The following is a 72,089-nucleotide window of genomic DNA, read 5'->3' on the forward strand; positions in this document are numbered from 1 at the left end:
TTACGTTCAGAGAGTAAATATGTACATATAAATATCTGCTGAAGGAGTCAGTAATGCACTCACAGCAATTAGTTTCATGTGCTCCCTTTGGGCACTCAGTTGGAAAATCGCGTATCTTCCTGGATGAAATACAACCTGCATCCTCACCAGGCACAAATCTGGCTTCAAAATTGAGATTAAGAGCGTAAAACAGGCTCTCTCCCTTTAACAAATAAACAGAATGTAAAATTATTTCATCAACAGTAGCTTTTAAATATTCTGAAGGAGAAGAAGCTTGATTAAAGGCCAAATCAAAGTAGCACTTGCGATTTTCATCACGCGGACTGTGAGCAGAAAACTACAGCTCTAAGATTGCTTTGAAGTGGTGCAGCCATTTGTATGCCTATTAAAGATTTCAAAACTTCAAGTCCTGTACAGGGTCTGGGTAGTCTGGGTAAACCTTTGGCCATTCTGCTCCATACATATAACAATTTACTGTCAATGGAGCATGGCACGTTTTTAAATATTCCTTTCAGTTTCTCTCCATAAACTTCTGCCCATTACTAATACTGAACTCCACAAATGAGATCCTATAATTGTCTACTGGACATATTTGCAAAAACAATAAGAAACGCCTTTTTTTCCCTTTGTGTACATCCATTGATCTTTCAGGAATCATTCATGTAATTGTCCTAATTAGATATATTACCTATCCAACTGATCTGGTGTTCAGATGGATGCACATATCCATGAATCCTGAGTGAATTTAAGAAAAGAATTCTCCGTAAGCAAGATCAAGTGTCTCAAAAACTTTTGCTAAGGTTAACTTTAGTAATGATTTAAAACCTTTAACCACACTTTTGCCTCGGTAAGAGCTCAGGAAAGGCTGCCCCAAAGTACTTTGAACTGAAGGAGATTGGGAGGTACCCCAGGAGCAAGGTCACTCTGATCTTCCCTGACCTTTCTTTGTGAGCGCTGGTCATAAAGAAATTATCTGGCTTATCTTGCCTGAAATTAGGTCACAAGATCCTCATTCTAGAGGGGTCCTTTCCTGTTCCCAGGGGTGAAGAAATTCTACACAAAGGAGTCAAGGAGACTCTGAACACAGAGGCTTTGCTAAGTTTCCCTGCTCAGTCTGTTACCATTGGATCATACCCTTTTGTCCGATCACATTTCAAAATGGCTGTTTGTTCTTCACCAAAACTAAGCAGAAAAATACACAGTTTTCTATATAGGAAAAGGGGCTGAAAAACAAATAAAAACGAAAAAATAAAATAAAGCACATGCTTTTCTCTGGGTCTTTGCATCTTCATTTCTGAAGGCTCCTGTGTCAAGTAAAACTTTGATAAACAAATTTGTTATGCTTTTCTCTCATTAAACTGTCTTTCATTCTCGGAGTGTCAGCTGTGACCCTTATGATGGGTGAGGAAAGGTTTTTGTCACACCTTTCTGCCCCTATACCTCCAAATACTACATTACAAGAGAATGCTCTTCAATGTCAACTTTAATGCTTTTCAGCTATTATGATTCTGGTGATGTGGTATTTAATTAGGAGAAAGAAAATCTTTAATTAAACAACAAAAATAAGGTAATCCTGTTTAACCCTTAAAAACTCGTGAATCTTTTTTTTTTTTTTTTTTGAGAGGAATCTTGCTCTGTCACCCAGGCTTGAGTGCAGTGGCGCGATCTCGGCTCACTGCAAGCTCCGCCTCCTAGGTTCACGCCATTCTCCTGCCTCAGCCTCCCGAGTAGCTGGGACTACAGGTGCCCGCCACCATGCCCTGGCTAATTTTTTTGTATTTTTAGTAGAGACAGGGTTTCACCATGTTGGCCAGGCAGGTCTTGAACTCCTGACCTCAAGTGATCCGCCCGGCTTAGCCTCCCAAAGTGCTAGGATTGCAGGTGTGAGCCACCGCGCCTGGCCAAACTCATGAATCTTTAAATGAATCATTAAATCTGCTGCTCTGCACTCCTCGGTGTCTATCAGAATCATACACACATGTGCACAGACAAGCATGCGCACACGCATGCACACGCACACACACATGCACACATGCATGCACACACACGGACACACAGGCATGCACACACACATATGCAGACACACAGGCAGACACGTGCACAGATGCACACACACACACTTGCATGAACACATGCGCAGAGCTTAGAATGGTCTATTATGCATGCAGGATACACATTCTGAACAAAGTAAATACACGTTAACCCAATATAAGTTAGCACCCAGAAATATACACTCTCTCGAATGAAAAATATCTTTAATAAAGGACCTTTAATTAAAAGTTCTTTAATCGTCTCAATCCAGAATCATGTGACCCAAATTTTTCTTGATTAGTCCATTCAGCTCCTGTAAGAATACAACTGTTGCACTCACTAAATATGTTGTTTAAGTAAATATAACTTAGGAATATACAGTATGTCTGATTTTCATATGCAAATCTTTTCCATAGATACAGATTAAGAAAAATAAAGTGTGACACTTTTCAGAAAACATTTTTAATATTGTCAGATTCATTGAGATCTGAGGGTAGGAGTGGTCAGAGAGAAACATCAATTAGTACTAGAAAGAGAAAGTAACTGAAGGTATAGTGTAAATTCTTTCAATGTGTACATGATCCCAGAATCTAAATAATGATTAGGTTTTAAAATACATAGTTGACTATATGAGATCCATTTTTATGGCAACATTTCTGGCCTGTAATTGATATTCTCTCCAAAAAATTTAGTCAAAGAATTAGACAAACTCCATCTGTGATTTGAAAATATTAAATTTTGAATAGAAACACAGAATTTTAAGGTCCAGTTTTAAATTTTGGTTGGCCTTACATCATTTTCCCAAACACAACCTTTTTGCTTTTTTTGAACTCCTGGGTGATCCTGAAATATGAATATTATTACATGCTCATTTGAAGTTCTGAATAAAATTAATGGAGAAGTGAATATTTATAAAAGTGTATTTAAAATATGCAAAATAATTATAATTTTTTCATAATATTTATAATTAAAATATTTGGATGCAATAATTTCAGCTGCAAGCATAGAATATTTTCCATATTACTGGAAGAGAGGCCTAAGGACTAGACCAGTTGTTTACCTTTTAAAATATATATATATATATATATATATATATATTTTAGGTTTCAAGAACAGGTGATATAATCCACACCCTGTATTAGGTATTCGTGACTCTAATACATTTTATATTTTGATACTGAGAAGAGCTTAATTCAATGTTTAAAACAGCAACAACGACAAGGGAAAACTTACACTTGCTTTGTGTGCTGCTCCTTGGTAGTGATTTATAGGAAATTTCACATTCCTGGGACACACTGATGTCATCTAGAGCAACGGTAGCATTTGATGACAAAACAGTAGCTTCCAAAATTAACTATAATTACAGAAAGATAAAACTGTTAAAAACACATCACAAAAGTAATGTCTTACAATCATATTTCTTTGTGTAGAGGAACCCTATTTACATCTGTCCCATTCTCCAATCTAATTTTAGAAAACTGTTCTGACCAGAACATCCTAATTTAAATTTATAAAACCATAACTGCTTTGACAGCGTCTTTCGTACCTTAATGCCAAAGGTAACCTTGTTTCAATTAAAGTGGTAACATTCATCACGAGTGAAGGGCTCTCTTCTCATTGGAGCCATTAAGAGTCATATGCATTTATAATGAGCTCTTTGGGGTAATCAACTGTGTGACTTACAACTCAATTTAATTGAGATATGAATTGATTTGTAATCAGTGTGCTGAAGGCAATGATTTATTTCCATATTAAAATATTTAAATATTATATACATTCATACAAACATAATATATATTATATACATACACAGAAACATACTCACTGTAGTAAAGCACACATCAATAACCACATACAGTGGTTGATAATATTCATATGCTGAAGCACTCAGAGACATCTATTTAATTTTAGTTTATTCTAAGGCTGAATAATGACTGATATAATTTGTTTTCTTTCTTGTTAATTACTCATATTATGTTGTTATTCCAAGGAGAAAAAAAGAGAGAGAGAGAGAGAAAGGAGGGAAAGGAAGAAGTAATTTATGCCAGGAATCTTATGAACCTGCATAGTGGACCACCAGTCCAGGACACAGACAGAAGGTACATTTCTATCCTATCAAGGAGGGTCTCCAATCTCAAGGATCATTAAATTTACTTATGCCAGGGCTCAGAACATGCTATCTCAAAATACAACACCTTGGAGTCAGAACATGCTGTCCCAAAATATAGCACCTTGGAGTCCCTCTCTGCCTTCCCCTCTCTTTCCTTTGTGAGAGCCAGCCATAAAGGAATTATCCGGCTTACTTCTCCTCAAAATAGGTCATAAGAACCTCATTTAACTGGTGTCCTACCCTATCTATACCTGGATGAAAGAAACACTACACAGAGAGGCCCATAAAGATCTTTGCTGAGTTCTCTCCAAGTTTTTACAATGAGATCATATTCTTTCTGTCCATTTGTATTTCTTCATGATTGTCCATTCATTGTTGAACTTAAGCATAAACATAGAGAGTTTTCCCTGGTCTTCAGGCCTTTGTTTTTGAAGGCCCCTATGTCACATAAAATGCTAATAAATTTGTTATTTTTTTTCTTTTTAACCTCTCTTTTGTTATAGGGGTTCCAGCCATATCCCTTGTGATGAGTGAGGAAACGGTATTACTTTTCCTCTCCTACACTTCGTATGATACATTCACTACCCTACATCATAAATGCTGTATAAGAAATAAGTATAAGATACTAGGAGACTCAAAGAAGACACTTCATTATTTCTGCCAATAATGAGAGTTTGGGAAAAGATTTGGTGGAGAAGTAATAGTAAGCCTCCATGATACCAAATTTTGTTGGGCAAAACATTTTACCTCGAGAAACTGAGGCAGCAATCGCAGCAAAAACACAGAGATGAGAAAGTGTATGGTGTGTTTAGAAAATGTTGATGGGTGTTAACGGAGTATAAGATTTTAAGAGAACAACAAATTAATCAGATAATAGATGGAGAGGAAAATTCCATGAGTTGGTACAGCTCAATTGGAGAGAAACTAGATAGCATTTGTTAAAAAGAAAAATTGCATAGACTATAAAAATTGAGTTAATTTCTTGGCATTTATCCTAGTGAGACACTCAAAGGTATACACATGAAGGCTTGTGCAGGAATGTTTATTTCAGTGCTGGTTTTGATGACAAATGACAGGAAAGAACTTACATGTGAATGAATCAATCAATAGTGAGAAATACTATACCAGTTAAAAATAATATCTATCGCCATGTGTCATTATGGAAAGAAATTCAACATGTGTTTTGGAGTAAAAAAATTAAGTTACAGAAAAATATTATAGTATAATATTACTTAGGCTGAAAACATACAATGGTTTAGATTTCCAAGTATATGTGGTACATTTATACATATTAAGTAAATAGAAAATGGACTGGACGTAAAAATAAACTGGTATCTAAAGATACTCAAGATAAAATCTATAGTGGGTGATGAGGGTGGTCAGCAGGGACTGTTGCTTTATTTGCAATTTTTGATATTTTAATGTGATGTACATAATACTTTTTTAAGATTCTGATTAGAGATGATTTCTGTAGAATCTTAAACTAAGAAATTTAGCCTTCATTCCAGAGGCAGAAAATAACATAGGTTTTGAAGAAGGATCTTGGTAAAATATACACAAGTATTGTACTTTAGAAATATATTGTGTTTAATACCATTAAGTGACTGTGATTTTTTTGGACAGCTTAACTTTTGAAAGAGTTTTTCTATATTCATTATTATAATACATCTTGCATTGATGTCAATTAAAATAGATGTTTAATTCTTCAGACTCATTAGACAAGCATTTGTTGACCATCATATTTGAAGGTCTGTGCTACTCAGAGAAAACTGGAGAAAAAAAAAAACGACAGTTTGAGGCACTTCTCTATGCTCCTAAAGAGGTACACGCTCACATTATTTGAATGGAATGGGTGGGCCCTGGGATGAGGTGAAGTAAAATCCTGAGGTAGTCTTTAAAATGTGGTTACATTATTTTACCTGAAGGGACCCACCAGGTTCCTTTAGATATTCATATTAAAATGGAAGGATAAATCCAACTTCAAAAGCCAAACAAAAGTAATATTAGGTCATCTATATTTTGCTTGCTTACTTCTACATAGTTAAATTCATAATTATACACTTAGAAATTGTAATTCTACCATTAATTAAAATCATACGAATTTTAAAATACAAGCAATTACTTCCTTCAAAAAATGTCTGTTACACCTGTAAATAATGACCATCTCATGGTTTCAAAATCACCTTGGCTGTTCCTATTTTTTATTGCTGGTTTTAACCAAACTGATATATACATATACATATACATATATATATGTATATATGTGTATATATGTATATGTATGTATGTGTATATATGTGTATATATGTATATACATAACCAAACTGATATATATACACATACATGTATATATGATATATATACATATATGTGTAAATATACATATATTATATGATATATATATCACATATATGTATATATCATATATTATGATATATACATATATATCCGTATATACGTGTATATATGTATATATGTGTATATATGTGTATATATGTATATATGTAACCAAACTGATATATATACATATATGTATATATGATATATATATCACATATATGTGTATATATCATATATTATATGATATATACGTATATACACGTATATATACATATATACGTGTATATATGTATATATACACACATACACACATATATGTGTGTATATATATACACACATAGACATATATATGTGTGTGTATTTATATACACACATAGACACATATATATGTGTGTGTATATATATGTGTGTGTGTATATATATACATATATATGTATATATACATATACATGTATATGTATATATACATATACATGTATATGTATATATACATATACATGTATATGTATATATACATATACATGTATATGTATATATACATATACATGTATATGTATATATACATATACATATATATGTATATATACATATACATATATATGTATATATACATATACATATATATGTATATATACATATACATATATATGTATATATACATATACATATATATGTATATATACATATACATATATATGTATATATACATATACGTATATGTATGTATACATATACATATATGTATGTATACGTATATATGTATACATATACATATATACGTATATATGTATACATATACATATATACATATATGTATACATATACATATATACGTATATATGTATATATATACATATATACGTATATATGTATATATATACATATATACGTATATATGTATATATATACATATATATACAAATATAAAATGTTGTGACCAATTCCCTTTCGGAACTACAGTCAGCATCAATTAGTAATCAGTAAGTGAGAAAGAGGTCACTCAGAAGAGCTGTTTCAACCACAGATGGAGGAAGAGTGAAAACCTCATTTGATAAGATTCTCAAGGTAATTGAATAATTTACATTTTAAATTGAATTAGATGACTCACTCTTCTAAAACTATTTTTTGGGATCTTGTTGATTTTTGTTTTATTCAATTATATTATTCCTTCTATGAACAAAATAATTTCTTGCTTTTAGGAACCACAAAAATTCATAAATGTTCATAATCAAGTGATTACTTTTTACAAGTGCAAAACTCAGGTGCTTTTCCAGACAAATACGCAATTAACATAGAAATATTGTTTTCAAAAAAAATAACAGGAGCAAAAAATGAATATGAATCCAAGAGAAAATAGAGATATAGTAAGAAGGAGTAGAGAGTAGTAGGAATATATTAATTTTTGAAGAATGATGATGGTATCAATAATAAGAGCAGCAGCCACCTTTTATTTAGCATTTACTATATGCCAGTCACATTCACTTGTTTTAATCCTGTGAAGATGATGCTATTTTCATCTTATTTTAAGGTGAAAGAAACAGAAGATTAGAGAATAGAAGTAATTGGTTGAATGTCACATGTCAAGTAAGAAAAATATGTAAGCTGAGCCATTAATGATTATACTATCCTGCATCTCTCTAATGAAATAAAGAGATAACTGGGCTTTAGTGGATGCTGCAGAATAGGGCTGTCTGGAGAAACAAGATTTCATGCAGCTCTAGATTAAGCAGACCAAGGACACAGCAACTTTACGGAGACTCGATCACCTTTTACTTTTGTGTTATGAATCTTACCCTTCACTGAATCGTCAAATAATGTCAGGAAATTGTTATTGATTTATATCATTGACTCCGATAAAGAGCGAACATGGTATCCATCATTGTGTGAAATTTCACAAAAGGTTCATTTCAAAATGAAATCTAAAATATGATACAATTACATTTTAATAGGAAGCTCGAAGAAAGTAGAGCAACTTGAAATCAATGGACTACTCAGAAAAAGTGCCACCTTGAGATACTAAAACAGCACAACAGTTGGGGGGAAAAGAAATATTAAAAGAATCTATTTGTGTGAAAAGCTGAACATAGCAAGTGAGCAGGCCAAGTTAAAACAGATTTGAAAAATACTATTAACTCTTTGACCTAAATTTTTCCAATAAACTCTCACAAGAAATAGAGGGAATATTGAAATGTCATTAATTTGCTGTTCTTACAGAGAAAACAGTAAACCTAATTCTTTGCCAGCAGGAAGAGCAAATGCCCTACCTAACTAGGGGTGCTTATTTGCTATGAAACCCAAAGCAATCTGTATTCTGTTATACTGTCTACAATTGACATCAAAAGAACCACACTGAATCAGAATTTCATGGCTAAAAGGGAACACAGAGGTCACGTGATTTGATGTCTTTCTTCTTTCCAATATTTGGACTGGATTACACTGTACTGTATAAATATGTTCAGAGCTTAGTCACGTAGAACTGAAAGCTAGACAATGACTAAGGTCACCCTTAAATGATTCAGGCTACTAATCTTAAATCCTAGCCTATATCCAAGAAGACAAACTTTAAATATTTGAATATTTAAAAAGCTAGATTAACTATTTGTAGGTAGAATATCTTTTTCATTTGTTGTTGATGAAAGAACAAAGTAGAACTGTACCTAGCTAGAATCCTCATGTATATTTTCATATCTTTAAAAATACACTCAGAGAAATCAGGTTAAAGCCAGCATAATATTAGCATCTTTTTTTTTCTGCAGAGGATAAGAAATGGGATGGAGAGAGATACAAGGAAGACAAAAGTTGCATCTTCATAAGCAAACAAACTTTAACATTATAAGCAAACAAAATGTTAACATTAGTTAATCCTGAGCTGTATTTAGGTATTTGTTTCTCTCTGTTTTAACTACTAGTTAGAAATATTTAATAGTAAATATATGCAATACTCATGGATTAAATATTACAATGTATGTATCTGTGCAAGTGTATCTATTTTTATATATTGTGTATGTATAAAATCCAGACTGATTCACAGCAGAACATCAAAGCAAGTCCACAGTTCCTTATCTAAAGTCTTTGGGGCCAGATGAGTTTTGAAATGTGAATAGCTCAGAGCTGAGAGTGGTAACATAACACCGAGAGTGTTTATTACATGACACCCTCTGGGAGATTGGGGGCAGCACTGTTTAATCAAACCTATCATGAAATCAGCTGCCTAAAGGCCTCACAGTGGTTCAGGGCAGCTTGGGTTTTGCCTCTAAACTCATTTTTAAAAAGCTTATTGCTTTCCAAACTTAATTTTCTAAATTGCTGATTGGATATTATAGGGCTGTCATGGGCTTCTTGAGAGTGAAATGTGAGGGGATGTTTTTTTCTTATTTTTCTTTTACTCATCTGTAGTTTCCAAAATAAATGTGTGCTGTAGCCAACTCATAGGCAGATTAAGTGGGGAGGCACAGAGGAAAAGTCTTAGCTTCTCTGGGGTGAATTCAATGTGACCGAGGCCTCGAAAGAACTCAGCATTGAGGCTGATTGGAGAGAAAAAGCAACACAAGGTGTTGAGCCACCAGCAGGGGGATGAAGGGAGAGGGAGGAGCAGGGCTGAGTTAGAAACCCTCACACATCCATTGCAGCCAAATCACAGAATCTAACCAAACCACTGCCCATCTACAAACTAGTTAATATGCCCCCAGATAATAAGGGATAGTCTCCATTTGCACTGCAAAGCAAAACCATTACTATATCCAAAAAGGAGAACATTAAAGAGAAAACAAAAATTGCATTCACTGAAACTCTTCAGTAATGCTGATGGGTCCATGAGAGCTTCCAGCTGTAGACAGAAATGGCATGTGTTTCAACTCATATTTCTAAATTACTTACTGCTAGAAAGGACATTCTATTTTCTTCTCAATATGTCAATTAATAACAAACTCTGAACGATCTTCTTGGTGAGTTTCATTCTAACTAAAAGCAAACCGAATGAAAACAATTTTCTATAGAATATAGAATATAAATGCAGGAGGCAAAAGATCAAATTGTTCTGATTTCATTGCCCTGCTACTTGCAATGGAGATTGACACCAAAATGATTCCATGACCAGCCTTTGTGTCAAATGCTTCCCAATTAAGAGCTGCTAGTATTCATGATGTCTTTGTCCATTAAATATGAGAATAGAATAAATTGATCTTTGAGAAGGGACGTTGGGGACCTTCACTGAGTAAAGAAACCTTTAATGATCAAGCCTAGAGTTCTGATCAAGCGGGAATTCCCTTTATAAAACAGAGAACACTAAGATTTATTGAGTGTCTACTATTTCCAGACAATATCCAAGGAATAACTACAGCAATAAAAACAGCTGAATTCTGTGTTTGTGCCAGATTTGCTTCCATGTGCTTTACAAGTATACACCATATAATCCTCACAATAACTGTATAAAGTAGAGAACAGTAATTGATTACAGTTGATGCTTATGCCCTAGTCTTCCTGCTTTCATGGGGAGGTGGTTCACTGTAGTAACATTGCTGTTACTTATCCCTCACTCCGTGGGAGGAGGAAGATTTACCCGACTGTGAAGTTAGAAGAGTAACCTGGGGGAGCTCGATTCATCCTCTTCTCCCATTCAACACCCACTATTGGGAGCCAGCCTGTCCTCAGGAGGCATGCACACTGATATTATCTCTGGCTAAAGGTAAGAGACTTCGCCTAGAGTATGAGCTCTATATTTCTCCAGCACAGTCAATTGTCCTCTGGGTAATTCTATTTATTCTAAGATCAAGCATTATTTTAAATAAGTGACTCTACATTCTAAAGCCATCTGCTCCAAAATATGTATTCTCTACCTGTTTAACCTCTATATTTATCTCAATTTGTTCAGAAATGAGGATGAGATGACCTTAAATCCCCAACTATTATCCTCACACCCTACTAATGAAAGAGGCATAGAGGGCTTCGGTAACTTCCCTATAATCATACACTTTTTTGTTTTTGTTTTTTTAAGATGGAGTCTCACTCTGTTGCCCAGGCTGCAGTGCAGTGGCGCCATGTCGGCTCACTGCAACTTCCACCTCCCAGGTTCAAGTGCTTCTCCTGCTTCAGCCTCCAGAGTAGCTGGGACTACAAGCACGTGCCACCATGCCCGGCTAATTTTTTGTATTTTTTGTAGAGGTGGGGTTTCACCGTGTTACTCAGGATGGTCTCGATCTCCTGATCTCGTGATCCACCCGCCTCAGCCTCCCAAAGCGATGGGATTACAGGCATGAGCCACCACCCCCAACCCTTTAACTTGAACCCAAGTTTCCAGAGCCCATGTTCATGGCTGCCATTTTAGCTATATTATCTTTAATATTCAGACTCCCCTGGAATATTGCTTTTATCATCACTGGTTTTCACACATTAGGAAATTTGATGCACAAAGACAATATTTACACAGTCACTTAGCAACCAATGAGCAGAGCAGAGACTAAAACTCAGACCACTGACTCCAAAACAGTGTGCTTTCCACCATATTCCACTCCATCCAATCTAGTTTCCAAAATAGCTCTTTTCAAATGTCATCCAGAAGACTTATACACAGGAAGGTAGAAATTAGAACACCCATTTGACAAGATACAATTGCCTTCTTTTATTATTATATTTTATTAATACATAGTAGTTGTACATATTTATGGGGTAAATGTGATATTTTGATACATGCATATAATGTGTCTCTATCAAATAAAGGTAATTGGGATACCATCTCCTCACACACTTCTCATTTCTTTGTGTTGGGAACGCTCCAAATCTTATCCCCTAAATATTTTGAAATACACAATAACTTGTTATAATTGCCCTACTGTGCTATCAAACACTACAGCTTATTTCTTCTATCTAACTAACTACATTTTTTAACCATTAACAAATCTCCCTTCCTAACCTCCTCCTCCCCACCTTTCTCAGCCTCTAGTAACCACCATTCTCCTCTCTACCTCCATGAGATCAACTTTTTAGTTCCCACACATGAGTGAGAACCTGCCATATTTGTCCTTCTGTGCCTGGCTTATTTCACTTTGTATAATGTCCTCCAGTTCCCAAAGGTGGATAACATTCTCAATGTTACCAGGCAGCAGAAAGTGAGGCAATAGGATTAAAATATTACAGCCCACGTCAGACTTTTTTTCACTAGATCATATAATCCAATGTCTTCACTTAGAAATGATTTTAAGTTACTCTTCTCTCTGCCATCTTATTCATTTCTTATCTCCATTTTTGCTACTATTCTACACATGTCTTGAGTGCATAGTCAAAACAACCTCTCTACTCATCACAGATCATGTGTTTTATCTCTGAATGTGTTTGCTTCATTAATATTGAATAAATTCATGAGCTGCATGTGTTATTTTGTTATCTGAAAGGATTAGCATTAAATAAGTGTCTTCTGTTGCATTGTATTAATTTCATATGTGCTCACCTGAAAAGGTATGAGCTATGTGTGTTATATTGTTATCTGAAAGGATTAGCATTAAATAAGTGTCTTCTGTTGAGTTGTATTAATTTCGTATGTGCTTACCTGAAAAGGTAGAGTAGATTCTCCCGCTTCTGCAATGAGATCAATTTTTGCGTGGCTCCACTGAGATTCGGAGAATCTGATTATTTTGCCTTGCTTTTGCAAGTTTCCATCTAGAGACGTTCTTGTAAAAACTGAGAGATTTGAATGTTGAGACAAATGATACCAAAACTGCACCTGTTGAAAACATGTTTTCAATGATATAAATATTCCATTGACCTGTCTCTGGTAGTTTTTCCTATAATTTGAAATATTCCTGACCTCAGGTGATCTGCCTGCCTCGGCCTCCCAAAGTGCTGGGATTACAGGCATGAAACACCATCTCTACTAATAATACAAAAAAATTAGCCGGGTGTGGTATTGCATGCGTGTAATCCCAGCTATTCGGAAGGCTGAGGTAGAAGAATCGCTTGAACCCAGAAGGCGGGGAGGTTGCAGTGAGCTGAGATCACGCCATTGCACTCCAGCCTGGGCAACAAGAGCGAGACGCCATCTCAAAAAACAAAACAAAACAAAACAACAACAACAACAAACAACAACAACAACAAAACAACAACAACAAAATATATATATATATATATTCCAAACAACTTCTGTGTTAAATATAATCTTCTCAATTCTCCTTTCCCCCAGATGTGTAACCCAGTCATGGGCAGTACCACTGTTTCCATGGAAGTTTCCAGAATCCTTCTCTCTGGCTTCTTACAAATATGAGAGGTACACGTTGAGACTCAACGTTACAAAATCAAGTATTACTATACAAACTTGATGTTTCAAACAAGAAAAACTTTCCTTAAAAATTATTTTCTTAGGTTAATTTTAAAAACTGTAATTAATACTTTATATCAATTTAGTCTCTGTGGTAGCATTAACAAATAATGGGGAAGCTCACAGGATACTGTTCATCAATAATTGAGCCAAGTAAGACAACATTCTTTGAGGGTAGGGAGGCTTAATCATTTCACTTCCTATTCACCATCAATAATGACACCATCTAAAGGTTTGATGGCTTAACTACATAGTGAAGAGAATAGAGAGGATTATGCCAGGTGCTGATAGCAGTAGCCCTAACATGAAATTGCGTACTGTTATTGATTCAACCAAAATTTACTGACCACTTTCTAAGTACCTGGAGCTGTGTGAGGCAAAAATTAATTCCCTCAATGTTGTCTGGATGATTCATTCTGTAAAATATGCCCACAAAACCTCCATTAAAACAAGTTCAGGTACGCTGCAGTCAAATTTTTTTGCTTCTTCTCATTATCATATAACAGGTCCTAAGGCTGTATGTTTTAAAGAAAAACCCAACATTTAAAGATGAGGTCCCACAAAAGTGGAATACTTCTCTTTAGATTCAGTGACATTTTTTCAGGTTCATTATATTTTAAATTCTTTTTTAAAAATGTTTTCCCATTCATCATTGTGCTTTTATACTGATACATGGACAGATACTAGTGTATGTATAGGCAAGCCATGTATTTCACTGTTGGGACCCAATTCCAGTGATGAATGTTGACCAAAAAAATGTTTTAAATGCTTTTTTAAAAAAATTGTTCATTTTAAAACACCAAGCATCTATTTGGTACACATTTTTATCAATGTCTACTTAATTGTGACCACCTGATTTAAAAATTCTGATTGTTTATTTCATTTCAGATTTTATTACTGTGCTTACCTTAATTCACACCTTGACAGGTGAGTTAGAAACAAAAATAATGGAAAGGTTTAATTAAATTCCATGGAAAGAGAGGATTCATGTTTCTCAACTGCGATTACATTTTAGATCCCTGCTGTAAGTTTCACTATGTCCCAAGCTTGTAAATATGCAAAACAGAGCTTTAAACCTAGTTGTACAAGAGATGTGCATGTCCCATCAGAATTTTGAGCTGTCAAACTGTCACTCAGTACATCACCAGTGTGAAGTTATTTTAATAGTGTATTAAGTATAAATGCCAACGGGATCCATAGTCAATGGGATAAGAGCTCAGAACTTATATTTAATTTACTTTTTTTATAGAATTTGCATTATGCAGACTTAAATTCTTAAGTTATTAAATACCAAGGAATGTTCCATTATATTTTGAATTTTTGAGGGTGAAATCACTGAACAAAATTTATTGATACAGCCCACAAATTTTTTTAATTCATTGTTTTTCCTTTTTACTTTTATTTTAGGTTCGGGGTACATGTGAAGATTTGTTACATAGGCAAACACGTGTCACGGGGACTTGTACAGATTATTTCGTCACCCAGGTACTAAGCATTGTACCCAATAGTTATCCTTTCTGCTCCTCTCCCTCCTCCACCCTCCCCCCTAAAGTAGACCCCCGTGTCTGTTGTTTCCTTCTTTGTGTTCATTGTTTTTATTATTTAGCTCCCAACTTGTAAGTGAGAACATTCGGTATTTGGTTTCCTTTTCCTGTGTTAGTTTGCTAAGGATAATGGCCTCCAGCTCCATCCATGTTCCCACAAAAGACATGATCTTGTTCTTTTTTTATGGCTGCATATTCCGCAGTACATATGTACCACTCTTTCTTTATCCAATCTGTCATTGATGGGCATCTAGGTTGATTCCATATCCTTGCTATTGTAAATAGCGCTGCAATGACCATTCACATACATGTGAATGTATCTTTATGATAGAATGATGTCTTTTTTTTTTTTTTTTTTTTTTTTTTTTTTTAGACAGGGTTTCACTCCAGTTGTTCAGGCTGGAGTGCAGTGGCATGATCACGGCTCACTGCAGCCTCAAACTCCTGAGCTCAGGTAATTCTCCCACCTCAGCCTTCTCAGTAATTGGGACTACAGGCTTGCACCACCACACCCAGCTAATTTTTTAAAAAATTTTTAGTAGAGATGAGGGTTTCACCATGTTACCCAGACTGGTCTTAAACTCCTGGACTCAAGCACTCCACCCACCTCAGCTGCCCAAAGTACTGGGATTACAGGCGTGAGCCACTGCACCTGACCTACAGTAGAAAAATTTCTAGTACTGTAGGTATATGTACCCAGTAATGGGATTGCTGGGTGGAATAGTAGCTCTGCTTTTAGCTCTTTGCGGCGTTGCCATACTGCTTTCTGCAATGGTTGAACTAATCTACACTCCTATCAACAGTGTATAAGCATACTTTTTTCTCCACAACCTTGCCGGCATGTTATTTTTTGACATTTTAATAATGGCCATTCTGACTGGTGTGAGATGATATCTCATTGTGGTTTTGATTTGAATTTCTCTAATGATCAATTTTAAGTTATTGATACAAGCTGTGACTTCACATAAGTAGTACTCAAGTATGGAAACTCTGTGCCTCTCAACCTGGTACATGCCAGTAGCAGAACACTAAACCTTAAACTCCAAATCATGAAACGTGTCATAAATTCCTCACAGAACTTATTATAGTAATTTGTATTTTCTAAGTATTCAGTTAATTGCATTAAAAAAAGAAGAAAGAAATGAGAAGACTGTCAGTAAATGCTTATAAACATTCAGAAATATATATAGAGAAAGTAACAGAGAGAGAGAGAGAGGAAAGAGAGAAAGAAAGATCATCTATTCTATGTCAAAAAAAATGTATAAGGCATTACAGATCCTTAGGGACCTTTGAGTCTTTTGGAGGAAGAGTGGCAAAAGAAAATGAACATTTAATTATAATGAGCATAACTACAAAATTGTGAAAATAGTGTGGCTGTTAAATTTAAATTAATTAAAATTAAACAAAGTGAAAAATTCATTTTCTCAGTTATGGTTTTGTTTTTGTTGTTGTTGTTGTTGTTCTTGAGACAGAGTTTCACTCTGTTGCCCAGGCTGGAGTGCAGTGGTGTGATCACGGCTCACTGCAGCCTCCACTTCCTGGGTTCAAGTGATTCTCCTGCCTCAGCCTCCAGAGTAGCCGGGACTACAGGCACGTGCTACCACACCCAGCTAATTTTTGTATTTTTAGTAGCGATGGGGTTTTACCATGTTGGCCAGGATGATCTCGATCTCCTGACCTTGTGATCCGCCTGCCTCAGCCTCCCAAAGTGCTGGGATTACAGGCCAGAGCCACTGCGCCCGGCCTCTCAGTTGTTTTAAATGCTCAATAGCTCTATGTAGCTAGTAGCTACTATACTTAACATAGGGAACATTGTCCATCATCCCAGAATGTTGCATGAAACAGGTCTGCAAAGCATGTAAGTGAAAATTACACCAAACATTCAAATTTTATTTACTACTTGATCATTTTTAAAGGAAATTTTCTTGATGCATGCCTGCTTCATTCAAAACAAGTCAAGTAAAATGTTAATAAAAAGGGCTTGTTTTTATTTTTATTGGGTCTCCACTAAGGCAGATTTTATATATAGTATGACTATTCAAGACTTTGAATCACTGCATTCAAGAGAATTTCATGTGGTTAAAAAAGTTTCCAACAAACAGTTCTTTCTGAATATTGAAGATAAAAATGGAAGCTCCAATTATTTCATTTTTAATTGTATCCTTATGATTTTAAATTATTTCTATTTTTAAAAAATATATATGTATACATTAAATTATATATTTTACTACCAAAGGAAAGAACATCTGGTGATTTACACCAGTTACTGCATATGGATGAGTACCTAAGCTGGAGAGGGGGTGATAGTCTTAGTTCCATTGGCTCTCGTGTCTGTACAGTGCCTCTGGGACCTTGGGCTCTCTGATACTTCAGTCTGGGACACCCAAGATCATGATTCAGAGGTTCAAAATGAATTCTTCCTTATTTTTCTGTTTTCTTTCTTTCTTTTTTTTAATTTTGATCATCTCCTGTTGAAACCCTCCTCTTCAAATTTTCTGCCAATTTTCTCAACTTCCCTATGGACTTTGTTCTAATTCCTTCTCAATCTCAGAGCTCCTTGGTCAGATCTTCATGGCCATTCTCGATTTTACTCCAAACCCTCAGCCACCTCTGCCTTCTCTGCTTCACATCAGACCCTTTATGCCTTCCTCAGTCTGCTTATTGCCACACTTGCTGCACCTTTATCAGATCTAGAATACAAAGATACAGAAGGACAAGAATAGCCAAAAAAGCAAAATAAATAAATGGGAGAAAAGAAAAAAAAACAAGCTAAGATATCTATAGCTCCTCAAAATTCAGCTGGGAATAAGTATATATTGAAAGAGGGGATCATTCACCACATACATAAACACACAGACACACACACACATCCCTCACCATTACCATAGTGATTTTTATGGCTCCTAGTCAGTTATGCTTTTTCCTGGGCATTCTTTTCCTGAACAAGCTTATGTTGAGGTTTAGAATCTTCAATACAACAGAATCTGTTTTTCCCGTTTAAATGATTAATCTTTATGTGCTTTGATATACAGATTGGAGAGAGCACCTGCTCGCCCTTTCCTCTGTAGACTGTTGCTTCCTCTAGAATCCATCAGCTATTCTAACATTGATCTTTGGATTAAACACAATGACCAGGGAATAGAGCACAACTGCACCATTGCAGGACATGATCCAAAATTACTTTTTTTCTAAATTCTTCTTTGACTCCAGTTCATTGTCCTACTTTGGGGACATTGTAAGACATGGCCTTTTAAAACTCTTTGAGAGAGATTTGTAGAGTGTTATTATTATACTGGACTCACCCTCTTGTAGTTTGCAGCATTTTACACTGAATTGCTGTCAGTATCCCCCACTAAACAACATTTTGTTAGAGCAAGCATGTGTTTAGGTTGTTGTCATTATATTCCCTGCATTGAGGACTGTGATCAACACACAGTAGATAAGCAATATATATGTGTTGAATCGTAGGTATAATGTTTACTTTGTAATATAGCAAGCACTCGGGAGAAGTCTCAGAAGAACTATTTTCAGTTTTGTTTATTTCTCTTTACTTCCTTGAATCTGAACCACATGTGGCCCTCTCTGCATTGGCAGACTCAAATGTGTAGGCTGGCCCTCATAAACTTTACTTTGGGATCCAACCTATCTCTGGTTTCAACTACCTTTGTCCTGACTTTCTCATTCATATTTGTAAAACAATCTATGAATTATTTTTAATTAAGGAATATTAATGTACTTGCAAAACAAGTTGGAGAATTAAAAACAAAAGAAAGATCAATAGATGAACATACAAACTAACTTTGAAAGCAAAAGCTTCATATTATCCATCTTTCTGTATTTAATTGTGAAGTCCTAAAAGTAAGAGATTATGTTACTTACACAGTAACTCAAATATGAAAACTCAGAAAATATTAGTACCCACATTAATCCCCTTCATACTTTACATTTCCTAGTTAATTGTAAACAGTAACAGCATTTCAACAGCAGTAAGATAGAGTAGCTTTGGGCTCCCTCGTGTTCTGTTTGTCCTATCTTGTATTTCAAAGAAAAATGCCAATTTTCCACTAGTGGCTGAAAGGACTTTTGAAGCATAAATTAAAGTCCGCATCTTGAACAATGATTAGCTGCAAGAACAATTGTCCATGCTGATGGCATGTGTTGGCCACATATAAAGTACAAGGTAATCCATGCAAAATGGCCCTAAAATCGTGCTGTTAGAAATGGCAACTCACGAGAAAGCTCAAGTTGCTTTAAATTCCTTTCAAAAAAAGAAAAAATTCTTAACTGTATTAGTCTGCTAGGATTATGTAGGAAAAAAAAAAAACATATAATTTCAGAAAATGAAGGCTTTAATCATATCAAAGTACCCCACACTGGTTATCTCACTGCTTGACTCTACTACCTTATAATGAAGAACATTGGTTCCATGAAAGCACTATTATTAATACGTTCCAATTCAGAGGATTGGCTAGATTTTCCAGTTACCCAAGAAGGTAAGAATTTGTTTTGTTTGCTTATTCTGTAACTTTTATGTAAGAAAATATCGACCGGGTGCGGTGGCTCACGCCTGTAATCCCAGCACTTTGGGAGGCCAAGGCAGGTGAATCACGAGGTCAGGAGATCGAGACCATCCTGGCTAACATGGTGAAACCCCAACTCTACTAAAAATACAAAAAATTAGCCAGGAGTGGTGGTGGGCACCTGTAGTCCCAGCTACTCAGGAGGCTGAGGCAGGAGCATGCAGTGAGCCCAGATTGCGCCACTGCACTCCAGCCTGGGCGACAGAGTGAGACTCTGTCTCAGGAAAAAAAAAAAAAAGAAGAAAGAAAGAAAAAGAAAATATCACATATTGCCACAAACTTATTTAAAAAATTCATATTATAGTCTTAGAAAGATCCTGAGAACCATAGCTATGTGTATCTCAGACTATCAATAACATTCTCCTACAGTCTACTCCTACTTCCTAAACTGGAAAGCATTACAAAGTAACTCAAATATCCTTCCTGCTAACTCAAAGACTCCTAAAATTCAAGCACATAGAGAAAGGCGTGAAAAACAAATATCTATTCTGGCAGTCTGCAGTGGCGCCTTGAAACAGTCTCAGTTTTTCAAAAACCAAGGCAAACCATTAAGTCAGTATCCATAGCCTTTAGAGATCGAAGCCTTGGTTTTGAGATAAACTACCAAGCACCCAAAATGTCCATGACAGCATTTTCACTGAGACCCCACCTAAATAACACCCCAACCCCAACTAAGTTACCAATTTAAGCAAAAATTAAGTGTCCTCAAGTGGAAACAATGATAAACTGAAACTCAATCCCAGTGACCACAAATCAATTGCTACCGGGAAGCATACAATGATGGGAAAGGTAGATTACATTTTAATATCATATACATGCATATGATTTCTCAGTGACTCTAGGTGAGTCATAGGAATTTCTAATACACTCTTAGTATCTTCAAATTTCTGTAAAGCAGGCAGAATTAAGACATCATATTCCTTTACATTCAATTTTTTCTATATATCTAACATTTGTGATCTCATCACTTTAATGTATGACCTTGAATTAAATCTAAGTTAGCTTGTACTTTCAAAGAAGAAGTGCTTCTGGAGTTTCCCCTCAAAAAAAAAAAAACACTGTATATTTATCTTTCTCTTTTTCTGTCTATCTTATAGGGTTTAATTAAAATAAAGAGATGGGAATGGGTAAAAGGCATTTGGATAAAATGGAAATGGAGACCAGGCATTTGCTTTAATTCTTATTCTCACAAAGAAATGGGAAGAAAAAAAAAACAAAAGAAAGGAAAAGAAAGTATCTTTAGGACTTTAAAAGAAAGTATCTATGGACACCACTATTAAGAACTCAGGGCACTCCCACTGAGACTTATACCAAACTGAAAGTATAATTAGGTTTATACCTCGGAATAGTATGTCATTTATCACCAGGAATGCCCAAGTAAACTGCTCTAACACTACACTTACAGGCAATGAATTTACTGTGTGGCACTATTGATCTCTTCATTATTTTCTGATAAGTAAAGACGAAAAAATTAGCTGAAATCCTAAGGGCCGAGAGGCATGTTGGAGCTCTCAAAAGGACTGAAAATAAGACAAGCTGAATACAGACCTCTGATTTAGGTGTTACTTTTATGGAAAGCAAAGGAATTATGTTTACTGAATTAACATTATATTTGGTACATATATACCAATGTTTGGTACAAACATTGTTTACCTACTATGTACCAAATATTTTGCCAGGTGCTTTATTTAATCACATTTTAATCCTTGACATTATTCCATATAATCGTGTATGCTTCCAATGTAAACGCTGACATTTAATCCATACAATCATGTATGTTTCTGGTGTAGACACTGAGTCTCAAAAGGAATATACAATTTGTCTGAGCCACAGTTAGAAAGTGGCAAAAGAGACTTGAACCAAATCTAACTAGTCCATCCTCTCTAATATGCTGCTGAAATAAAATGGATATTTCACTCCTTAGTTTGTGTTTGCCTGGCACCAGAGGACTCATTTAAAAAACTCAAATTTCAGTAAATATAATCATTTCCATTTGTCTTTCTTTCAACAAACACTTATTTAACTGATTTTACTTTTCTCAATGTACATTGTTGGCCAAAAATTTTGGCAACACGTATCCACAGCTTTAGATTATTGAAATGACTGTGTGAAAAGAATATAAAATAACAGAAAGCTTTAATAGCCCTCAAAAGAATGGTGCCAGTTATGTGTTACAAATGGTCTTCTAGAAGGACATAGCATTTTGTGTTGAAATAGTGCATGTAAATCTCTTAATTCATTATTAAAGTGCTAGTAAAACATGGCGGGCATTTACTAGCTGAGTAACCCAAGCTCAGCGATTTACAACCACAGAATGGCCAGTGGAAATTCAGAACAGTTGATTACCTGACACGGGGTAGAGGCAGTGAGCAATTTTGTAAGAACAGGACTTCCAAGCTTGGCCACCCCGGGGGAGCGCTGTGCCTCCAAATAAATAAACGATCCTGCAAAAACAAAGGGAAAGTCATACGGATGCAAGTTCTGTTACACACTTAGCTGTTCTTTGCTCCACAATCTTATCCTTGCACATGCTAAACTATCAATTAGATAAAGAAAAGTACATTTTTTACATATTTACTATTATGGTTTGTAGATAACAAATAGCATTTATACCGGTATAACATTAAATACCTAAAATAACATTTAATCAATTAAAACAAGCTGTTGAACCAAATCACCTAAACAAACATTTCTGTTGGCTTCATTTATGTCATAGAGTTTGACATCAAATTAAATGAAGCTTCTAAGCTGACAATTAGATATTCAACACGCCCTTATGAAATACCCACAAGAACTTTATTTTTTAGTTTCTTCACAAAGTACCGAAGGATATGAGCTTATGGAATGAATTTTAGTTTCTCCCGGGTCTTACGTGTTTGACATTGTTGTCTGTGCTAGAGGGGATCAAAGCTTAATTAAAGATCTAATCTGAACATTAATAAAATCACCACTTTTAGATTTTAACTACGACGGATGTGCTCATGGCAAATGTGCAGGGGATAACATCTCTCAGCAGCTTAAAAGATCACAGGTTCAGAGCTGCTGTCTGGGGTAGTTTCATTGAATATTGAAGACTTACAAGGAAGGCTATACCCAACAATGTCAAGGTCTGATACTGCCCTTTGATAATCACAGTGATAGGCAATTTGGAAAACCAACTATTTTCATTGGAAAATACCGTATTCAGAGAGTAGTTTTCCTAGATACAAGTCAATGCCGACTGCACACAAAGGAAAGGATTTAGAATTAGAATGTATTATTTTATAGACTCCATCACATGTTTAACCAAACAACCAAGGATGTGAGTCAGCAGTGTCATCTTTGAGTGGGAAAAATAGAACCCAGTTTATATTGTTTTTAAATCTCAAAACCTACTTGGAAAGATAAAGTTTACTGTCCCCAAATTCCAAATTACAGGTAATGGAAACAGTGCATGCGAGCAAGTTCATTAAATTCTCTATGCTTCACCTAAAAAGGAAAAGAATGGGAAAAGTTGATTTTGAAAAATTCTTCCACCTAAAAATGCTCAGGTTTAGGTAAAATTCAAATGAATATTTTTAAAAAGATGATCAAAATTCTAAAAACAAATGAACCGATATTCAAAGACCTTACTCCTCCAGTCATTCAACAGAATATACACAATTTCAAACAAGCTGGTTAATGAAGGTGAGAACATGTACACATTAAGACGCCAAAATCTAAATGAAGCAAAAGGCCTGAATAAATCGTTTAGACAACAAAAGTAACTGAAAAAGTAATGAAAAGAAAATCTAGAGAGAAATGTATGGTCCCACATCTGAGTTAAATTTAATTTTCTTTTCTTTTTTTTTTTTTTCCTGAGACAGGGTCTGGCTCTGTCACCTAGGCTAGAGTGCAGCAGCATGATTGTGGCTCACTGCTGCCTGGAACTCCTGGGTTCAAACAATCCTCCAGCTTCAGCCTCCCACTGGGTGTACAGGAGCACACTACCACATACATTTTAAATTTTTTTGTAGGGGCAGAGTCTCAAACTCCCGGCCTCAAGCAATCCTCCTGCCTTGGACCTTCAAAGTGCTGGGATTTCAGGCATGAGCCACTGCATCTGGCTCCCTATTTAATTTTTAAAAAACAAATATTTGCAACATTATTCGAGAAACCTCAGATCTTAGAAAAATATGGAGAGCTCCCTGATTCATATTAGGTTGCCAGAATATCTTTAATTTTTAATAAAATGGATGAAAATAGGACAAAATTTAAAACTCTAGAGAGCAATCTCACTTGTGAGCATAGGAACAAATATTCTAATTAAAATGATGTCGAATAAATTTGAAATTGTTATCCAAAAATAGTGTGTCTTGATTAATCTGAGCCTTCCAAGAATGTAGGTTTGGTTTAATTTAGGAGCTCGGTCTCCATATTCAGTTACAACAACAAATGAAAGTGTCAAGTCATCGAATCCTATCTAAATGTTGAAAAGACTATGAAAAACCAGTGAACAATTTCAAGTCACAAATCTTAATAAAATAAAAGGAAATAATTAAATAAAGACTAGTGAACAACCTCAAAATAAATAGCATTCTAAATGGCAAATGATAAAACAATATTAATTAAAATGGGAAATGACATTTCTATCACAACTATAAATTAGAGATAATATTAGGCAATATTTATAATCTTAGACTAATATTATCTTAAAGGTCTGGTGAGTGTAGAAGTCAAGGAAATAAAATATCTAGTAGACATTATAGAAAAAGAGAAGTAAATTTCCCATGTTTTACCAATAATATAATTGTAAAAATAGAAAGCCAAAGTATTCCATTTTTTATAATTATAGTATCATTTAGAAAATTTGGTAAGCTAAATGGAAACAGATATATTACACAATTACTTATCTTATCTTAGCAGTAAGTTTCCAGATACATAAACAGCAAGAAATGTCCAACTCCTGATAGCAAAATTAATTTTTTTAATGTAGGAAGAAATTTAACAGAAAAGGGACACGATTTATATGAAGAACATTATAAACTTTGTGAAAGACTGCAAACTCTCTGGTTAGATGAAAAGAGATAACATGTTTCTAGATGGAAAGATAATAGAATTAAAATATGAAGTTACTGACCATTGATTTGGAAGCTAAATGCTATCCTATGATAATTTTAACCAAATATTTATAAAGTTGTCAATATTGCGTCAAAATTAATATGTGCAGGTAAGGGGTATAGAGAGTCTAAACTCTGACCACAGGCCCAGGGACTTCTAGGAACATGTCCCTTGATTTATCTTCCTATCAGCCTGCTCTAAACAATGAGCCAAGTTAGAGAAATGTGGAATTTACCAGTTTTATTCCTGGTCATGGCAAGGAGTTTACTTCTGGTAATCAGAATTGTTTATTGTAAAACTCTTACACACCCACATACCCCAGAGTGGCTATGTGACCAGCACAATATAAAAATTAAAGGACAGAGTGAATAGTCTCCCTGGGTTAAAGTGTTCACATCTGGCTCGACCTCACCTTCTGCAAAACAGGTACCTTGTTAATGCACTGGCCTAGAAGTAACACCTTACATGTCTTAAGAACGTTAGAGGCCAGTCTCTATAACTTTCACAAATGCAAAAGTTATAAACAAGCATTACCATATTGAATAAAGAAATGAATAATAAATAAAATTACTCCAGTTAGGTTTGGTTCAGGAGTGCAAGAGGGGTTTAATATTTAAAAAATCAATTTACCTTATAGACAAAAAAGATAATCTGACAATCATATCATAATAGATGCTGAAAAATACTGAAAACTTTCAACATACATTCAATTTCTTAATTTTTTTAAAAAGCACACTCTTGAATAGAAGGGAACATTTTTATCTGATAAAGAATACAATTTTTCAGTAAGCATGGCACTTAAGGTTTAACTATTGACAGCTTTTCCTCTGAGAGAGAAATAAGACAAGTCTAGCAGCTACCACCAGTTCTATTCAACACATTCTAGAAATTCTGTCCAGTACATAAAACAACAAAAGGAAGATAGAACTGTTAATATTTAGAAAAAAGGAAATAAAATTGCCATTATTTGCAGACAAAATAATTGTGATCCTAGAAAATAAAATATATATGTATAAGTTCCTAGCTATGATAAATAAAATTAGCAAGGCCACTGGATACAAGGTCAATATTTTCTATAAAAATGCATTTCTATATGTCAGCAATAATCAAAATCAGAAGTTCTTTAAAAGTAACACAAAAACCTAGGAAAATACTAGCAAAAGATTTTCAAAATCTCTACCCCGAAAGCTGTAAAATATTACTTAGTAAAATTAAAGAACACAAATAAATTGAGACATTGGAAACATTTGAAAAAAATATTTTTCAGTGAAATGCAAATAAATATTACATATGAGAAATCATTTTACACCCATTAATTGGAAATTTTTATAGAGAATTATAATGCCTCTTGCTGGTAGGAAAATAGGAAAAAGTAGTCCCATTTTGTCACTAAAAATTGAAGTACTAAAGTTTTAGGGTAAATGAATCTATAAATGTTTATTGAAAATATAAATACATATCTTGCTTAAAAAATATAGAAGTCTCACTCCTAGTTATTATCTATTGCATAAAATCGAAAGTATCCTACAGGAGGAAATGTGTACAAGAATAAATTTGAAACATCGTCATGATATTGATGTCACTGGATAGGGGAATAGCTAGATACATTATGGTATATCCAAATCAAATAAATTTAGCTAAATAAACAAACATGAATCCAGTATCACAGACTGGATTTTATCTTCTGTCTTAAACGAGCAAAAGAAAAATATTAGAAAAAAAGCATATTTAGCATGGACTGTCAAATATAGGACAATGGGAATGTAAGATAGTGATAGATCACAGGATAGTGATCTCTGAGAGAGGGGAAACAAATGAGTTAAGTCCTGTAATTCCCACAGCTTACTGCCTAGACAGAGTTTCCAGGTGCCTGTGCAGAGGGGAAACACAGGAGTGTGGTAGTCTCCTCAAGTTGAAACAGATAGAGTCAGTGCTTTGGGGAGACCCACATGGGTAGAATTCATAAGACAGAGTGCCAGCTGCCCCTTTCAGGTACTGGAGCTTTGAAAAGACAGCAAGCTCCCGAGATCTGCAGACAGTCCCCCCTAAATTGCCACGTAAGGACCGATCGTGTGCATGGATTGGAGAAAACTACCTGAGTCTGGGGGTGAAAACACCTGAAATGAATAGCTGGAACATTTCCCGAAGGTCACAGAAAGTCAGGAATGGTAGAGTTCTCTCACCAACCAGAGTGCAAAAAAAACAAAAACAAAAACAAAAACAGACACAGGCATTGGATAGAGAACTCAAACCAAATAAACACTTATGTCCAGACAAAAACACGTATGCAAATTTAATGGTGTTTTTACTCATATTTGACAATATTTGGAAACAATCTAAGTGTCCTTCAGCTGGTTAGTGGATAAATGAAGTGTGGCTCATCCACACAATGGACCCAACGATTCAGCAGTGAAAAAGGAAGGAATTGTGGCTGAAGCCAGCGACATGGATGAGTCTCAAGTCCTATATGCTAATTGAAAGAAGGCAGAATCAAAATGCTACATATGATATGATTCCATTTTCAAGACATTCTGGAACAGGCATACACTAGGGCTAGAAATCAGATCATTGGTGTCAGTGGTGGGAGGTGGGAGAATTATTGAGTACATAATGGCACAGAACAATGTGTTGGGCAGGAATAGTATTGTTTTATATCTTCATTTTTGTGATGGTTACACAATTGTGTATGTATGTCAGAACTCAGTGAACTGTACACTAAAATGGTTGAATTTTACATTTAACCAATACTTTATCATAAAAAATGAAAAAAAATAGATAGTATTTGATGACTTGGGGCAACTGCCATAAGCTATCTTTAGTAAGAAGATAGGGACAATAGTTACAAGATAATATATTTCTTAAAAAACAATCACAGAAACACATATAATTTTGAATATGTATGTATCTACTATATATATATCTGTGTGTGACTATATGAACATAGATAAAAGTGGAACATAATTAACATGAGTTGCCTATTTCAATGGAAATTTAACAGAGTAGGAATAGGAAGGTAGAAACGAAGCAAAAAAGGCAGGAAGGAAATTCGAGGCTTAATTACACACATACACACAAAAACTACATAATATCAACATATCCAGCCTGGTGAACACGGTGAAACCTCTGGCTCTACTAAAAATACAAAAACAAAAAACCAGCTGGGTGTGGTGGTGTGCACCTGTAGTCCCAGCTACTTGGGAGGAAAAGGCAGGAGAATTGCTTGAACCTGGGAGGTGGAGTTTGCAGTGAGCATGGATCACACCACTGCACTCCAGCCTGAGCAACTAAGTGAGACTCTGTCTCAGCTAGTTAGATAGATAGATAGAAAGATAGATAGATAGACAGATAGACAGATTTAAAAGCTGCAATCTATATGTTTAAGGCTGTAAGAACAAAATGAACTAGAACTCCACTTTCTTAGATATCGGAACTATTAGGCTGCCTCTGACTCTACCAGAAATTTCCATTTCACTTTCCTTTCCCTTCCCGGTCCTTTTTCATTTTTTTAAATTTTCCTCCTCACTTGCAATTTAAAACCACTACTGATTCTCTTTAAGGTTTGATCATGGCAATCATGGGTAAAGAGATGTTGACTCCGTGATCCAGAGATATATATATATATATATATATATATATATATATATATATATATATATAATTTTTTTTTTAATTGGCCCTTTCTAAAATGAGAAAGACTGCGTTTTTGTCCCTCACACTCTGGGTGAGACCAGCTGCCCCTAGTTTTATCAGTCATATTGTTATCTTTCACTATTCTTCAACTCACCGGAAAAGAATGGGTCTTTCAACATCTAACACAGGGGCTCTATTAGAATCTTTTTAATGCAAATCATAGTTATGTAGTAATTATAAGATGGCAAAAGACTAAAGGTGATTTACAAACATATTTTCTAATTGTCTTATCTGGTGTTTTTCCTAGTCTTCTTATTAGAATGGACAACAAATATCTATTAATGTTTATGGAGTTCTTACTACATGGAAAAACCTTCACAGGTGTTATTTCATTTAATCCTCATGACAACTCCACAGGGAAGCTACTTTTCTTTTCTCTATTTTCTATCTAATAAAACTGAAGCACCCTAATATTTAGACATGGGTGCAGTGTCAACATCGTGTCGGAACCCTGGGCAGCCCGTGCTCTTCCCTAACTGGTTATGGTATGCTCACATCAGACCACCATGACACACTGCCCGCACAGCTTCCCTTTGAGAATCACTGCCTTGGCTTAGGACTTCATCATCTCTCACTGATATTTCTTCAGCACATCCATGTTTTTTTGACTCCAGCCTTTCACCCTCTCCATTCTCCTCGTCTCAGACAGAACAGCCCTTTAGAGCAAATTTGATCGGTCACATGCTTTAACATGACTACCTGGGTCGCCATCATCCTGCAGACACATTTCCAATTCCTCAGCACTCTCTAGAGTCCCCTTCCTTCCTCTCCTGTTTCATCAATTCTCTTCTCCCTGTCCAATCACACACGTCTTTCATCCCTAACTACTCCCATCTTTCTGCCCTCTTTGGGGATTCTTCCCTCCAATTAGGACATGATCCCTCCCACCTCTCTTTGGTTCCGTCTTCTCTCAGTAATTCCTTACTTCTGGCTTCCTGACTACTTTTCATTTCCCTTCAGTGCTCAGTTCAGGAGTCATCTCCTTCAACAAGGCATCTCGAATCCATCTGAATCACCTTCCATCCCTCTTAAAGCATCCTTCATAACCGATTGCAATTCCTTGCTTATCTACTTAAGCTACCAGACTGAGACCACCTCAAAGGCAGGGATCGTGGCATCCATCTTTGTGCATCCAGGTATCGTCTATGCTGTGTATTTAATAATTGGCTTGAACAGAGAAAAAGAAGTAAAATATTATATGAGTTTAGAGAAAATGTGTTGTTAATACATAGTTCCAATGATTTATAGTCCCCTTTCTATTTTAAACTTTAAACTTAACTTTGTCTTCTACAAAATGTTAAAGAAATGAGTCATGGCACAAAAGCAAAAATTAAGAACTTACCACACTGTTAAACAATTAACTAGGTTTATGGCTGTAGCCAACAGATGGATGGTTGAATTTTCCCACCCCATCCCCTAGCACCCTCACCCACTACCACCAACCCCAATTTCCAATGGCTGTAATTAAAAATATGATCAATACTTATTTTTGGTATAATTCTTTGGAAGTCTGAAGGAAGAAACAAATAGGATAATGTTCAATAAGGTTGAAAGATGATCTATAGTACAAGTACAGTTGTGCTATTGTAAGGTTTGCCAGGTGTGGTGGCTCCCTCTTGTAATCCCAGCACTTTTGGGAGGCTGAGGTGAGAGGATTGCTTGAGGCCAGGAGTTTGAGATCAACCTGGGCAACATGGCGAGACACTCTTTACTTAAAACATATACATTTAAAAAGTAAAGTTAACACGATGCTAACGTATATGGGGAATGACATCCGATGATAAATGTGAACAAAACAAAAGAGAAAAGAGAACAAACCCTTTCTGTTTTATTGGAGTTTCACAGACACTTATTGGAATACCACAGGTAGTTATGGTTCCTCTATTTTAAGATGATATGTAAACACTGGAATGATGGTTAAAAATATATATGTGGAAGAATAAGACTGTTTATTATAAAGAAGCCCGAAGACTGATTAAATTGCATTCAAGTATTTGTAAATTTATTTCACAGATAGTGCTAAATCTCTGTTCTCAGTTCCCAGAAACAAGATTAGACTATTTTTCTTCCTGTTTTGAAAAAATTGGATTGCTCTAAAAAGAAGGCAAGCCTACTGTACTTGATTCTGGGCAACTTGAGAAAATGATCAGAAAACTTTTCCACCTCTTTATGCCTTTAACCCAACTTATAAAAATTGCAACAACAAACATGTTGGTGATTAAAACAATGCTCCTTTCAGGGAACTCAATTACCCGCCAATTATTAACTTGGTCAGGAGGTTTTAAAGCAAGACAAACCAGAGTTCCATGTATACAGTCTACAGAATAGAAATGAAAATACACAGTATCATCATTCCACAACATGCAAGAAAGAAAACTATTTTTTTTAAAGAGGAAAATGTCCTACCATGATTTATGTTTGCTGTGTGATCAGCTGCAGGAAAGTGGTGCTCTCCATTATTCAATCCTTTCATCAGCTTCCAGTGTGAATCTTCTGTGAGAAATGGCTCCCAACCGCAGAAACCCGACTCAAAGTCACAGGCGAGATGCTTTGCTGTTACACGTAGAAGAGAAAACAGGTGAGGAGAAATGAAGAGCATGCAGGCAAACACTGCTCTACGCTAGCTAATCATCTTAGGAGGCCTGCAAAATTATTCTGCTTGGCAGTGAATATTCTCTAATGATCGGAATAGCTTTCCTTTATCTAGTCACACACAATATCTCAGGTGCTGTGTGAGGCATGACCCTTCCACATGCTTCCATCTGTAAGTCTGGTACATTTCATTCTGGTTGGCCATCTCCATTTTATTTAATGATACAAGGTGGAACTCCAAAGCTTTTCAGGGAGTAACTAATTTGCTTGCCCAGTATAAACCTGCTGAGATGGTAGTTTAAATGAAAAAAATCCACTGGGAAAGGGGAAGTTTAAATTAATTCTGGACACACAAATAACTTGAGGTCAGCATCTCAGTATGCATTTTATTATTCTATCCTAACACTTTCTCAAAAAAAAAAAAAATACCTAGCCATTTTGGAATTGCAGGTAAATTAGATATTCGGAACTGAGCTGGTGTTATCTTTTGTCTTTTTTTTTTTTTTTTTTTAAGGCAGAGTCTCGCTCTGAGGCCCAGGCTGGAGTGCAGTGGTGCAATCTTGGCTCACTGCAAGCTCCACCTTCTGGGTTCATGCCATTCTCCTGCCTCAGCCTCCCGAGTAGCTGGGACTACAGGCGCCCACCACAACGCCCGGCTAATTTTTTATATTTTTAGTAGAGATGGGGTTTCACTGTGTTAGCAAGGATGGTCTCGATCTCCTGACCTCGTGATCCACCTGCCTCAGCCTCCCAAAATGCTGGGATTACAGGCGTGAGCCACCGCACCCGGCCCAACTTTTTTTTTTACATGAAAGACATCTGGAGACAATATCACAGTAAAAATTAATGCATCATACAAGATCCTTGGTTTAAATTACTTTCATTTGACTATTATACCAATGTCCCCTGTGAAGGTACACAATTCATATTAGCATTTAAAATTGTTTTTAAAGTCCTATAATTTAAAAAACCCCTTTTTCATGGAATTTCCTGAACTATTTTGATTTGAAGATATATCTATCATGCCAACTTTTTTGGAACACAGTGAAGTAGATTCTATATATATATATTTTTTCCTATATGAGTTATTGAAATTTTATATATAAATACAAATGTGTATTTTATTGTGGTAAAATATACATGACATAAATGTAACATTTTAACAATTTTTAATGTAAGCTTCTATGGTATTAGGTACATTCCCATTGTTGTACAACCATTACCACCATCCATCTCCAGAACTTTTTCATTCCCAAACTGAATCTCCACCCCCATTAAGCAATACTTTCCATATCCCCTCCCCTCAAACCCTGGCAACCACCATTTTACTATCTGTCTCTATGAGTTTGCCTACTTTAGGTACTTCATATAACTGGGACCAAACAATACGTGTCCTTTCGTCTCTGGCTTATTTCAAGGTTCATCCATGTTGTAGCATGTGTCTGAAAATTAGATCTATTTCATGTATAAACTGTTCAGGGATCCAATGTGTATCTTTGGACATGTTTGGCATGTTGTATTTTAATTATTTTGATAGAGATTTTTAAAACATATTGCATATATATGTATTAATTTTTTAAGCTTTATTGATGTATAAGTGACAAACAAAATTGTAACTAAGGTACGCAATGTAATGTTTTGATATACATATACATAGAGAAAGGATTACCACAGTAAAGCTAATTAGCATCATTTCATCATATAGTTACCTTTTGTGTGAGTGATCAGAACATTTCAGATCTACTCTCAGCAAATTTCAAGTATACAATACTGTGTTATTAACTATAGTCACCAGGCTGTACACTAGACTCCCAGAACTTATTTATCTTGTAAGTGAAAATTTGTATCTTTTGACCAACACCTCCCCATTTCGGCCAGGCCTCAGCACTGGACAACTGCCATTCTACTCTCTGTTTCTACAAATTCAACTTTTTTAGGTTCCATGTATAAGTGAGATCGTGCTGTATTTGTCTTTCTCTGTCTGGGTTATTTCATTTTGCATAATCCCCTCCAGGCTCATCATTGTCACAAATAGCAAGTTTTTTCTTCATTATTGCTGAATAATATTTCATTGTGAACACATATACATTTTATACACACACACACACACACACACATACACACACACCCCCCCCCCCACTTGTTTGATCCATTCTCAGAGACTTCAGTTGTTTTGGCTGGATATTTTGAATAATGCTGCAATGAACATGAGGGTGCAGATATATTTTAATCTTAACTGCCCTCATTTAATACAGGATTATGTTAATAAACATCAAAAATCTATTGTTTGGTTTTAGAGAAATTTTACTCAGAGTTCATCAGTTAAAGTAATATTTTAAGATCATGACAAAGCTTTCTCTTGCATATTTAACCACTACAGCATATGAGCAGACAAGAAAGAATTTCATTGTGCAGCTGGGAAAAATTCTGGATCATGAAAAGTAAAATATTTTATGAATCCTCCAGAAGTTAATCAGCTCTCTGTGAAATAAGAAAGAAAGCTATGTATGGGAAATGAATGGGGAATATTTCATTTAATGAGAATATATTAGATTCTAACAGGATTATATTATAAATATTGTGTTAATATACATTACAAATACACATTATAAATATTTTATTAATATTGATGCTCTTAAGGACTAGCAAAGTAAAGAGAGTTTTTGCTTCTACCCTGAGAGAACTCTGACTTGTTTGCCTTTAGTTTTAATCAATTTTTTTAGATGCCATCTGTTTCTTCCCCTAGCTGTCTTCCTTCCTGAAGCCTCTTTGGTACAGTGGTTCTCAAAGTTTCATATGCAGACAAATCACCTGGGACCTTGTTCCATGTAGCTTTTGGTTCCGTAAGGCTGGGCCAGGGCCTGAGGTTCTGCATTTCCACTAAGTTCCCAGGTAATGCTGATGCTCTGGTCCATGGAGTCTGCTGTTGCAGCAAAACCCACAGGCCATTTTTATTAACTGATTTTGAAAAGCCACCGGTCTGGAGGCTATGTTATGCCATATATTAAAATAATACCTAAAAGTAAGAGCAACTTGATAATGAGAGAAGACCTGAGTGAGTCTGCCTTTGGGGAAAAGCACACTGGCTGTGGAATACCAACTGACAATCCTCACGAGTTCATATTTACTCATTCTCCAGAATTTGGTAAGTATTCCTGGTGCTATTCAAACTGCCTGCACAAGCTATACCCTCCTAGAGATTCATTCTAAAGTGCAATAAAAAAATATATATAAAGATATTTTTCTTGTGCTTCATGAACATGGAAGAATCGTTTATGAAAAAAACTTGATATTACAAATTCAAATTTGTAAAACACAAATGTTTTCGTATGTGTAAAATGTTTCAATATGGTTTTAAATTTCAAAGGAAAGCCTCTTTTATTTTGTAAGAATATACATATGCACGTGTCTATATGCAAAAATATATTAAATTCTTTAGTGCAGCAAATAGTGTAAATTTATATCAATTCTAATAATCCAAATCTATATAATTTCACAGCATAAATAATTGTATATATATTTACATGAAACACTCATTTTGGTATCAAGATACATGAATACACATATATACTGTATGCAATATGGCTACATTTTTATGACATATTCCCTATATCAAGTCAATCTCAATCATGCAAACATGACAGGTTTTCTTTGGACAAATGAGGTTACACTATTTAAAAACTTAAAAGACTAATAAGTAGCACTGTTTTTGTTGAGAAACACAATTACCCATTCCTGCATTCACCCAAAGAAAATAGCAGAATATGGCATCAAGAGCTACTGAACTGGAAAAATGTCATATACATAATCAATGAAACTTCAATAAATGAGAAAATATGTCGAAAATCAAATGCTAAACAATTTTTTAAAGGTGAACATAAAGTATGATTTACTACGGGGAAAATAATGGAGGGGAAAAAGCTAAGCTTCCAAATATACAAGTGCGCAGGTGCAGTGGCTCATGACTGTAATCCCAGCACTTTGGGAGGCTGAGGCCGGTGGATCACCTGAGATCAGGAGTTCAAGACCAGCCTGGCCAACATGATGAAACCCGTCACTACTAAAAATACAAAAATTATCTGGGTGTGGTGGCACATGCTTGTAATCCCAGCTACTCTGGAGGCCGAGACAGGAGAATCACTTGAACCCGGGAAGTGGAGGTTGTAGTGAGCCGAGATCATGCCATTGCACTCCAGCCTGGGTGACAGAGCAAGACTCTGTCTCAAAAAAAAAAAAAAATTATATACGTGGAAAGAAAGGAAATATATTTTCCTTCAGTTATTGACATTAAGAATTATAGAAACTGTTAGAAAGAAATATTTCCCCAACAGAAATGAAGCAAATTGTCTGTAAAAAATTTAAATAAAACATAGAAAGAAATTTCACATACATTGGAGTAAATAAATTGCTCTTACATCGCTTGTTTTGAACAAAAGAAGAGAGCAGCCCAAAAGCTCCGTTGAGCTCACACTGGTTAGCCGATTACTTGGTTTAAAGCTAGGAGTCTGAAGTATTAACTGGATTGCTGTTGATGAACATGGCAGAAGGGGATTTTAGCCTTACTTTCTCATCTCCTCTCTCCTGTGTCCCTCCGCATTGCTCTTAATAAAATCCAAGCTTCCCAAGAGAAACCAATTATACAGAGCTTTTCTCTTAAAAGGTGGCATTTATGTTATTACAATATTTTCACCTCTGCTCAACAAAACATCTCACTAAAATAAGACACTGCAGTAAAATAAACGTCAAATTTTTAATATCTTTTAAAAACCACCTGTTTGTGATACAGAAATTGGATTCATATCCTTGGAATTCATGTTTTCTAAAGAGACACAGGGATCTCAGTTGCTAAGTTACCTCATATGAGAATCATCCTGTGGATTGTAAATTAAATTATATTTTTGTTGAACTATGACTATGCTTGAATAGCAATGGGATCTCTTGTCATCACTTCTATCAAAGACTCTTCAGAAAAGGCCTGAAAGACAGGTGTTGGGGCACTTTGGCCCTCCCAAACGCCAGTCATGCCTGAAGTGATTTCTTTTTCTTTTTTTTTTTTTTTTTTTTCAGACGGAGTCTCACACTGTCGCCTGGGCTGGAGTGCAATGGCGTGATCTCAGCTCACGGCAACCTCCACCTCCCATGTTCAGGCAGTTCTCCTACCTCAGCCTCCCAAGTAGCTGTGATTACAGGTGCCCACCACCACGCCTGGCTAATTTTTTGTATTTTTAGTAGAGACGGGGGTTTCACTATGTTGGCCAGGCTGGTCTTGAACTCCTGACCTCGTGATCTGCCTGCCTCGGCCTCCCAGAGTGCTGCGATTACAGGTGTGAGCCCTTGCACCCGGTTGGTTGAAGTGTTTTCTAGGCAAGTAAGAGGAGAGCCGCCCTTCCTCCAGGGCAGCCATGATGGCTGAAGTGATCTCTACAATCATGGTAGCTGCCCTGGAGGAAGGGCCACCCTCCTCCTACTCATCCCTCCCAGCTACAGCTTCCAAGATGATTGACTAGAGAGGAAAAAAGCATACACAATAAAAGTTAGCAACCCATACTATATGCCTCCAAGGCAAAGGTACAAAAATTTCCTTCTACCACACATCTTCTCTTTAATCAAAGCACACACATTCGCACACCCAGCCAACAATAATCACAACTATTCATTTGTAGAATAAATTGAGAGATGTTGCAGACTTTGCAACAAGCACCAAAACATTAAGTTAAAATAGAGATCCCTGAAGGCATAGTACCAATAGTTTCAGAGCGATAATTCATATTTATCACATTTCATACATATGACTTACCTTTGCCTTGATAGAAACAAAGACTGTTTTAAATCCAACTAACAGTCTTGAATTAGAGCATGTAAACTAGTAAGCCATTCACTCACTTACAGCAAGTTGCTGGGTCTTCATCACTCTCATCGGAGCAGTCCTGCCGAGAGTCACAGACAGATTCTTTGGCGATGCACTGGCCACTAGTGCAAGGGAATTCGTCTGCAGAGCAAAGCTTTCTGGATTGGGTCTGTCCACAGGCATAGACCCAGAGGTGATCAAGGGCAATAAAACTTCTCTGGCTCTAAAGAGTCCCTTCAAAAGTAATCTTTAGGAAGAAAAAGATTAATTTATGAGTTTGCAATCTCCTTAATAAGACAAAAAACTAAAGAAGGTTGATAAAGACAAAGTAGTTATTGAGAAAAAGTGTTTAAAGCAACCAAGGCAATATATAACAAAGTTCCTGTTTGATAAGCTCAACCCATGCTCATACGACTGATGTAACAAACCTGCACGTTGTGCACATGTGCCCTAAAACTTAAAGTATTAAAAAAAAAAAAAACTGATGGAAACATTTGCTCCACTAAAGGCTCAGAGAAACCTCCCAGGATCAGGCAAAACACAAGCATCCCACTTAACTATCAAAAATGTCCCTGACTGCAAACTTGTTACTTGGTCATCATCTTTACAGCTCTCTTTCTTTCATTTTCAAGGAAAATAAGAAGTATTGTCATTACTTATAGAACAAGAGCTGTAACTGCATCTGACTTATTTTTTAACTAGTGAAATTAGTATTTGAATACATGAAGAAAAATATCAGGCAAACGGAAACAGACACAATATAGGAATAAAAAAAGTAAGGGAATAAACATAAAACTCTATTCAACTTACATAAAAGAGTAATTTCTTTAATGAGAAAAGAAGTGTCAATTAAAGTAAATAAATTTTGTTGTCACCAATTGAATTGCTAGCTTTTCTGGAGATAAGCAATATTAGCAAATGAAACAACCACACATTGCTGGTCAAGTGTAAGATAATGTCAAAGTATTAGCATTCCCTGAGTTTCTACCAAGAGCAATTATTACTTAACACCAAAAGTGCAGAAGTATAAATAGCTGACTGTATCACAGATAAGTAATTATTTGCTGTCCAGAACATTAGCCATGAGCTACAGAGGACTATTTCAATTCAAATTAATGAAAATAAAATAAAATTTAGTTCCCTCAGTCATGGTAGCCAAATTTCAATTGTTCAATAGCCTCATGTGATGAGTGGCTACCATACTGGACATCAGATATAAAGCATTTCCATTAGGCAGAAAGTTCTATTAAACAGCACTAAATGTGGTTAAAATTCCAGCCAGATACTAAGAATTAAAATTGACTTCCTTCAGTTTCATCCAGCTTAAAGTTTCTGAATAGATTTTCTTTTCAAAACACGAGGGATAGGTCAGGTGCAGTGACTCACACCTGTAATCCCAGCACTTTGTGAGGCCAAGGAGGTGGATCACTTGAGGTCAGGAATTCGAGACCAGCCTGGCCAATATGATAAAACCCATCTCTACTAAAAATGCAAAAAATTAGCTGGGCATGGTGGCACATGCCTGTAGTCCCAGCTGCTTGGGAGGCTAACGCAAGAGAATTGCTTGAGACTAGGAGGTGGAAGCTGCAGTGAGACAAAATCCCATCACTGCACTCCAGCCTGGGTGACAGAGCAAGACTCCATTTCAAACAAACAAAATACGAGGGATATATATTGGTTTGTTCATTAATAATTACTTAAGGTCAGATTTTCAGTTTGCAAATATGTCTAATAATTTGGTTTAGAAAATAATATTAAATTTAAATCATATCCAACAATAAGAAAACTTTGTATGCTGCTACATACTTTTCCCATAATGAATATCATACATGTAAAAATTATTAATGTATAGCTGTATATTTTCATAGCAGCAAGAGATCAGAAATGCAGAAATGATATCAATTTGAGGTTCAAAAATTGATGGTTTTAAACTTAGATCTCAAAGGCCTATAATTATTGAACAGCTAATTACATTACATATCCACTTGAGAACCTGGAATAACTCTCAAATTCATTTTCTTTACATTTTACTTTGTTTTATCTTTGAGTTAAAACAAAATTTAATCTTCAGTTTATAAAAAAAGAAACTTGTTTAGTACCTGCGGAGTTATAAAAACAGATATCAGCCTATGAAAATTAAATAGTGTCAAAATGTTAACTCAATAGGCTGTGATAGGATGTATAAATGGAATATCACTATAAAGAAATGAAATTGGCTTCATAACCCACACATATAATCAGTATCATCATTTTATACTCACACTCCAGCATAAATAAACTTACGCATTCCGTATATCATGTTGGTGCAAAAATAATTGAGGTTTTGGCCATTAAAAGCAATGGCAAAAGCCACAATGGCAAAAGCTGCAATTACATTTGCGCCAACCTAATACAACACAAAATATCAATTTAATTTTTTAAGAGACAGCATTCCTATTGAGCCTATGTATGTTTCATATGTTTCTTGGTGTACATAGAGCTTTCCATGTGTTATAAAGGTATGAATTATTGCATTCAAAGCATTTGCCTATACTCTACTAAGTTTCAATACCAGTTTACTATTTACCTACTTCATAATGCAATTTGTTTCCCTGGGGCAAAGCATGGTGCTGGGGAGCAAGAAAGGAAGGCTGTGGAGAATGAGGAAGCTGTGAACAAGAGTGGATACACTCTATTTCCCCCGCCATGGGAAATTTGGTCTCAGAAGGAAAAGGTACAATTTAAAAAGTAAGCAATCACTCTCCCCAAATATACAAGCACGCATCCCTAACTTAAATGCTAATTTAACTTTAGCAGTGCATGATCAATTTATTGCTGCAAAGCTAAAACTTAAACCATGATAAAAAAATACTTTTTTTTTCTTTCATACCTTAAATGTCTTCAGATCTTCTGGTATTAACACATCTGCTTTCACCCATTGGCTGTGAGTTGATATGTTGTATGTCCAAAATATTTCTTCTTCCTTTGATTTGAAGACAAAGACATCACTCATTACCCATATTCTAATCTTCACATTTACATACATGCTCTTTTAATTACATTGTAGTAGGTATTACCTTACCTGTATGATATAAGGTACTAGGAAATCTAAAGTCTTGGTAGTCAAATTGAAAAAGCTGAATATCATTAAAAAATAAGAAAATGAAGCATGTTTATGTAGTAAAGCTGCTTTTTGTAGATAAACAGTATTAGGATGGAACAAAAATTTGGATGAAATCTTTTTTTTTAATTTTATTTTATTTGTTTTTTATTATACTTTAAGTTTTAGGGTACATGTGCACATTGTGCAGGTTAGTTACATATGTATACATGTGCCATGCTGGTGCGCTGCACCCACTAACTCGTCATCTAGCATTAGGTATATCTCCCAATGCTATCCCTCCCCCCTCCCCCCTCCCCACCACAGTCCCCAGAGTATGATATTCCCCTTCCTGTGTCCATGTGATCTCATTGTTCAATTCCCACCTATGAGTGAGAATATGCGGTGTTTGGTTTTTTGTTCTTGCGATAGTTTACTGAGAATGATGGTTTCCAATTTCATCCATGTCCCTACAAAGGATATGAACTCATCATTTTTTATGGCTGCATAGTATTCCATGGTGTATATGTGCCACATTTTCTTAATCCAGTCTATCATTGTTGGACATTTGGGTTGGTTCCAAGTCTTTGCTATTGTGAATAATGCCGCAATAAACATACGTGTGCATGTGTCTTTATAGCAGCATGATTTATAGTCATTTGGGTATATACCCAGTAATGGGATGGCTGGGTCAAATGGTATTTCTAGTTCTAGATCCCTGAGGAATCGCCACACTGACTTCCACAATGGTTGAACTAGTTTACAGTCCCACCAACAGTGTAAAAGTGTTCCTATTTCTCCACATCCTCTCCAGCACCTGTTGTTTCCTGACTTTTTAATGATTGCCATTCTAACTGGGGTAAGATGATATCTCATAGTGGTTTTGATTTGCATTTCTCTGATGGCCAGTGATGATGAGCATTTTTTCATGTGTTTTTTGGCTGCATAAATGTCTTCTTTTGAGAAGTGCCTGTTCATGTCCTTCGCCCACTTTTTGATGGGGTTGTTTGTTTTTTTCTTGTAAATTTGTTTGAGTTCACTGTAGATTCTGGATATTAGCCCTTTGTCAGATGAGTAGGTTGCGAAAATTTTCTCCCATGTTGTAGGTTGCCTATTCGCTCTGATGGTAGTTTCTTTTGCTGTGCAGAAGCTCTTTAGTTTAATTAGATCCCATTTGTCAATTTTGTCTTTTGTTGCCATTGCTTTTGGTGTTTTGGACATGAAGTCCTTGCCCACGCCTATGTCCTGAATGGTAATGCCTAGGTTTTCTTCTAGGGTTTTTATGGTTTTAGGTCTAACGTTTAAATCTTTAATCCATCTTGAATTGATTTTTGTATAAGGTGTAAGGAAGGGATCCAGTTTCAGCTTTCTACATATGGCTAGCCAGTTTTAGTGAAGGAGAAATAAAATACTTTACAGACAAGCAAATGCTGACCGATTTTGTCACCACCAGGCCTGCCCTAAAAGAGCTCCTGAAGGAAGCGCTAAATATGGAAAGGAACAACCGGTACCAGCCGCTGCAAAATCATGCCAAAATGTAAAGACCATCAAGACTAGGAAGAGACTGCATCAACAAACGAGCAAAATCACCAGCTAACATCATAATGACAGGATCAAATTCACACATAACAATATTAACTTTAAATGTAAATGGACTAAATTCTCCAATTAAAAGACACAGACTGGCAAGTTGGATAAAGAGTCAAGACCCATCAGTGTGCTGTATTCTGGATGAAATCTTTAAAAAAAACAGTACTGCGTTTCAAAAATAAAATTCTAAATAACAGTTAATAAGATCAGCAATTTAAATGTTGATCTCAATAACATTATTACATTTTGTAATATTGCCATGATACTAGAAAAGAAAAAGATTACAGGCAAACAATATAAAGGTTAAAAATGTTGTCAGATGCATTTTCTGCACAATTTCAATTTATACTAAATATTTTTTCCTGTGGAAACATTTGGTCGAAGTTCCAAACAATACAGTTACATTCTGAAAATTATATTCTTAATTTGGTCATTCTATCAAAGGCCTATTTACATCTTTTAGAGAAATCTATGTTATGTACCTGTACAATGATCATTTTTCAGATTGCAAAATCTATGTAAAATTGTTACTACATGCTATCAGTGTAGTAACAAGCCTTTACTGCATTCAAAACATGTATTGAATGTAAGAAGCTCAATAAAAGTCTATGGTGAAACTCCATCTCTACTAAAAATACAAAAATTAGCCAGGCGTGGTGGTGGGTGCCTGTAATCCCAGCTACTCAGGAGGCTGAGGCAGGAGAATAACTTGAACCTGGGAGGCGCAGGTTGCAGTGAGCCAAGATGCCACCACTACATTCCAGCCTGGGCGACAGAGCATGAATCCGTCTCAAAAAAACTAAATAAAATAAAAAAGTCTATAAGGTACTCAAAATTTTGTCTACGGCATGTATGGCATTGGTCTTTATGATTTATGTTGATGCTTTTATGCTTTGAAATCTTATTTTTATTTACATTTTATTAGACATTCAAATTCACATTTCTTCCCAAAAATAGACCAAATTGTTCATAATGTTTACATATAGAATGCATGAATTTTTAGGTAACAATATGGTAAAAATGTGAAGATTGACATAATTATGTCTCAGTTTGAGCTCTGAGCCTGGCTCTGTCCCACTTTCTAGCATGAGATAGAAAACGGCCCTGAAAGGCAACATCTTGTTTTAATCCAAATGATAAGTGATATCAATATTTGTGTCCTCACTCAGCCTCACATATTTTATGCATGCCCAAGATTTTCTAAAAATGAATCTACTTTCAACTTAGTCCTGCACCCTCAGATGCCTACTCCAAATTTCCAAGACCTAAATATTTCAGAAGATAGTCTAAATCCATTACAATTTGCTTCATTACTTATTCATATCAACTGTGAAGATTTCCACAAGACAATGAAGCACATGGCGTGGACATATTTTCGGCTGATAGCTTTCATGGCGGATCAGGATGAACTGGAGTTATAAAAAGTTGAGACAAGCAACTAATTTTTCTTCTGCTTATTTCTTACACAACTTCAGTTATTTAGCATCAAAACACTTACACCCTACACAGATGCTTTTAGTGACACCTCTTGGCAAATTGCATTCACCACTTTCCCCCGTTTTCATTTTATGAAAATAATTTAGAGCTATTGTGCTCTTTTTTCACAGTGACTAATTGATTCCCCTCTGCTCCCCCGAAGATGGGTGCACTTACATTTTTGAAAAGTGAGCAGTGTTCTTTCCAAACTTAAATAGTTTTTCATAAGCCAAGTTCATAGTACACAGTGAATGAGATCTATATTTTTCTATACATTTTCCAGTCTGATGGCACTAGCAATGTTTTGTAAAAGGAATTTATTCTTAGTGAAATCAGGTTTCATTTTATTTCTGTTCTTACTCTTCCACTTTCTAGTTACTTTTCACAGGTGTTAATGTAAAAAAGAAATCTCCAACTCAGCAAAGCTTTTCAAGTGATGTTCTACTTTTATCTTAAAATCAGTAAATAATTTTTTAAAAAATACATCTTTGCTCCGCCGGTCCAGGATCAATAATTCCGATTTACCTTTCAAGAAAAATATTTAACATATTTATTAACACTCTATCTCTTAGAGATGCCAGTCTATGCTTTTCTCTTCCAGTGAAGAAATCAAGGGTACCAAAGTCAATGTTGTTGAGTTTCACTACTTTTGATCGCATCTAGGAATAAGACCATGTAATTTGGTAAAGAATTACAAGTAAATTTGGTTGTAAAGAAAAATTACATGTAAATTTCTTGGTAAATAATTACATGGAAACCCTACACAGAACAAAAGTAGTCTGTTGCTATGAGTATTATTTTATAGATCATGGACGCAGATCTAACCCAAGAATGGTTAGATGGTACAAACTAGAATTGCTACACACTTGAGCTGATTCTAAAGAGTGAACTCTTTATTTAACAACTTGCCTTCACCTGAGTTTTTCACTTCTCAAGTTCTAATGTCCTCTGGAAATAAAGAAAACAACCTTCAGCATTCTTGCTAGATATTTCTTGGCTTACCTCCTCACATTTATAGAGTAATAGATGTTCGCAACATACAACAGCATTCTGTTCATGGAAAGATGTAAATCATCATTTTCATCAAGAGCTACTTTTTTAAATGATAGGTTTGTTTGGAGTCATTTTAAGTGTGTGATAAAACATTGTCTTGGGACTTAAATGTACTTTGATGCAGATTTTGCATCAGTGAGTAACATATGTATAGAGGATAGCAAATAGTGTCAGAAAAGAGAGGACACCTCACAGGATACTAACAAATCAAACATCAGTCAACAATCTCTAAGATGTACATTCATTTGGTTCTGGTTAATACACTAGATCATTTCCCTATGATTAACTTCTTTTCTTATAATATGAGAGACAGAATCTTGATAACTGTATTACTGATTAATAGAGTTAATGATGTGTGGTATCTAACGTCATTTTTATATGATGGAACACTTGAAGCCAATTTGTTTTCACTCTTTTCTTGTATGGTTCTAAAGCCACCAGAAGAATGGCATGACTCATTTTCAGTAATTCCAATCTATATACATTCATAATTACACACATACTAAATACACACATTCATAATTACATAATACATATACACATTCATAATTACATACACAGTACATACTCACATTCATAATTAAATACACAATTCCATTCTACATGCATTGAAACTTTTAAAATACATCACTCATTTTCAGAGCAGATTAAAATAATCCTCAGGATTAGACCATATTATAATACAAATTTCCACTTAAATTTAGGCTAAAAATTCATTCAATTTTAATGAAATAATTAATTATCTGTCATCTGAAAAGCATTACCATAGGCCCACATATATAATTTAACCATTTTAACTATAATTTAAACTCATCGAAATTATTCAAGAATTTCTCTACTATGTCTTTATTGAAGAAGGAGTTGGAAATTATAGAATGTTGTAGATTGCATGGAGGCTTGCTGGGATTGGTTCAAACAGCACAGGTGACAGCAACTGAAATATTGAGGCATGAATGGTGGAACATACATGGATACAGTTAAATTTTTTCTCTCTTCCTTTTTGGTAAAATTGATCCCACGTATATGGACAGTTTGTAATGCTGCAGGAAGGATAGGGAGATGTTGTCCCCTTTTCTTCCTCCCCCCACACCTTACCAAATGGAGTGAAATATATTAAATAGATTGCAGGGCAGTGACTACAAAGTACTATTGCAAAAAACTCAAAAACATAACAAGTTCCAGAATGCCAGGAAAATTATATCTCATTCAATTAAAAAAGAATTTATATACATATGTATATTATTTTATATATCTATATGTGTGTATATGGATGTGTGGGGAGATATATATATATATAATCACATCCATATATCTACAGATATGTGATATATATATGACATCCATATTTATCTATCTATATATTTATATCTATATTGATGTGTAGAGATATATATCTATAGATATCTCACATACATATAGATGTAATTATGTGAATCATATAAATCTGGATACATAAAATAATAAATATATTATTTGTTATATATTATATTACATATAATTATACATTATATATTATTTATTATGAATATATTTATTCATCTCCAGTTTCTGGCAGATAGTTCCCAAAAACCTGTTAATTTCCTAATCAGTAGGGATGTTAATAGAATCTTATGGGACTCATCACCAGAAAGATCAAGCTATGATTAGAAGCTTGGAACTTTCAGCCCCACCTCTTTGGGGAAGAAGAGAGGGGCTGGAGATTGAGCTAATAAATGATCATACCTATGTGACAAATCCTCTATACAAATTCTTGAAGTACAGGTTTCAGAGAGCTTCTAGATTGCTGAACGCATTTTGGTTCCTAGAGGGTGCACACCTGGGAATGCATGGAAGACAAGCACCACCCCTCTTCCCACATACTTTGCCCTATTCATCTCTTCCATATGGTTGTTCATCTACATTTTTAATAATAAATGGGTAACATGAGTAAAGTGTTTTCCTGAATTCTGTGAGCCATCCTAGCAAATTATCAAACCTAAGAAGGGGGTCATGGGAACTCCAATTTATAGCTGGTAGGTAAGAGGCACAATAGGAAGCTTGTGATTGACATCTGAAGTAGGGGTAGTCTTGTAGGCCTGAGACCTCAACCTGTGGAATCTGTACTATCTTCACGTAGCAGTGTCAGAATTGAGGCAAATCAAAGGACACTCAGTTGGTGTCCACTAGAGAACTGAATTGCTGTGTTGGAAAAAAAAAACATGCATCTGGTGTCAGAAGTGAGATATTGGGAGTGCTGAGTGCGTAAGAGTAGAAAAAGCAGGGTGTTTTCCTATACTATGGAATCAGCTGTCAGTTTGTTTTTATCTGTTATACTAATTGGAGTACTCACCCAGCTTTACACTTTAGAACTCATTGAGCATATTGGACAAGGAGAGAGAAGAAGAATGGACTCACTCTACCCAGTGTGCCATTGTTCAATATTTAATCAATAATTACCAGTCTTAAAAATTATGTCTACTGCTACCCAAACAAGTAAGTTTTAACCATTATATTTATAGTTCTAATGATATATAGATGTAATGTCCAAAACAGATCACATCAGAGCTTCAATACAGAGCTCACAATACAGAATCTCAGCTATCCCATTTTTATTAGATCTATAGTTTCTTTAATATACTTCCATGAATTTTGAAAACTTTATGAAATAATATTGGGCAAGTTATCACATTAACTTTTGTACATGAGAGTGTCCCCTATCCTAGTTTCTTAATCATTCTTTTTAAAAGTACACCAAATAAAGTCAAGTTAAAGAATAAAAGCCTATGCGCAACTGAGAAATTGAAACACAAGTTGCCAAGAGTTAGAAACTTCATTGATTCAATGAATTTGAAATAAATGCAACTTTCTTCTTACCTTATTATTATACAGTCTTACTCTCAGGACACTGCTTTCCATTGCATAATAGAATTGAAGATGACAGCTCTTGCACAGGCAATGACACACAGAGCTATTTAGGTAAGCCCTGCTGTCTAAATGGTTAAGAGTGAAAGCATGCTTAGCGCCTACCCATACATAATAACCTGAAAGATAAAAGAAAAAAGAAGCAATTTAGGAAAACATTAGCTTCTTTCTGTCTGACTAAAACTATCACATTTCTGAAGCTTTCAAAACCAGACTTAAAACACAAATATTTTACTTAAAAGGATAGAGTGTTTTCAAATGATTACATCAACTACAAATAACAAGTTTTCATTTTTATATATCATTTCCAATATGTAGAGAAATCTCCTAATTTCTATAATCAAAATTTGATAACACCCTTTTGTAAAAATTCAAGATTCCTGTAAAAGAAACCTACATATACAAATTGCTATACCACCAAATTATTGTCATTTTCTTTTAAATATCACAATTCAATCCTTTTTTAATCAAGAATTTCTCTTCATCCTTCCCAGAATTCTTGCCCCTCTGGATGATTTTTTGATTTACTTTTTGTAGAAAATCCTTTATAGTTTTAGGAAATACAACTTAAAATGTCTTCTTTCTTACCAAGCCACATAGAGGTATGAGATATCTACAGTCCTTTTAAACGTCACCTATGGATTTTGTTTTACATAAAGATATTGTATATAAATTTTTCCCCATCTGATATTTAAAACCAGTTGGAGCTGTTCTTGAACTTAATAACAATGACAACACAGATTTATAAAGAGATTTCTATAATTTTACAACTTCATTTTCAAAAATAAAGTCTGAAATGCTTCTTCATGCTACTGAAACTGCTGCACGTCTCTGACATTTATTTAAAAAGAAGTCTCTAAGGAAACCCAAATACAACAAGAAAGACAAAAACAAGAACATGAGACCAAATTTTAGCCTCACATATTTACAGCTACAGCAAATACTAAGCATAATATGATCCTTAACTGGATAAACGTAATGTAAAAGCTTACACTATTTACATTAATGTCTTTTGCACAGTAAATCATGTCTGACTTTCAACAAAAAATTACAAGGCACCTGCAAGGCAAAAAGCAGTTTGAAAAGAGTAATTCTAAAAAGTAAAGTCTATTAATCTTTTTAAAAACAGTCTGTACACTATTCACAATAGCAAAGACATGGAATCAACCCAAATGCCCATCAATGATAGACTGGATAAAGGAAATGTGGTACATATACACCATGGAATACTATGCATCCATAAAAAGGAATGAGATCATGTCCTTTGCAGGAGCATGGATGGGGCTGGAAGCCATTATCCTGAGCAAACTAATGCTGGAACAGAAAGCCAAGCACCACATGTTCTCACTTATATGTGGGAGCTGAACAACTTGAACACAGACGCAGGGAAGGGGAACAACACACACTGGGGCCTGTTGAGGGGTGAGGGGAGGGAGATCATTGGGATAAATAGCTAATGCACGCTGGTCTTAATACCTAGGTAATGGGTTGACAGGTGCAGCCAACCACCACAGCACATGTTTACTTATGTAACAAACCTGCACATCCTGCACACGTAGCCTGGAACTTAAATAAAATAAATAACCATAATAATAATATTACTGCTACCCCCAAAAAATAAAAAAATAAAAAATAATAATCTGCACAGTAAAATATATAAATATAATGCTAAAGACAGCAAAAACGAATTACATTTATAAATTGTACAAAAAAGAAATTAAATTTCATGCAATTCTAATACATTCTATTAAAAACATATTAAGATACACTAGGAAATAAATAAGAAAATATTAGCAAGTATACACTTAAAACAAAAATAAATTAAGACTTTAAATTAAATGCCCAATAGGCAGAATATAACCTAGACTGGCCATAGTGTCAAAGAGAAAATTCATGTACCAGAAGCCCTGAAATGTAACTCAAAATAGAGTAAATTATATAGAAAATAAAAAGGAGGAGTCAGGTTATGGAGTGTGAAAATTAGTTGTGTTTAATAGAAACTCAAGATGAAAAGATTAGAGGGAGTAAGAGAGAATTACTTGAATAGAATAACATAATTTCTGCAAGTGATGATATATGTGCATTCTGAGCATTAAAAATTAAACATATACTCATTCCTGCACTCATCATACTGAAATTTTCAAATAACAAAGATAAAGAAACATTTTAAAAATCTGCATTAAACTAAAAACCATTACATGCACTCAGACTTCTCCGTCACTACAGCACATATCAGGAGCTAAAGAGGGAAAATCACCCTGTACTTAGAAATTTAAAAAAAAATTCTAAAATTGTATGACCAGATAAATTATTATTTCGAAGTGAGAACAATTTTAAAACATTTTAAGTTTACAGGTACTATGGGAGCTCATCACCACAGATCTTTTCTAAATAAAAGAAAAATTGATTAAAGAGTCAACCTTTGCAAGGGGATAAGGGAACCAAGAAGGAAAGCATGAAATCTAAAAAACAATGGTGAGTAAGAAAAATAATGAAATATATAAACTTACTAATTACAAGTATCATAACAAGATATTGACTTTAAAACTCTTTAAAATGTTCAACTGTAACTCAGGACCAAAAAATAATTAAATGATAGTTTGGTCTTTCTCATGTTCAAGAAGGCAGAAATACTAGAGCACTTTAGGTTTTGTTAAAGAAATTTCATATAAAGAATATACCCTAAAAATTAAGAATAGTCATAACAATAAGATATACAAATTAAAGCTTCCAGATCAGTGAAAAAAATAAAAATAAAAATGTAACAATACTCACCCCTCCAAGAAAAGGAAGAAAGAAAAAAAAGCAAAAAGAATAAAAGTAAACAGAAAATACAAATTAATATGTTAGCAAGAGGAAGAAACATATTGACAACAGAGCAGTGTTGAAAGAAAGACAGAAAGAAAGAAAGAAGGAAGGAAGGAAGCATGGATGGAAGGAAGGAAGGAAGGAAAGAAAGAAAGAAAGAAAGAAAGAAAGAAAAAGAAAGAGAGAAAGAAAGAGCTGGCTGACTTGGCTGGGCATGATGGCTCACACCTGTAATCTCAGCACTTCAGGAGGCTAAGGTGGGTGGATCACTTGAGGTCAGGAGTTTGATACCAGTCTGGCCAACATGGTGAATTCCTGTCTCTACTAAAAATTCAAAAATTAGCCAGGCATGGTAGCACATGCCTGTAGTCCCAGCTACTTGGGAGGCTGAGACAGGCGAATCACTTGAACCCAGGAGGCGGGGGTTGCAGTGAGCCGAGATCTCACCACTGCATTCCAGCCTGGGTGACAGAGTGAGACTCTGTCTCAAAAAAAAAAAAAAAAAAAAAAAAAGCCTTTTAATACTTTTTGTTCACACGATAATAAATCCTGAAGGAAATAATAAAACTTAAAAAATATTGTTAACCTAGTATAATTCTTGTTTTACACTGTTGGAAACATAATTGTTATTTTCACCTTCAGCTCCTATGGCAGAATGTATTTTCAATAAAATATACTCAGTATATTCACCAAGGCCTCCTATGTAATGTCTTATAACTAGTCACCATAAAGCAGAATTCTGAAAGTAATACATAAAAGATATTATTTTTTTTTCTACCTTCATCATCACCTCCTTGATCCTGCTGAGGTGTGGATTCGAATGCAGGGATCTCTCTTGCTTTTGTGCGCATCCAGGAAATTTGGCCAGCAGATGCTTCTGACGTCCACTCACACATGTCAAATTCAAACCCACAGGCCTGACACACTAAACGGGAGAAAAAGATCTTGGTGGACTATTAGTCTGCTAGAGTGGCTGCTTAACCAAGTTATGTGTTGTAATCAACCAAAAGGCTTATATACACACATACACATCAGCACACACTAATTTATATCTGGAAGTTGGGATTCAATAAGCCTTAGAGTGTACCAGCAACTCCATTTTGCAAAAATTTCTCAGTTGATCCACATGTACAATATCCTCTCAAATGTGACCCATTGCCATAAAAAAGGAGATTCCTAGTTTTTGTTGTATGTGTCACCACTTCAGTCACAATATGTTTTAATTTTTTTAAGAGACAGGGTCTTGTTCTGCCACCCAGGCCAAATGCAGTGTTGCAATCATAGCCCACTGTAGCCTCAAACTCCTGGGCTCAAGCAATCTTCCAGCCTCAGCCTCCCAAGTAGCTAGGACCACAGGTGCATGCCACCATGCTCAGGTAATTCTTTTTTTTTTTTTTGGTAGAGATGACATCTTGCTATATTGCCCAGGCTAATTTTGAGCTCTTGGCCTCAAGCAATCCTCTCATCCCGGCCTCCCAAAGTGCTGGGATTACAGGCATGAGCCACCATACCCAGTCAACAATTTTTAAAATGGCTTTATATTTTACCTTACCTACTTTATGGGATTAGATTAGTTAGTTTAAATTATTTACTATTCATAATCACACTGAAATTTTATAGAAGAAACATTGCATATCATTCCACAATGGCTTCAGTTTGTTTCACAAAATGACATCGCCTTAAATTGATGTATTTAGTATAAACCACCACAGCCTCCCAATAACACTCCAGCTAAAACTAGGACATTAATGTCAACAAAGGTTGGCGTGTGCACTTTCCTGTGAGTGGTCTCTGAGTCTCACATATTGCATATATACCAGAAAAGTGAATATCTCAATTTAACACTTACATCTCAACTCTTCATCTGTAGCATCAAATCTGCAGAGATCTGTATCTGGATGACATAGCTCCCGCTCAGCATTCAATGCTTCTTGACACAGTAAAATTCCATCTGTTAAATTTAAAGATTGGCAAGAAGTGAAATGCAGGTGCAACTGGAAAGACTCAAGTATTTTGCTTTAATGTTAATATTCATTCTACAAAGCACTCTGTAACCAATTTCTCTTTATGGTATCATCACCCTTTAGGTAACCCTATCTCTCTATCTCTCTCTCTCTCTCTCTCTCACACACACACACACACACACCACTCAAATAGAGACAGAGAAAAACAGAACAAAACAACTATGCCAATGTTTCAGAATTTTAATCATTTCTCCATAATGACAGGCAAGCCCCAAAGCCAATCCTTCATAGGAGTAAAAAAATTGCCCTAATGTTGGAACTCAGAGTCTACTATTTGAAGGACAGTTGTACATGTGTCCAATACAAGATATGGTGCCCCTTAAACGTGGAAGGTGGATCTTCCCTGGAACTGCTTTCTCTGGAGCCTTCCCAAATTGTGCCTGTTGGCCGGCCATGGTGGCTCACACCTGTAATCCCAGGCATGGGCTGGCCTTTGGGAGGCCAAGGAGGGTGGATCACCTGAGGTCAGGAGTTCAAGATGAGCCTGGCCAACATGGTGAAACCCCGTCTCTATTAAAAATACAAAAATTATCTGGGCGTGGTGGCATGCATCCATAATCCCAGCTACTAGGGAGGCTGAGGCAGGAGAATTGCTTGAACCCAGGAGGTGGAGGTTGCAGTGAGCAAAGGTCACGCCACTTCACTCCACCCTGGGTGACAGAGCAAGACTCCATCTCAAAAAAAAAAAATTGTGCCTGTGTTTTTGTTTTCTTTTCCCCAAGCCCCCCAATATAAGACTTGAAGGTAGACTAGGAGTCCTTTCTGCCCATACCACTTGCAGACAATTCTCCCTCTGACCTTCCTAAATACCCAAGCTTTGACTCTCATGTCAAATGTCACCCCTCACTGTTCCAGCTTGTTACAATCACCTACAGACACTGTAGGTGAGCCCTGAGGATGCCCTGCCCCTCAACCCCTGAGGATTCTAGCTCTGAGCTCACTGTCATTCTGTCACGTAAATATTCACTTTTATTTGCTTCTCAGTTTCTTGATCTCTTCTTATTGATGACTTTGAAGGAGAACTTCGATGAAAAACAACCTTTGCCACCACTCTTCAAAAGAAGTATTACCATTACTAATGATGATAACGTTTCCTTGTCTTCATTTCAAGTGGTCCACTCACCAACCATCATCCCTATCTGTCCAGCTCACTTCTTTTCATATCTCTACTCTAACAATATTTCAGCTGTGCCAGCTTCTACAAGCCCAGGATCCTAAATTATTTTCAGTTATTTCCCTCACCTATCTTGTCTTCATTTCCTTTATTAGAGATGTCAGACAAGCAATCACTCCCTGGCCATGCTCATACTTCTCCATACTCTCATGGCAAAAACTCTAGAAAATAAATCCCTTCACTTACTCTAGCCTGTATCTGTGCAGCTGAATGAGTGAAGAAATCATGCAGATTTCACTTTGTCCACAATCATGCAGACTGAAATGACTTCGTATTCATGACTACTCACTCCATTGGCATCAGGGTGACCCTCATTCTTTCCTTTTCCGCATTCCTAGACAACTATTCAAAGCTTTCTATTCCCTCTTTTAACTTCCAGCTCTTCCTTCCCTATTGTCATTCTCAGCTCACCACCTTGCTTCACATTTCATTGGGAAAATGAGAGAAATCAGAAGAAAACTTTACTAGTCGCATCATCAGTCTCACTGGCCAGCTGTCCACACGCTTTGCCCCTTGTAGGAGCGGGTCAACTCTCCATGCCCTTCTCTGGATGACGTCTTCCATTTAGACAGAAATTTCATCTCTGCTCGGCTATTTAAGGAATCATGCTGCCAATTTCCTCTCCTCTCATTTACAACGATGTGTTCTCTTTCTCTACAAGATCATTTCCTTCAGGACCTAAATGGCCAAAACTTCATCCATCTTAGAAAAACATTCTCCTGATCCGACAACCTTCTCCAACTAACTTCTCAAAGTTCTGCCTATTCTCACACTGACTCAAACACCAGTTCTTTCCCCTCCTATTCTCTCTTGAATCTATGTCAATAACAGTTTTTTTAATTGAGATACACTTCACAAAACATATCATTAACCATTTCCATTTTATCTATTTTAAAGTGTACAAGTAGGCTGGGCACAGTGGCTCACAACTGTAATCCCAGCACTTGGGAGGCCGAGGCAGGTGGATCACTTGAGTTCAGGAGTTCGAGACCAGCCTGGCCAACATGGTGAAACCCCATCTCTACTAAAAATACAAAAATTAGCAAGGCATGGTGGCACACGCGTGTAATCCCAGCTAGGAAATCTGAGGCAGGAGAATTGCTTGAACCCAGGAGGCGGAGGTTGCAGTGAGCCGAGATCGCACCACTGCACTTTAGCCTGGGCAACAGAGTGAGAGTCCAACTCAAAAAAAAAAAAAAAAAAAAAAAAAAAAAAAAGGCCGGGCACAGTGGCTCATGCCTGTAATCCCAGCATTTTGGGAGGCTGAGGCAGATGGATCACCTGAGGTCAGGAGTTAAGATCAGCCTGGCCAACATGGCGAAACTCCGTCTCTACTAAAAATACAAAAATTAGCCAGGTGTGGTGTTGCATGCCTGTAGTCCCAGCTACTCAGGAGGCTGAGACAGGAGAATCAATTGAACCCAGGAGGCAGGGTTGCAGTGAACTGAGATCGTGCCACTGCACTCCACCTTGGGCAACAAGAGCGAAACTCTGCTTCAACAACTACAGCAAAAAAGTGTACAAGTCAGTGGCTTTTATTAAATTTGAAATGTTGTGCAATCATCAAACTACCTAATTCCAAGACATTTTCATCACTTGTACCCATCAGTCACTTCACCATTCTCTCTTCTCCCCCCTACCCTGGCAGCCACTACATCTGCTTTCTATCTCTATGGATTTGCCGACTCTGCTATTTCACATAAATGGAATCAGGCAGGCTGTAGCCTTTGTGCTTGGTTCCTTTCACTCAGCAAAATGTTTTTGAGGTTCATCCATGTTGTAGCATGGATCAGTATTTTATTCCTTATTTGTTTGTTTGTTTTTTCATCACCTTTACCGCTCCCCTGAAACTGCATATATCAAGATTGACCTCTATATCGCTAAATCTCATATTTAATTTTTTTCATCAACATATTTGACATATCAGTAATATTGGACAGAGCTGATCCCTCCCTTTTTCTTGAAATACTTTCTTCACCAGGCTTTTGCATAAAACTCTTTTCTGGTTTTCTGATTGTGTTACCACCTATTTTTTTTCTCAGTCTCTCTTGTGGTTTTCCCTCATCTGCTCAACATGAGACTGCCTGGAAGCTCAGTCCCTCCATCTCTTCTCCTCTCTACACACCCACAACCTTGTTAATATCACCTAGTAACATGCTATTAAACCCTTTCCTAAATGCTGGGGACTCATAAAATTATACCTCAGGCCCCAAATTTTTGTGGACTCCAACTCTACACTCCAGCAGTATCCTGATACTGACTTAAGCCTCTTCCCTCGGGTCACAGAAATAGGTGTAAATCTTGAAACCACCTTTGCAAAAGTATGACTGAGACAGTGAAAGAGATCTAATTTAATCGACTCCATCTTGCTTCTAACTTCCAAGCTGTCCTTGCTCATTCCTGGGTGGAGACTGGACTAACTTTGGGAGGAACTTAGTTTATAGTTTAAACAAGGACGGAAACAGCCCTTTCCCAGAGCAGACCTCTTTCTTGTCTGGGGACTAGATTGCCTTTGTAGGACTAACATTAGCCACAAGAATAGAAATTATAGTTTAGGAGTCATGCAGCTGGAGGCTACAAGATTCTGACCCTCCCTAAACTGCTTCTAAGATCAGTGCTTGACATATTTCACAGAACCTGCACTTGATGGATCAACTGGCACCATTCAGGTCAATAAATTGGCTCATCTGATCTTGTGGCCTCAACCCAGGAACCGACTGAGCACAAGAAGACAGCTCCAACTTCCTATGATTTCATCTCTGACCAGTCAGCACTCCTGGCTCACTGGCTACCCCCCACCCACCAAGTTATCCTTAAAAACTCTGATCCCTGAATGCTCAGCGAGACTGATTTGCGGGATAATATAACTCCAGTCTCCCACATAGCCGGCTCTGCATGAATTACTCTTTCTCTATTGCAATTCCCATCTTGATGAATTGGCTCTGCCCAGGCAGCTGGCAAGGTGAACCCCTTGGGCGGTTACTATCTCAATAAACTTCTGATTTTTCTCAACGTAAACTTTCTCTTCCCACAGCCTTTCTTATCCCAGTTAATGAAACTCCATCCTTCTAGTTAAGGCGAGAAATTTGGGGTCTTCCAAGACTCATCTCTTTCTCTCTCTCTCACCAAATATGCAATCCATCAGCAAATTTCTGCATTATCAATAAACCACATCCAGAATCCAACTACATCTTACGACCTCCACTACTACTACCAACTCTGGCTCAGGAAACATCATCTCTTTCCTGATCATCTTAGTAACTTCTTAATTTGTCTTTCTGTCCTTGTCCCTGCTCCACTATAATCTTGAGGGTCAGATCATGTCTCCTCTGCTTAAAGCCTTTCAATGGGTTTTCATCCTACATGAAGTAAACATCAATGCCTTACTATGACCTTCCTCATATAAACCAAAGCCTCTTTCCTCAAGGCCTCTGCATTTATAGCTGGATATATAAATAAAAAAATTAAATCCTAAGCCCCCAACCATCTGAATGGACTCCTCCTCTCATCTACAGACATTCCGAAGTTAACCTGTAAAACTAGTTCAGGCCATGATGGGAAAGTGAAGCCAGACATGCCTCATTATACCCTCCTCCCTTTTGCAATTGCTGGTAGAACAAACTAAGTATGATAAGAAACATCTACAGTCTATTTTCTCTGAAGCTTGCTATCTGGAGGCTTCATCTACATGGTAAAACCTTGGTCTCTACGAGCTCTTATTGTAACCTAGACATTACTTTCTATTGATTCCAGGTCTTCAGATAATAACTCAACCAATGGTCAACCAGAAAATCTATGAATCTACCTATGACCTGGAAGCCCCCTCTTCCAGTTGTTCTGCATTTCTAAACTCAACCAATGTACATCTTGCATTCATTGATTGATATTTTATGTCTCCTCAAATTGTGTAAAACCAACTTGTAGCCCAACTACCTTGGGCACCTGTTCTCAGGATCTCCTGAGGACTGTGTCATGAGCCATTGATCACTCATGTTTGGCTCAGAATAAATCTCTTTTAATATTTTACAAAGCTTGACTCTTTTTGTCAACATATGTAATATTCACATGGCTTATTTCCTCTATTGTTTGGCTATTTTTCTCAGATTATATGTTTTAATGTGACCATACTGACTATTTAAACATCACCATCTCATCCTCATTTCTAGAACTTCTTATCACAGTTTTTTGTTTTACTGTTCTCCATAGCAAATATCACCACTTGACATAAACTATATTTTTTATTTATTTGCTTAGTATCATTTTTCTCCCTGACTAAATTGTAAGCTTGGTGAACGCAATGATTACTATTTGCCTTTTCACTGCTATCACACGACTATCTAAAAAACTTATTGGCATAATAGGTGCTCAATGTATACTTGTTTGATAAATGAATAAATGGCCTAAGAACAACCTGATGAAAAATTTTAAAACATTGTAGACTCAATATACATCATGTTCACTTTTATTTGTGATAAAACTGAAGCAATTGGTTATGGAAATGATTTATGAATGCATCCACAATCTGGTTTCTCATAATGGGAGTTTACAAATGATGAATATGCAAATCCTCTTGAATGTAAGATGCACTGAAAACAAAGCTGCATATGCAATTAAGGGAATGTTGGCAATAAATGAAGCTAAGATTGCACAATAACGATTACCATGAAACAATTAAAACTGTAATTTTTGTAGATTCCTATAATAGCTACAAATCTTCTGTCCCTAGAGCTACATAACTAAATATTGGCCATAGTTCAGTTAAATGTTGCATATTATCTCTAATTCATCACTATTTACACAAGACAAAAAAAAAAACCCAGAAGCACTATAAACAAAAATAGCAAAACAGTTGAGTACAAATTGCATGGAATTAAAAACGTAGCTTTTGTCAAAGGTGTTACATTTCTTTCACCAGTGTCTACCACTTTAACTACCTTTGGCCTGAAAACTGGAATTTACAACCATAAAACCAGTGGTATATGAGTAAGTATTTTGGCCTGGTATGCATAAATTGTCAATTAATAAATCTGGACAGCTATTTTTATTTTAGTGCATTCAATCTCAGAGCTCAAAGCTATTTAAAGATGTCAGTTATTTATACTCATATTAATTCTCCCTTCTTCCCTCTCTCCTCTCACTCTTTCTTTCTTTCTTTCTTTTTTTTTTTTTGAGACAGAGTCTCACTCTGTTTCCCAGGCTGGAGTGCAGTGGCACAATCTCGGCTCACTGCAACCTCTGCCTCTAAGGTTCAAGCGATTCTCCTGCCTCAGCCTCCCCAGTAGCTGGGACTACAGGGGCCCACGACCACGCCTGGCTAATTTTTGTATTTTTAGTAGAGATAGGGTTTTTTCATGTTGGCCAGGTTGAGGCTGGTCTCGAACTCCTGACCTCAGGTGATCTGCCCACCTCAGCCTCCCAAAGTGCTGAGATTACAGGTGTGAGCCACTGTGCCCAACTCTCTTTCTCTTATTCTTACATTGTACCACAATCTGGCAGTACAATATTAGTTTAGGGGTTTTCAAATCCTCCATCAATGATACATGATTAGTGGAATAAGGCTTTGCCAACCATTTCAAGGTGTCTGTACCACTGAAGTCACATGTCTAGGGCCTGCCATCCTTCCAATCTTATCTTGCACAAACAGATTAAATGAAATTGTCCAGACACTCTCAGAGGGTAGAAAATGAAGTCCAAGTCTCAAGGCCATTGTGGTAAAAGTTATAATTGACATCCAGTTTTTACTCCAGAGGTTTTAGACAATGTGTCAGTTATCCTTATTTGTAGTGGATTTCAAGGAAGGAACAGTTACTGTCTCTTAAAAGAGAACTGGAAGCTACTAAAATAAAAAAGGTCCTTAGTTACTGGATAATATATATGCATCATTCAGATTCTAATAAAGGGATGATTGGTATATTTGAGGGCTTTACAAATGAGACTTAGGCAAAGTCCTGAAAAACCAATCTAAAAATATTCACAGAATATTCAAAATATTCTGATTGTGAGCCACAGCATGAAATCGTTATACAAAATTATAATCAGCTGTTTCTTTAAGAATCAGTGTTATTCAAGAATCAGTGATTAAACATGTTCTTATTTAATCACAATAGCAAGGCTTGATTTTTTTTTCATACTAGCTACTTTGGTAAAATCTAAAGTGATCCTCTTTTCAATAAATGTACAATAAAATTTCATATCTTGGAAGGGGCAGAGGTTAGAACGGTATTGTTTGAAAATCTGGAAATAGGCTAAACAATTTCTTTCATATTAAAAATTAGTTTTATTGTCCAATTTGCAAAGTGTTCAGAAACTGTGAACATACCTAATACTAAGCAGTTTTATAAATAAAATAGCTTATATGTATTTTTTTCTTTTTTCTTTTGTTTGAGATGGGATCTCACCCTGTCACCCAGGCTGGAGTGCAGTGCCATGATCTCAGCTCACTGCAACCTCTGCCTCCTGAGTTCAAGCGATTCTCCCATCTCAGCCTCCCCAGTAGCTGGGATTACAGGTATGTGCCACCACACCTGGCTAATTTTTATATTTTTAGTAGATACAGGGTTTCACCATGTTGCCCGGGTTGGTCTCGAACTCCTGACTTCATGATATATTTTTAGAGTAAAGAGAAATATATATGGTAAAATAATAGTTTCATTTTCATAAATAACGGTATAATAAATAAGCCATATATTATAAACTTCCTCATCTCAGAATTTTTCAACTTTAAAAGTTGGTCATTTCATTTTCAAATTTATTTATAAATTTACATATGGTAAAGTTCCTATTTTCCAGTATTCAGCTCTATGAGTTGTTTTTTACTTTTAAAAAAAAAGCTTTTAATTTAACTTCGGGGTACATATGTGGGTTTGTTATATAGGTAAATTCGTGTCATGGGAGTCTGTTATACAGATTATTTGGTCACCCAGAGTATAGACCTCCTCTTGGGTGTCTCTAGACACCTCCTCTCCAAGAAGAGGGAGCACGTGGGAAAGTCCCAGCGTCAGTCAGGAGGCAGAGGAAGAGGAGTGAAATGTGGGTAAGAAATTTTCTTCTGGTTTCTAGGAGAAGAAGCAGGGGAGGCAGGGTAAGCAAGCCTAGGACTGGCTAGTTTTAATGATGTCAGCAGGCCCTAGAACATAGAAGCTGTTTCTAGTTGTCTGGAAGTTGGTTATTATGGGCTAAATCATGCCTCCCAAAATTCCTATGTTGAAGTGTTAACCCAAAGTACTACTGAAAGTGACTGTATTGGAAATACAGCATTTATAGAGCTAACTAAGGTAAAATGAGGTAACCAGGGTGCCCCTAATCCAATATGGCTGGTGTACTTAAACTAGAGTTTAGGTCATAGTCAGGTATAGAATGACCATGTGAAGACACAGGGAGAAAACAGCCATCTATAAGCCAAGAAGAAAGGACACAAAACTCAATCAATCCTGCTGACATTTTGAACTTGGATGTCTGGCCTCAATAATCAAGAAAAAATAAATTTCTATTGTTTGAGTAACACAGTCTGAGGTACTTTGTTATGGCAGCCATAATAGACTAATATACTAGCCCTGGGGTGTGTAGGGCAGGTGCATAGTGGCCCACGTATGTGAAAAGAAGTCTTTTTAGGAAATCTAAATATCATTTTTTTTCCAGGACAGAGTCTTTTTTTGTCACCCAGGCTGGAGTGCAGTGGTGCCATCTCAGCTCACTGCAACCTCCACCTCCCAGGTTCAACCCTCTGGAGTAGCTGGGATTACAGTGGCACGCCATCATTCCCAGCTAATTTTTGTATTTTTAGTAGAGATGGGGTTTCACCATGTTGGCCAGGCTGGTCTTGAACTCCTGACCTCAAGTGATCTGTCCACCTCAGCCTCCTAAACAATCATTTCTATAAACCAAAAAGACTTACCACAAGACAGCTATGTTACAACTTAAGTCCACTCATTTTCTTTAAGTCCACTCATTTCTAAAAACAATATTTCTGTTATAATATGGCAAAAGTACTTGTATGTCTATTAAAATATGGGAAATGCTTGGCCCAGATTAATTCTTCTTCAATAAAGCCTCATTATATAGTTTGAGGACTTAGCTTCATTTCTCATACTAAAACAAAAACCTAGAAATAATATAATATACTTAGCACAAATGTAAGTACTGTTAAAAACATCTTCCCTTGATATTTTATTTAAATCTGCTTTTTTTATGGAATAGAGCATATGTATCTCACAAGGAAGAAGAAATAATCCAAAATCTCAAATATTTGGCATTTGAATAACTGCACATGTTCTTTGTTCAATCATTTGGTCAATCTATATTTATTAAGTGCTTGTTCTGTTCTAGGGTCCACAAATGAATCAGACAGCGTAGGAACTATGCGTCAAGGCACTTAGAATTTAGTCATGGAGATAAATCAATACACATGTGTCTGTGTGTGTGTGTCTGTGTGTGTGTGTGTGTGTGTGTGTAGGGGGTGGTAGTGGCAATGTGGAGGGATAGTCTATAAGGGAAAATTAGCTGCACAAGAAACCTCAACTCACAAGAAACTTTTGCTCAGAAACCTGAGCATAAATGGTGGAAGGACATATCAAAAAAAAAAAAAGAAAGAAAGAAAGAAAGAAAAGGAAGGAACAAAGAAGGCAGAAGGGAGAAGAAGGAAGAAAAAGGAAAGGAGAGGAAGAAGGCAAGGGAGGTGGAGGAAGGAGGGAGGAGAAATGTAGGAGGAGGACAGAGGGGAGAGGAATGGGGAGAAAAGAGGGAAGAGAAGGTGGGGAGGATAGGGAGAGGATGAAGGAGAGGAAAAATGAGAAGAAGAAGAAAAAGAAAAGTCATGGAATGAGGCTTTCGGGCAGAGGAAAAGAGGTTTGCATAATACCCAAGAATTAGAGGACACTGTGTTGCTGAACTCACAAGTAATTTGTTTTGACCAGAGTATGGGATTCTTGGGGGAATTGTGAAGGAGGACATTGGACTACTGAAAAAGAGCAGTATCGTGAGGAGCTAATATGATGATAAAATATTTGAATTCTGTCCTGGAGGCAGTAAGACTTATTGATGGATCTATGAGAAGTGGAGACCTGGCCATAGGAGTCTGTTATAAAGTATAATCTGTTGGAAGTAGATTGTTGAGTAGAATACATTAAAATTGGAAGAAAAAAAATATCCCATAGGGGGAAAAAATGTGGGCTGGAACAAAGTCAGGGTTGGATAAATAGTAGTAATAAATGAGAGGAGAAAATTTAAGAAATAAGGAAGGACATTCCCTCCATAATACTTTTTAGCCAAATTGATATAAAGGTGAAAAAAAGAGAAGAATATGTAAAAATTACTCTGTACTTTTTGAGTGAGAAAAAACAACTGCCAATGACTAAAACAGGGAATGAACGAGAGGGAACAGATTTTCAAAGAAAGTTGGAGTTTACTTCTAAACATTGTTGACTTCCAGTTTCTGTAGCAAATATATTTGCTTATTCCACTCATAAGTCTGTTCTCCTTACTTACCTCTATTCCAAAGGCTAAAAGCTAAATATTCAGCTTTGTTAGCCTGCCTAGCAAATAAAGTTACCCAGATGAAATAGTCAAGCCAATGATAAGGCCAAAAACATTGCCCCTTCTTATTTCTACCTTCTTCCTGCCCAAAATAAACGTGGAAATATCTACAGTGCTATCTGTATAAAAGTGGAAATATGTACACCGCTGTCTGTATAAACGTGGAAATATCTACACCGCTATCTGTATAAACGTGGAAATATCTACAACGCTGTCTGTATAAACGTGGAAATATCTACACCGCTGTCTGTATAAAAGTGGAAACATCTACACCGCTATCTGCATAAACGTGGAAATATCTACACCGCTGTCTGTATAAACGTGGAAATTTTTACACCGCTATCTGAATAAACGTGGAAATATCTACACCGCTATCTGTATAAACGTGGAAATATCTACACCGCTGTCTCTAAAAACGTGGAAATATCTACATCGCTATCTCTATAAACGTGGAAATATCTACACCGCTATCTCTATAAACGTGGAAATATCTACACCACTGTCTCTATAAACTTGGAAATATCTACACCGCTATCAGTATAAACGTGGAAATATCTACACCGCTATCTCTATTAATGTGGAAATATCTACAATGCTGTCTATATAAAAGTGGAAATATCTACACCACTATCTGTATAAACGTGGAAATATCTACACCGCTGTCTCTATAAACGTGGAAATATCTACGCCACTATCTGCATAAACTGGGAAATATCTACAACGCTGTCTCTATAAACGTGGAAATATCCACACCGCTATCTGTATAAACATGGAAATATCTACACCGCTGTCTCTATAAATGAGGAAATATCTACGCTGCTATCTGTATAAACGTGGAAATATCTACACTGCTATCTGTATAAACATGGAAATAGCTACACTGCTATCTGTATAAACGTGGAAATGTCTGCACCGCTATCTCTATAAACATGGAAATATCTACACCGCTATCTCTATACACGTGGCAATATCAACACCACTATCTGTATAAACATGGAAATATATACACCGCTATCTGTATAAAAGTGGAAATATCTACACCGCTATCTCTATAAGCGTGGAAATATCTACACCGCTATCTGTATAAACGTGGAAATATCTACACTGCTATCTCTGTAAACGTGGAAATATCTACACCGCTGATTCTATAAACATGTAAATATCTACACCGCTATCTGTATAAACATGGAAATATCTACAACGATGCCTCTATAAACATGGAAATATCTTCACCGCTTTCTGCATAACCGTGGAAATATCTACACCGCTATCTCTATAAACATGGAAATATCTACACCGCTATCTGTATAAACATGGAAATATCTTCACCGCTGTCTGTATAAACATGGAAATGACTACACCGCTATCTGTATAAAGATGGAAATATCTACACCGCTGTCTCCATAAACATGGAAATATCTACACTGCTATCTGTATAAACATGGAAATATCTACATCTCTGTCTCTAAAAACATGGAAATATCTACACCGCTATCTCTATAAACATGCAAATATCTACACCGCTGTCTCTCTAAACATGGAGATATCTACACCGCTATCCCTATAAACATGCAAATATCTACCCTGCTGTCTCTATAAACATGGAAATATCTAAACCGCTATCTCTATGAAGGTGGAAATATCTACACAGGTGTCTCTGTAAACATGGAATTATCTACACCGCTATCTCTGTAAATGTGGAAATATCTACAAGATTATCTTTATAAATGTGGAAATATCTACACCGCTATCAGTATAAACGTGGAAATATCAGCACCGCTATCTGTATAAACGTGGAAATACCTACACCGCTATCTCTATAAAAGTGGAAATATCTACACCGGTATCTATAAAAACGTGGAAATATCTACACCGCCATCTGTATAAACGTGGAAATATCTACACCGCTATCTCTGTAAACGTCGAAATATCTACACCACTTTCTGTATAAACGTGGAAATATCTACACCGCTATCTCTATAAACGAGGAAATATCTACACCGATGTCTCTATAACATGTAGATATCTCCATCGCTATCTCTATAAAAGTGGAAAAATCAACACTGCTGTCTCGATGAACATGGAAATATCTACACCGCTATCTCTAAAAACGTGGATATATCTACACTGCTGTCTCTACAAACGTGGAAATATCTACACCGCTATGTGTATAAACGTGGAAATATCTACACCGATATCTGTAAAAAGGTAGAAATATCTACAACGCTATGTCTACAAACGTGGAAATATGTACACCGCTATCTGTATGAACGTGGAAATATCTACACCGCTATGTGTATAAACGTGGAAATATCTAAACCCCTATGTGTATAAAAGTGGAAATATCTACATCGCTATCTCTATAAACGTGGAAATATCTACACCGCTATCTGTATAAACATGGAAATATCTACACTGCTGTCTCTATAAACATGGAAATATCTACACCGCTATCTGTATAAACGTGGAAATATCTACACCGCTATCTCTATGAACATGAAAATATTTACACCGCTTTGTGTATAAACATGGAAATATTTATACCGCTAACTCTATAAACATGAAAATATGTACACCGCTATCCCTATAAACATGGAAATATCTACACCGTTATATCTATAAACATGGAAATACCTACACCGCTATCTGTATAAACATGAAAATATTTACACCACTATCTGAATAAATATGGAAATATTTACACCGCTATCTCTATAAACATGGAAATATATACACCGCCGTCTCTATAAACATGGAAATATCTACATCGCTATCTCTATAAACATGGAAATATCGACACCGCTATCTCTGCAAACATGGAAATATCTACACCGCTGTCTGTATCAACATGAAAATATCTGCACCGCTATCTCTATAAACATAGAAATATCTACACCGCTGTCTGTACAAACCTGGAAATATCTGCACCGCTATCTGTATAAACATGCAAATATCTACACCGCTGTCTCTATAAACATGGAAATATCTCCACCGCTGTCTCTATAAACATGCAAATATGTACACTGCTGTCTGTATAAACATGGAAATACCTACAACACTATCTCTATAAACATGAAAATCTTTACACCGCTATCGGTATAAACATGGAAATATTTACACCGCTATCTTTATAAACATGGAAATATTTACACCTGTATCTCTATAAACATAGAAATATATACACCGCTATCTCTATAAACATGGAAATATCTACACCGCTATCTCTAAAAACATGGAAATATCCACACCGCTGTCTGTATAAACATGAATATATCTGCACCGCTATCTCTATAAACATAGAAATATCTACACCGCTGTCTGTATAAACATGGAAATATCTACACCGCAGTCTCTATAAACATGGAAATATCTACATCGCTATCTCTATAAACATGGAAATATCGACACCGCTATCTCTGCAAACATGGAAATATCTACACCGCTGTCTGTATCAACATGAAAATATCTGCACCGCTATCTCTATAAACATAGAAATATCTACACCGCTGTCTGTACAAACCTGGAAATATCTACACCGCTATCTGTATAAACATGCAAATATCTACACCGCTGTCTCTATAAACATGGAAATATCTCCACCGCTGTCTCTATAAACATGCAAATATGTACACTGCTGTCTGTATAAACATGGAAATACCTACAACACTATCTCTATAAACATGAAAATCTTTACACCGCTATCGGTATAAACATGGAAATATTTACACCGCTATCTTTATAAACATGGAAATATTTACACCTGTATCTCTATAAACATAGAAATATATACACCGCTATCTCTATAAACATGGAAATATCTACACCGCTATCTCTAAAAACATGGAAATATCCACACCGCTGTCTGTATAAACATGAATATATCTGCACCGCTATCTCTATAAACATAGAAATATCTACACCGCTGTCTGTATAAACATGGAAATATCTACACCGCAGTCTCTATAAACATGGAAATATCTACACCGCTATCTCTATAAACGTGGAAATATCTACACCACAATCTAAACGTGGAAATATCTACACCGCTATCCGTATAAATGTGGAAATACCAACACCGCTATCTCTATAAGCGTGAAAATATCTACACCGCAAACTGCATGAACGTCTAAATATCTACACCGCTATCTCTGTAAACGTAGAAATATCTACACCGCTATCTGTATAAACGTGGAAATGTCTACACCGCTATCTCTGTAAATGTGTAAACATTTACACTGCTCTCTGTATAAACTTGGAAATATTTACACAGCCATCTTTATAAACATGGAAATATCTACACCGCTCTCTCTATAAACATGGAAATATCTACACCACTATCTCTATAAACATGGAAATATCTACACCACAATCTGTATAAACATGGAAATATCTACACAGCTATCTGAATAAACATGGAAATATCTACAACGCTATCTCTACAAGCGTGAAAATATCTACACTGCAAACTGTATGAACGTGGAAATATCTACACCGCTATCTCTGTAAATGTAGAAATATCTACACCACTATCTGTATAAACTTGGAAATGTCTACACCGCTATCTCTGTAAACGTGTAAACATTTACACTGCTCTCTGTATAAACATGGAAATATTTACACAGACATCTTTATAAACATGGAAATATCTACACCGCTATCTCTATAAACATGGAAATATCTACACCACAATCTGTATAAACATGGAAATATCCACACAGCTATCTAAATAAACATGGAAATATCTACACCGCTGACTGTATAAACATGGAAATATCTACACAGCTATCTGTTTAAACATGGAAAAATCTACACTGCTATCTCTATAAACATGGAAATAACTACACTGGTATCTCTTTAAACATGGAAATATCTACACCGCAATCTCTATAAACATGGAAATATCTACAACGCTGCCTCTATAAACATGGAAATATCTTCACTGCTATCTGCATAACCATGGAAATATCTACACCGATATCTCTATATACATGGAAATGTCTACACCGCTATCTGTATAAACATGGAAATATCTTCACCGCTTTCTGTATTAACATGGAAATATCTTCACCGCTATCTGTAAAAACATGGAAATATCTACACCGCTATCTGTATAAACATGGAAGTATCTTCACTGCTATCTGTATAAACATGGAAATATCTTCACCGCTATCTGTATAAACATGAAAATATCTACATCTCTATCTCTATAAACACGGAAATTTCTACAGCGCCATCAGTAGGAACATGGAAATATCTACACCGCTATCTCTATAAACATGGAAATATCTACACCGCCATTTGTATAAACATGGAAATAGCTACAGTTCTATCAGTGTAAACGTGGAAATATCTACACCGCTATCTCTAAAATCGTGTAAACATTTACACGGCTATCATTATAAACATGGAAATATTTACACCGCTATCTCTTTAAACATGGAAATATTTACACTGATATCTGCATAAACATGGAAATACTTATACCGCTATCTCTATAAACATGGAAATATTTACACCGCTATCTCTATAAACATGGAAATATCTACATCGCTATCTCTATAAACATGGTGATATCTACACCGCTATCTTTATAAACATAGAAATATCTTCACCGCTGTCTGTATAAACATGGAAACATCTACACCGCTATCTGTATAAACATGGAAATATCTACAACGCAGTCTCCATAAACATGTAAATATGTACACCATTATCTGTATAAACATGGAAATATCTACACCTCTGTCTCTATAAACATGGAAATATATACACTGCTATCTCTATAAACATGCAAATATCTACACCGCTGTCTCTATAAACATGGAGATATCTACACCGCTATCCCTATAAACATGAAAATATCTACCCTGCTGTCTCTATAAACATGGAAATATCTACACTGCTATCTCTATAAACGTGGAAATGTCTACACCGGTGTCTCTGTAAACATGGAATTATCTACACTGCTATCTCTGTAAACGTGGAAATATATACACCGCTATCTCTATAAACTTGGAAATATCTACACCGCTATCTGTATAAACGTGGAAATAACTACACCGCTATCTCTATAAAAGTGGAAATATCTACACCGGTATCTATAAAAATGTGGAAATATCTACACCGCTATCTGTATAAACGTGGAAATATCTACACTGATATCTCTGTAAACGTGGAAATATCTTCACCCGTTTCTGTATAAACGTGGAAATATCTAAACTGCTATCTCTATAAACGTGGAAATATCTACACCGATGTCTCTTTAAACATGTAAATATCTACATCGCTATCTCTATAAACGTGGAAATATCAACACCGATGTCTCTTTAAACATGTAAATATCTACATCGCTATCTCTATAAACGTGGAAATATCAACACTGCTGTCTCTCTGAACATGGAAATATCTACACCGCAATGTCTATAAACGTGGAAATATGTTCACCGCAGTCTCTACAAACGTGGAAATATCTACACCGCTATCTGTATAAACGTGGAAATATCTACACCGCTATCTGCATAAACGTGGAAATATCTACAACGCTATGTGTATAAACGTGGAAATATCTACACCCCTATGTGCATAAACGTGCAAAACCTACATCGCTATATCTATAAACGTGGAAATATCTACACTGCTAACTGTATAAATGTGGAAATATCTACACTGCTATCTCTATAAACGTGAAAATATTTACACCGCTATCTGTATAAACATGGAAATATTTACAACGCTATCTCTGTAAACATGGCAATATTTACACCTATATCCCTATAAACATGGAAATATCTACACCGCTATCTCTATAAGCATGGAAATATCTACGACGCTATCTCTATAAACATGGAAATATCTACACCACTGTCTGTATAAAGATGGAAATATCTACACAGCTATCTGTATAAACACGGAAATATGTACACTGCTGTCTCTATAAACATGAAAATATCTACACCGCTATGTGTATAAACATGGAAATATCTACACCGCTATCTCTGTAAACATGGAAATACCTACACCGCTGTCTGTATAAACATGAAAATATGTACACTGCTATCTCTATAAACATAGAAAAATGTACACTGCTGTCTGTATAAACATGGAAATATCTACACCGCTATCTCTATAAACATGCAAATATCTACACCGCTGTCTCTATAAACACGGAAATATCTACACCCCAATCTGTATAAACATGGAAATATCTACACAGCCATCTTTATAGACGGGAAATATCTACACCACTGTCTGTATAAACATGGAAAGAGCCACACCGCTATCTGTATAAACATGGAAATATCTACACCGCCATTTGTAAAAACATGGAAATATCTACACATTCATCTTTATAAACTTGGAAATATCTACACCTCCATCTGTATAAACATGGAAATATATTCTCTGCCATCTGTATACACATGGAAATATCTACACAGCCATCTGTATAAACATGGAAATATCTACACCGCTATCTCTATAAACATGGAAATACCTACACTACTATCTGTATAAAACGGAAATATCTACACCGCTATCTGTATAAACATGGAAATATGTACACCGTTATCTGTATAAACATGGAAATATCTACACCGCTATATGTACAAATATGGAAATAACTACACAGCTATCTCTATAAACATGGAAATATCTACACCTCTATCAGTATAAACATGGAAATAATTACACCGCTATCTCTATAAACATAGAAATATCTACACCTCCCTCTGTATAAACGTGGAAATATCTACAGAGTCACCTGTATAAACAAGGAAATATCTACACAGCTTTCTGTATAAATATGGAAATATCTACACCGCTATCTCTATAAACATGTAAATATCTACACCGCCATCTGCATAAACATCTAAATATCTACACAGCCATCTGTATAAACATGGAAATATCTGCATGGTCATCTGTATAAACATGGAAATATCAACACCGCCATGTGTATAATCATGGAAATATCCACACCGCTAACTGTATAAACATGGAAATATCTACACCGCCATCTGTAAATACATGGAAATATCTACACAGTCATCTGTATAAAGATGGAAATATCTACACCTCCATCACTATAAACATGGAAATATCTACACTGCCTTCTGTATACACATGAAAATATCTACACAACCATCAGTATAAACATGGAAATATCCACACCACTATCTCTATAAACATGGAAATATCTACAATGCTATCTGCATAAACATGGAATTATCTACACCGCTATCTGTATAAACAGAGAAATAATTACATGGCTATATGTATAAACTTGGAAATATGTACACCGCTATCAGTATAAACATGGAAATATCTCCACGGCTATCTGTATAAACATGGAAATAACTACACCGCTATCTGTATAAACATGGAAATATCTACACCGCTTTCTATATAAACATGGAAATATCTACATCGCTATCTGTGAAAACATGGAAATATCTCCACCGCTATCAGTAAAAACATGAAAATATCTACACTGCTACCTGTATAAACGTGGAAATATCTACACCGCTATCTGTATAAACATGGAAATATCTACACCGCTATTTTTATAAACTTGGAAATATCTACACGGAGAGCTGCATAAACACGGAAATATCTACACCGCCCTCTGAATAAACATGGAAATACCTACACCGCAATCTCTGTAAATATGGAAATATCTACACCACTATCTCTATAAACATGGAAAATCTACACCGCTATCTGTGTAAACATGGAAATATCTACACCGCCATCTGTATAAACATGGAAATATCTAAACAGTCATCTGTATAATCATGGAAATATCTACACCACCATCTTTATAAACATGGAAATATCTACACTGAAATCGGTACACACATGGAAACATCTACACAGACATCTGTAAAAACATGGAAATATCTACACCGCTATCTCTATACACAGGGAAATACCTACACCGCTATCTCTATAAACATGGAAATATCTACACTGCCATCTGTATAAACATGGAAATATCTATACCGCCATCTCTATAAAAATGAAAACATCTGCACCGCCATCTCCATAAACATGGAACTATCTACACTGCCGTCTCTGTAAACATGGAAATATCTACACCGCTATCTGTATAAACATGGAAATATCTACACTGCCCTCTGCATAAAGCTGGAAATATCTACACTGCGAGCTGTATAAACATGGAAATATCAACACTGCTATCTGTATAAACATGGAAATACCAACACCGCTATCTGTATAAACATGGAAATATCTACACCACTATCTCTATAAACATGGAAATAACTACACTGCAATCTCTATAAACATGGAAATACCTACACCGCTATCTCTATA

At 35.9% G+C, this 72,089-nt stretch overlaps 2 protein-coding genes across 4 annotated transcripts; both read right to left on the reverse strand.

Annotated features, from left to right (window-relative positions):
- Positions 1-1,309: 1,309 nt before the first annotated feature.
- On the reverse strand, positions 1,310-32,651 carry LOC134728388 (MAM and LDL-receptor class A domain-containing protein 1-like). Its single transcript, XM_063595888.1, has 5 exons — positions 31,087-32,651; positions 22,258-22,355; positions 13,023-13,196; positions 3,265-3,385; positions 1,310-1,449 (listed from the first exon to the last, which is right to left on the reverse strand). Exons 1-5 carry the CDS (start codon positions 31,277-31,279, stop codon positions 1,310-1,312), a joined length of 726 nt encoding a protein of 241 aa, XP_063451958.1. The 5' UTR covers positions 31,280-32,651.
- LOC129392980 (MAM and LDL-receptor class A domain-containing protein 1-like) lies at positions 31,104-52,074 on the reverse strand. 3 transcript variants are annotated; one of them, XR_010109611.1, is made up of 6 exons: positions 51,877-52,074; positions 50,806-50,952; positions 47,172-47,338; positions 39,990-40,082; positions 37,160-37,367; positions 31,104-31,233 (listed from the first exon to the last, which is right to left on the reverse strand). XR_010109611.1 is itself a non-coding variant. In XM_063595769.1 (5 exons), exons 2-5 carry the CDS (start codon positions 50,921-50,923, stop codon positions 37,344-37,346), a joined length of 402 nt encoding a protein of 133 aa, XP_063451839.1. In that variant the 5' UTR covers positions 50,924-50,952; positions 51,877-52,074; the 3' UTR covers positions 36,009-37,343. The 3 variants fall into 3 exon arrangements, 1 of the variants encoding a protein (XP_063451839.1); XR_010109612.1 differs by lacking the exon at positions 51,877-52,074 and having other exon boundaries at positions 50,806-51,857; XM_063595769.1 differs by lacking the exon at positions 31,104-31,233 and having other exon boundaries at positions 36,009-37,367.
- Between the last annotated feature and the right edge of the window lie 20,015 nt (positions 52,075-72,089).

The sequence above is a fragment of the Pan paniscus genome, chromosome 14, assembly GCF_029289425.2.
Source record: "Pan paniscus chromosome 14, NHGRI_mPanPan1-v2.0_pri, whole genome shotgun sequence".
In the NCBI taxonomy this organism is placed as follows: Eukaryota; Metazoa; Chordata; class Mammalia; order Primates; family Hominidae; genus Pan; species Pan paniscus.

Bases quoted from the DNA above. Each gene is read 5' to 3' on its own strand.
- LOC129392980 (XM_063595769.1), bottom strand. From the start codon at position 50,923: ATGTGTGAGTGGACGTCAGAAGCATCTGCTGGCCAAATTTCCTGGATG. The intron at 40,083-47,171 runs GTAAGAAGAAAG...TTCAAATCAAAG, and splicing joins TAAGACTGTATAATAATAAG to GAAGAAGAAATATTTTGGAC. The intron at 37,368-39,989 runs GTATGAAAGAAA...TTCTTCCTAAAG, and splicing joins AAGATCTGAAGACATTTAAG to ATTACTTTTGAAGGGACTCT.
- LOC134728388 (XM_063595888.1), bottom strand. From the start codon at position 31,279: ATGCTCTTCATTTCTCCTCACCTGTTTTCTCTTCTACGTGTAACAGCA. The intron at 13,197-22,257 runs GTAATCAACTGT...TGTTTTCAACAG, and splicing joins CTGCCTCTACCCCGTGTCAG to GTGCAGTTTTGGTATCATTT. The intron at 1,450-3,264 runs GTAAGTTTTCCC...CTTGTAATGTAG, and splicing joins GAGCAGCACACAAAGCAAGT to TATTTGGAGGTATAGGGGCA.